At 37.8% G+C, this 72,089-nt stretch overlaps 2 protein-coding genes across 3 annotated transcripts; both read left to right on the top strand.

The window, feature by feature from the left end:
* Positions 1-3,833: 3,833 nt before the first annotated feature.
* On the top strand, positions 3,834-14,912 carry IBSP (integrin binding sialoprotein). Its single transcript, XM_028117794.2, has 6 exons — positions 3,834-3,887; positions 3,977-4,027; positions 4,123-4,200; positions 8,292-8,354; positions 13,657-13,827; positions 14,379-14,912. Exons 1-6 carry the CDS (start codon positions 3,834-3,836, stop codon positions 14,910-14,912), a joined length of 951 nt encoding a protein of 316 aa, XP_027973595.1.
* A 13,855-nt stretch (positions 14,913-28,767) lies between these two features.
* MEPE (matrix extracellular phosphoglycoprotein) lies at positions 28,768-41,679 on the top strand. Of its 2 annotated transcripts, XM_028117749.1 has the most exons (4): positions 28,768-28,821; positions 33,130-33,183; positions 34,125-34,217; positions 40,207-41,679. In XM_028117749.1, exons 1-4 carry the CDS (start codon positions 28,768-28,770, stop codon positions 41,677-41,679), a joined length of 1,674 nt encoding a protein of 557 aa, XP_027973550.1. The 2 variants fall into 2 exon arrangements, with proteins under 2 accessions (XP_027973550.1, XP_027973551.1); XM_028117750.1 differs by lacking the exons at positions 28,768-28,821; positions 34,125-34,217 and having other exon boundaries at positions 33,112-33,183.
* Positions 41,680-72,089: the final 30,410 nt, after the last annotated feature.

Genomic DNA, 72,089 nt, shown 5'->3' with positions numbered 1-72,089 from the left:
TAGGCTTCATCAGATTCAAGTCCAATTATTTGGCAAGAATGCTTCACAGGCAATAGAGGCACACAATGGCAAGCTCTTTTTTGGTCCAAAACCCCCCTTATTTTTATTTTTTTAAAAGATTTTATTTATTTATTTGAGAGAGAGTGAGTACACACGAGTGAGTATGAGCAGGGGGAGGAGCAGAGGGAGACGCAGACTCCTCGCTGAGCAGGGCGGCTGACCCAGCAGGGGGAGGGGCAGAGGGACAGGTAGAAGCAGGCTCCCCACTGAGCAGGGAGCCCAATGGGGGGCTCAATCACAGGACCCTGGGATCATGACCTGAGCTGAAGGCAGACACTTAACCGACTGAGCCACCCAGGCAAAACAAAACCCCCTTATTTTTAAAATATGGATTAAACTGAAGCCTCAGCATTGCCAAGCAGTTCACACAGTGATAAAATCAAGAACAAAACCCCAGCCTTTTAATTCTATTTTCTACTCCTTTCACTATATCATATATTGTTAACATCTTGCTGATTGATTATACCAATTACTCTGCTATGCATTATATGAGATATGGTCCCACCACTCACCACTTATTACACAGCCATAAATCCAGAAGTCACTCTAGGTTTCTTCACTTCTTACTTTCACTAAGTCCATTAATTTTATCTATTTAACATCTCTCTCATTTGTTCTATCCTTTCTACCCCCCACAGCTACTGCTTTAGTTCAGACCTTTCTCATTGCTTTCCTGAATCACTAAAATAGCTTCTTGGAGTCCCCCTTCTCCATAACTATCTTGCCTTTGTCAACCCGGATCTACCTTGTCAATAAAAGATTTTTCCAAGTTACAATTCTAAATATATTATTTTTCTGCCTTAACCCTTTGATATTCTCTCATTTCCATGGTGGAGTCCATATTCATTAATACAACCTACAGTCCCCATCATCTGGCCTTTGTCTATCCAACCACCCTCATCTTCATTACTTCCACTCACTATATTCCAGTTTATTGAATCATTGAAGCTTTCTGAATTGGCCGGCAAGGATATATAGTGATTAAAAGTAGACTCTAGAATTAGACTTGACTTTGATCCCTATATTCCCCCATTTACTATCCATGCAACCCAGAACATACTTACCATCTCTGTGCCCCACTTACCTCACCTGTAGAATGGGAATAATCTCACTGAATTATTTTGTGTGTGTGTGAAGGATGACTGAAATAGCACAAGTAAAAAACCAGCATGAGAGCACTCAGCAAATATTGGAAGTGTCAGTGTCATTATGTTGTTCATTCATTTCTATATCCTTTAAATCTATTCCCAAGACTGTTTCCCTCTTCTTTCTTGATAACCTTTCCCTTATTAATAACCTAGAAAATTCCGATTCTGATCTCTAAACCTTGTAGATATTTGCATTGCTGTGCCCTACAGCTGTAACTCCGTCTCTCTACACAACTGTGAAAATCTTAGACAGGGACCAGATCTTTCTTATATTTGGCTCTTCAGGTCCTGGAACATGGGCTCTCCACTGTCCTGGTTCAGTGGAAAGCTCAATAATTCAAGTGTGGTAATCTGAACAAAACTGATGGTGTTCATTTTAATTATATCAATATTCATTTATTTATATTTTAGGAAAAATATAAAATAATTGATATTAAAATATTAACTGTTCATCAGCTCCTTTCCTTTATTACTTCTTTTTTTACTAAATTAAATAATGTAGGATTGTATCTGATGACAGTAAAGTTTCCTTTTCTTTAAACAGTGAAAACCTGTATAATTATAAAATTTTTAAATGGTTAAATCTTTTGCTACTTATTTTAATTCAAATCCAGTATACTATTATATATATTCAGAACTCAAACTATTCATCTTCATCTAAACCTTCAATTAAATTCCACAATGCAAACCTCTTGGCACTAGAACCACATTTCATGTTTATTCAACTGAGACTGTGTCTTGAAAAAGTGTTGAAGTTTGGGGGTTTTCTGGTGAGAATCCACATTCTGACATCACCTTGCCCATGACAGCGATTGGCTGTTAGAAGGCAAAGAAGAGTTTATAGCCAGTCACAGCAAACAAATGAGTGAGTTAGAGAGCAGAGGAAATATTCAATCTGTGTCGCTCACTCCTGTGAGACTGTCTCCTCACTCCAGAACTGGAAAAGGGTAAGATTTATTATGATGACTTCATTTTCTTAAAATTGAACACTCCACATTTTACATCTCTGGACCTGCTTTGAATTTTTTATTTTAATGTTGATATTATTGAATTGTATAGAATGGCTATGTAATTTAACACTTGTTTATCATTAAACTAGTACCTCAGAGTTAAGATTCTTTCCAAAAGGTTAAGCTTATTTACCTACGCATGTAAATAAGTTAATATTGTGCACATAAACTAGAAAATTTTGTGTCCTACTTGCTCCCTCTCCACCTCACAAATAACTGTTTGTTTCCTCATTCTGATGTATTCAAGATAACCTGACTGAAAAAATAGTAATTTTTCACTTGTAAGCCCGCCCCAAGGAGTGCAGATTTCACCATAAATTATGCCTAATCTATACTTGAATTATATATAATGTCTTTTTACCATGTTCGGCTTCAAAGTGTTGATATCCTGTATCTCTAAAATCAGTATGGAAAAATATATAGGACTAAAGAAATAAATAATGTTAGTTTATCATACTTTTCCCAATGAAAACTTGTAATTAGATTTTCAAAACTATCCTTTAAGAATGTTTGAATTGTCATCTGGGTTAGTAGTAGTCAATATAGAGTCTTTGTTTTTTATGAATCAGAAAGTAAATAAAATGAGATTTATGTAGGCAGCCAATTGCTGCCTACATGAATCACTTGGTTCTTTTTATATTATCCCTGCTACGTTTTCATCTAGTTGTTTTTATGGTTTGCTATGAGAAATTTATGTAATCAAAACCCTTTCTTCAGTTCCCTGTACTTAAGTTTTTAGCTCTTTAAGACATTATAAATATTCCAACTCTTTTCATAAAGCTGCAGAGCAATAAACTTCTTGTTTGCTGGGAAGCTTGACCATGGGTAACAAAGTTCAAAGTATTACTTTAAGCACCCCAATAGCAATAAAAACTTAGACAGACGGGCTCCCTTCAGGGGCAAAGCCTCTTTATCGTTGTGTGGCCATTAAGAACCTTTACTGAAGTAGACAGAACTGTGAGGAAGTGTGTAGGCATCAAAATCAAAAGACCCAGTCTGCCACAAATAGAGTGTGACTTAGGACCCAAGACACCTTCTCCAGGCCTTAAATTTTACTCTTGTGTAATGTTTAGTGGTAGATACTCAATAAGGATGCAATAAATTGTGGCTAATGACAAAATGTAAAATCAAACTTCAGAATACAGTATATGACATGGGTTTCATACATACATTTTAAATATTACTTTTCCAAGTGTGTTTACAGGGAAATTGCCATCATCATTACATACTGCTTCTAAAATGTTGCCAAAGCTGTCACTCTCAGTTAAACGTACATGTCAGTGCAAATGGGTGGGTATTAGCTGGCTTTTAGCCAAGTTTATGCAACCTCTATTAAAATAGGATTTTATCAGGTGCCTGGGTGGCTCAGTTTGTTAAGTGTCTGCCTTCGGCTCAGGTCATGATCCCAGGGTCCTGGGATAGAGCCCCGTGTCAGGCTCCCTGCTTGGCGGGGAGCCTGCTTCTCCCTCTCCCACTTCCCCTGCTTGTGTTCCCTCTCTAGCTGTGTCTCTCTCTGTCAGATAGATAAAATCTTAAAAAAGAAAAAAAAGTTACACTTCTGGTTTTAATATTTATTAACTTTACCACTTCATTAATTCCAGAAGCAATCACCAAAATGAAGACTGCTTTAATTTTGCTCAGCATTTTGGGAATGACCTGTGCTTTCTCAGTAAGTTCAATATTAAAAACCTATAGTTATTTCCTTGTCTTTTCATGTAAAAGAGAGAGTATGTAATAATTAAATATTCTTACAAACAGATGAAAAATACGCATCGAAGAGCCAAATTAGAGGATTCTGAAGAAAATGGGGTAATTATGCTTAGCGTAATTTCTTGGCCTGACTATATTTCCTTTAGATTTACTGCACATTAAACATGAATATATCATTTATTTTGCTTATGCAGGTCTTTAAGTACCGGCCACGATATTCTCTTTACAAGCATGCCTACTTTTATCCTCCTCTAAAACGATTTCCAGTTCAGGTAAGTATAAAAATTTATTTTCTTTCCCACCCATTATAATTTAAAGGGAATCAAATTTAACTACAAAACACCTAAATTCAATTCTCACTGAAAGTCAACCAGAAAGACTTACTACAAAAAGTTTATTTTTACTACAATACAATAAAATTTATTCCTAAGTTCTCTTTTAAAGCAGAGATATACACATCATTTGGGCCCAGTCTAGAATGATATAATAAAAGCAAACACCCTGAGAGTTCAGGTGTTTTGGCTAATGCATTGACGAAATGGACAATTTTATCTGTTGTTGACAATTAAGTCAGTGATAAGGTCACTAACTGTCATTTTATAGTTGAGTCAAAACTGTCATATAGCTGTTAACATCCGATAATTTACAGTCCTTTAATTGGTAAGGGAAAAACTGACTTCATAAACAGCAGAGACCATTTTTTAAAAAACATTCCTGATAATCAGTGGTGACTGCTGAAGATTTTCTGAACCTCTGACCTATGTTGGTCACTATAACAGAAGCGTGGCTCAAGAATGATAGAGGAGAGAGAGAAATTCACGAAGTGAATTGTGAGAGTATTTGTGAGAAAAACAAGAGATCCTTGAAATTTGTAAACAAAAAGGAAATTAACAAACACTAAAAATAAGAACTTCTGTTTTTACTAGGTTACCAGTGAAGAAAGCCTTTGAAAACTTGAGGGTGTGGTGTTGATTTAAAATATTCAACAAACCAGAATTGTGCTATTTTTATTACTATACAGTTTGGGTTCAGGGCACCATTTGACCCAGGACTCCTGAGACACTAAAAGCAGTCAGGATGCTGAAAACGATGCCTCAGCACAGTGGCTTGGCAGAGCATCCTGCCATATGTTGGGCCAACCCATTTCTAACTCATACAATGATAGGAAATGATAATCTTAGAGTATTTATAGCACCATAATAATTATGGGGAATGTGTGTGGCCACAGAAGTATGAGCACAGATGATACAAGAGTTGTGGGTTTTCAGAATTGTCTTCCATTCTTTGGTACACCTCAGACCCCACAAATAAACAGTGCTCATTTGAATGTTTGCTTCATTCTCTTTCTTAAGCTAAATGGAAATGATAATAAGTTTAAATTTCTGGCTAGCTCCTCAATTTTTTAAAAATATCACATAGAGATATTTCCATCTATAAATTTTTATAGACATATAAATGTGATCCAATTAAAATATCCATAGTGAAAAGATATTAGGAGAGGTTCTATTTTTCTTACTGATAAATTCAAAGTTCAGAAATCTTTAAGTAGATTTTTAATATACAATATTTAGAGAAATTATATGCAAATTCATTTCAACTAATGCAGAGTTTGTAAGACAGTTGTATTTTAAAAATATCCAATAAAATATACTCCCCAATCCAACAGTCTGACCTAGTATTGATGATCTATTCTCCTCCTTTACAAAGTTTGATTTCTAGAATTTTTTCCCTTACATGTCTACTTATATATTTTCCATAGCTCTGTATTATTTATTCTCTTAAATCTATCAATTATTTGGTGCCCAGATTGTCACCCCAAAATTCATTAAGCTGTACTGGCTTTGAACTTTATGTTTTATTCAAACAAATCTGTGTTTACATATAATTACTTTTTTCTTTTTTTTTTTTTAAGATTTATCTATTTATTTTAGAGAAAGCGCGCACAAGTCGGGGGAGGGGCAGGGGGAGAGGGAGAAAAAGAATCCTCAAGCAGATTCCCGCTGAACATGGAGCCCAACGTGGGGCTCGATTCCATAACCCTGAGATCATGACCCAGGCGGAAATCAAGAATTAGCCACTTAACCAACAGAGCCACCCAGGCACCCTTACATATAATCATTTCTAAAACACCAACTTCCATGAAATATGTCCTATCGATTATAAAGCTATCAACAGTCTACCTATAGCTTATCTCTGTGCTTGGCTATAGAAATAGAAGCATAAATAAGCTTAATACCCTAAGCATTTTTAATTGAGGAAATTGCTTCTTTAAGGAATCATATGTTATCTGAATTGTATGTGAATTCTTTGAGGGCAGAATCTTTATATTTCCTTTATTGTACTGATCTCAGCTATCATGGTGCTTGACACAGGGAAACTGTCCATGTTTCCAACTTCATCTCTTGCTACCACCCTCATTTTCAAAACAATGCCTGAAACACATATTTTGGGATTGAATAAATGGGAGTGACAGAAGTTGAAAGGAGTAATGGTAAAACATATATACATACGTGTGTGTGTGTGTGTGTATTTGACTTCTGGAAGAATAATATGTCTTAGTTACAAATTGGCATAAATGAAAGAAAGGAAAAAAGAAAATGTCAAGGCTTTAGGGCATTGCATGAAGCTTTAAAACTGTTCTCACGGCAGACACTAATTGAAGAGTGATGTGGTTGGGACAGCAAGAAAGCTAAGGGTGAGGAACCTTGTAAAAAGATTCAAACATTCCCACTGAGACAAAAGACGTTGCAAAAATATGCTGTCCTCTCTTACTAACAAATAGAAATAGTTTACATGTAATACCATGCTTTATTCACCCTCTGGGCTATGGAAAGCACAACCATTAAGGTCATGGCAGTGGAAGAGCAGGTATAATTATTCTCTTTTCCACCCAAGGTTATTCTTGGCTCAAGGGGACAAGCATTCCCTTTTCTTGGGTGGATGGCATGGCCACTGAAGAATGAGTCCCACAGGGACAGCCTTGAGTAAGACTGGAATATGAGTGTTTCCTCATATCTGATCTCTAATCCTGAGATTCTTCTCAAGCTCTATTTTCTAAGACCCACAGTACTTAACTAGGTCATCAGAATCTAAGCTAAGATTTGCAGGGCAGAAAATAACAGCATCTTAAGTCAGGTATCCATTTATCTACTTGGTGCTATTAGGGGTGGTTGCAGAAAGAGAAGGAAAATTCAATTTGTCATTGGGAGAAAGATGAAAAATCTCCTCTACTGTCTCAAAGTCTCTGATAACAAGTGTTTAGACTTATATTTCCTTTTAAAAAGTAGCAAAGCTTGTTAACTTATATTTTTATATACAGACTCCTCGGTATAATATATTCTCATTCAATACTGAACTCTTTAGAGGGATGGTACTCTATAACTCTCCTAAATAAGTGAATTAATTCTGCTCTTATATAATTTTTACCTCATATATATAAAATCTCATTTATATATAGAGAGAGGCTTATTTTATGAAGCTTTAATTAGACTGAAAGATACTAAAAATTATATGTAAATCTAATTTCAAGTTAAATTCTAATTTAAATTCACCAGGAGCTCATTATTTTTTTTTTTAAAGATTTTATTTATTTACTTGAGAGAGAGAATGAGACAGAGAGAGAGAGCATGAGAGGGGGGAGGGTCAGAGGGAGAAGCAGACTCCCCGCCGAGCAGGGAGCCCGACGCGAGACTCGATCCCGGGACTCCAGGATCATGACCTGAGCCGAAGGCAGTTGCTTAACCAACTGAGCCACCCAGGCGCCCCAGGAGCTCATTCTTTAAAAGAATCATCCAGTAACAACTTTTATTTCACAATAAGCCTAATCATTTTATATTTTATAAAGAAAACAAAATAATATGATCTATGTGTTAGTTCATTTGCCTTGAACTGGTTGGAGAAGTCACAGCTGCTCTGGGCTTGATTCCTTCTCTGTAAAATAAACTGAACCAGATAATCCTCTTGTTCTTGCAGAGTTAAGCAATTCTGTGATTCACTGCTCTAGTTTTTTACATACAAAATGTTTCAACATATTTCCTATGTTTTTGGTGTTGAAAATGGAGTATCTCATTTCATATCTTGATCACTACAAAATGCCTTTTTCTAACCTCATTTTATATATTCCCAATCTCCTTATATCTTTTTCTCAGATTTATATGAGAACTGTTCTAAGTAAATAAATCAATCAAGATGGTAATACTAATTAGTATTAGTATATTACCCTAATTAGGGTAAATATTTGTACATATTTTATCTTAATTCAATCAGGAAATTTCCTTTGGTGTTGAACGTATGTGTACATATTTATGTACACAGATATTCATATATTTACAAATTCACACACATATATATATATTTTTTTTAGAGCAGTAGTGACTCATCTGAAGAAGATGGAAATGGTGACAGCTCAGAAGAGGAGGAAGAAGAGGTAAGGAATTTCTGCAGGATTTTTCATAATAAACCAGGCAGCATAAAAACAAATAGGAAACTAGCCTACTGTAGCCTGGACTTAGCAAACAGCCATTGCCAGTTTACCAACTACCCACAGTCTTCTATTTTGGACAAGAGGAATGTTATTGAAATTAGAACCAACTAAAATGACCTGTTTAAAATACTATTGCAGTTTGACGTTAAAGTGACCTGTAAGCAGTACACAAAACCAAAAATGTCTCCATAGTAAGTGGAAGAAGTGTAAATTCTGATAAAAAGAAAAGAGAGTATTATTTATACTTAGATGGACAGAACATGATGATAAAAGACAAGTCCCTAAACGCAGTGCAATACTTGTTTTAAGGACTGAATTTAAACTCAATTTACTAAGTGGGTAGTATATGAAAAGCTAATCTTATATCCTCTACAATGTTATTTTGATTCATTGGTCTTTCTTGACCCACAAAGTAGGGTTGTTGTTTTAAATGAGAATTTCATGTCTTTTTTTGTCTAACAATAAAATTTATGTTCTTATAGAAATGCAAATACTCAAGATGTAAAAATATATATAGCACTATATAGTACTACAGATTCTACACGTAGTACAGCATAGTCCTCTAGAGGACTACAAATTAGTGTAGTTCACGGCTAAAATTCATCTGTATATCTTGGAAATTGTGCTAACATGTTTATAACTGACACTCTTGCTCAATATACTAATTAGGTACCTTTTCCTGGATAGTCAATTATAGCAATCCACTGCTTTGGGGACCTTCTAAATTCAGGTATTCTTAAGTGCTATTTATGAATGGGCAGCAACAGTCAAAAATGGATCATGTAGAAACATCTGCTATCTTGAAAATAAAATGGTATGGGAACTTTAAAAGTGACAAATAATTAGTTTGACTTTTTTTTTAACCATAAAAGTATCATTTCCAGTACTATAATTTACCCTAATAGCTTAAGGAAGACCTTATAAGAATATCAAGCCAGTACCAGGAAAAATGTCACCTACTAAATCCCACAGAATTTCAACCGGAGTTCCACTTAGTAATCTTACACAACTAAGCTGAGGTAATCCATTTAACTACAACTGTTTGCTGTACAGTGATCGCAAAATTGCCTTGCCAGCTGGATTTCCCCATTAGATTACATACCTTTTGGCAATGGTTCTTCGTTTATTATGATGGTGGTTGGGAATGGAGGAAGATGAGGACTCCTTTAAAACTATGATGAAATCATACACACTCAAAATGTTGCCAACAATCTCTGAACATTAATCATCCTCCCAAAACTTATCTGCAAACTTCCCATGACCCAGAGGACTAGAGACCATAGGATTCATCTCTGGTTTGGGGAGAAACACTGCTGTACCATCCTTATACCTCCTCACATTGCCTAGCACAGTTTCTCATACAATATATGGTATCCAACAAATACCTGGTGGTTTGGTTTTGAAAACTTCAGAGAATAAATACTCCAAACATCATTCATTAAAAGTGACCACAGCAAAGTGGATAAATAAACCTGGAGGCTTCTCTCCTGAAGAGATTCTAGAACTTCCTTTTTCCCCATTTCTTCCCTAAAATTTCATTGGCAAGTCAGGTTAAATACATAGAGTCCCCTAGAATTGTATTCAAACGAGAGGGTGCTTAGGAATGCTTTCTATTGGGTGATCATTTTTTTCCACTCCTAAACTATTCAGCCTCACTTTAAAAAAAACTTTTATTTAAATATAATATACACAATTATCATTTAAATTTAAATCATTTAAATTATCATTTAAAATTTTTATTACCTTAAAATTATATAAATAATTATATAAATAAATTATATAAATATATTTTATATAAATATAAAATTTTATTACCTTAATTGTATAACTATATAAATATATAATTATGTAAATACATAAATTAATTATATAAATATATAAATTATATACCTAATTATATAAATATAAATTATATATTACCTTATTAATTATATAAATTAATTATATAAATATATCATATAAAAATGAATTATATAAATATATAAATATGTCAATTATATAAATATATAAATTATATAATTATATAAATATATAAAAATTATATAAGTATATAAATATAATAATTATATAAATATACCTTACTAATTATATAAATATCATTTAAAATTTTTATTACCTTATTAATTAAATTATCTAAATATAAATAAATTAATTATATAAACGTAATTATATAAAAATTATATATAAATATATATAAATTATTTTTATATATAAAAATATGTTATATAAATATATAAATTAAAATAATTTAATTTATATAATAAATTTAAAAAAAGCTTTTTAAATGATAATAATTTAAATTATTAGTATAGAGATCACTGAAACTTCAGAAACTGAACACACAAGTGTAACCAGCACCATATCAAAAAGCAGCACATACATTGTGCTCCATTTCATTCATTAACCAAAGCCACCAAGGGCAACTGCTATTTTAAGTCCTAACAGATATTGGTTTTGCCTATTTTTGTGTATTGTATAAATGGAATCACACATCATACAGTCTTTTGTGTGTGGCCTCTTCCACTCTCAACTTCAACGGTTGATCCATATCGTTCTACAACTATGTATCATTCATTCTCATTGTCAGTATCTTATGATGTGAATGTACCACAATGCATTACTCTTCTGTTGATTGGCATTTGGGTAGTTTCCAAGTTTGGGCTATAACAAAGACTGCTATTGTGAACATTCTAGTATTCCTTCTGGTGAACATATGCATTTATTTCTGGAGGCCATTTTACTTAGAAGTAAAACTTCTAAGTCAAAAGGTATGCATATGTTCAATCTGCGTGGAGGCAACCAAAGCAGATATACTGTGATCTCCCCCTATCAGTGTATCAGTTGCTCCACATTCTCACCAACACTTGTTTCTTTCAGTCACTTTAGCCATTCTAATGGGTTAACAATACTTTTAAAAAAATTATTGCTAATTTTTCTATTCAAAAAGATATCTGATGCTTAATACCGATCGACAGACCGATCTGTTTTCCTTTTTAATTCACTGCAACAGGATATCCTTAAATAAAGTACCTAATAAAGAAAGGGCTTTGTAGGAGAAAATACAGAAGTTCATGAGTTGAGAGTTTGGATTTTTAATCATGATTTGGCCACTAATGAACTACCGTCTATTTGACCTGATGCAAGTTATTTATCTTATTGGACCTCAGGTTTTTCATGTGTAATATGACAGTACAGGACCCAAATTGTATGTTTTATTCTAAGAATCTTTCCTCCTTCTCCCCTGAAAGGTTTAGTCTGTTGGAATAAAGCATAAATGAGACTAAATAAACAGCGTTGTGTTTGTGGGTTATTTGACACAATTAGCTTAGAGACTGTTTTGGGGTGGATTCTAATAGTCCCAAGAGTTTACTGAAACAGTGGAATTTACAAATTTGATGAAATAAACATATTCTTCTTTAGGTCACTTTGTTTTAGTAATAAGGCAGGCTAAATCTGGGTTGTGCTTGTTTTATTTTTTAATTTTTTTTCTTTACATAACTTATTTTTTTCTTCTAACATTTTGTTTTGGAATCTGTGGATTAAGTTTTTATTTAAATTCCAATTAATTAATATACAAGGTAATATTTGTTTCAGGTGTACAATATAGTGATTCAACACTTCCATCCAACACCCAGTGCTCATCACAAGCGCCCTCCTTAATCCCCATCACCTACATAGCCCATCCTCCCACCCACCACCCCTCTTGTAACCATCAGTTCGTTCTCTATAGTTAAGAGTTTGTTTCTCAGTTTGCCTCTTTTTTTCCCTTTGCTTGTTTATTTCTTAAATTCCACATATGAATGAAATCATATGGTATCTGTCTTTCTCTGACTTATTTCACTTAGCGTAATACTCTCTAGCTCCATCCACATCATTGCAAATGGCAAGATTTCATTCTTTTTCATGGCTGAATAATATTCCATTATATATGTATATGTAAATGTATTACATCTTCTTTATCCATGCATGTTTTGAAGTCTTGACTTTTAATATTAGCTATGAATCACATCAGACTAACTCCATTAACACACAACTGCCTAACAACATAGAGTAAAGGCCAAGAATAAAATGTTAAAGATTAGAGTAATATTAATAAAATTATAATAACCATTCATTTGAGGAGTGTTAATTTTTTTAAAACATCTTCATGCAATAACTTTATATACCACTAAAAATTTCTTGGAGTGTTTAGTTTCTTCATTGCACGGTAAAACTGATTTTGTGTCAAATGCCTAAAGTTTTCTGAATACTGCATACAATACAGAACTAGCTTATATGTTGGCAGATGACTTTTGAATTAAATGTTTTTTGTCTAAATACACTTGAAAGCATATGAAAAATATTCATTTCTTTTTGCCAGTAAATAAGACATGCAAACAATTTGTTTGAAGAGAGGCATTTCTATAAAAATTCCTTTTGGAAAAGATATCCTAGGCATAGCGTGAACATTCATATAAATCCTCTTCCTCATCAAAAACATCATAGTGCATTACAAATGGCTCAGCTTTTTAAATTAGAAAATACAGCTTTATCACATATAAGACCTTAAGGGGTGCCTGGGTGGCTCGGTCACTAAGCGTCTGCTTTTGGCCCAGGTCATGATCCCAGGGTCCTGGGATTGAGCCCCACATCGGGCTCCCCGCGCGGTGGGAACTCTGCTTCTTCCTTTCCCACTCCCCCTGCTTGTGTTCCCTCTCTCACTGTGTCTCTCTCTGTCAAATAAATAAATAAAATCTTAAAAAAAAATAAAAACAACTTAAGCAAGTTATTTAGCTTTTCTGAGCTCACCTTCCTTTTCTAAAGAGAATAATAATCCTACCTTACAAGGCTACCATAAGAAATTTTTAAAAATAGGTATAAGTTCTCAGCTGATTTGTCAGCAAATGTAAGAATCCACTTACTACCATGTTGTAATTGTACATAAGACTTTAAGACCCTAAGACATCTAGGATAAAATACCACATAGATATGCTGAAATTATTACAAAAGCATGTTTTATTGATTAAATAGAATATGGAAATGTCTAAAAACAGAATATGGTGAGATAAATTGAATGAGGTAACCCTGAGTTGAGTTTTAAGAAGTGAGAAGTGCAAATGGCATAAGAGGAAGCAAAACTGTTAGCATTAGGTGATGAGCTGGCTGAGGAATACAATGTTTTTCTCAATTGTGGCTCATGACTCCAACAGATTTTGAGTTCTCTTCCAGCTAAAATAACTTTCCTTGCTCTGGATATTTTCACCAGGAGAATTCAAATGAAGAAGAAAACAATGAGGAGAATGCAAATTCTGATGAAAACGAAGATGAAGAATCTGAGGCTGAGAACACCACCCTTTCCACCACACCTGGCTATGGAGAGGAGACCACACCTGCAACAGGGTATATAGGTCTAGCTGCAATGCAACTTCTCAAGAAGGTAATCATTCCTCAAAAATGTTAAATCTGATTTCATTTCTTCACTGAAATCTAAGGTTATCTTGACACCAAACAGAGTGTTTTATATTACCTTCATTAACTCATTGAAAAAGCAAGAGCAGATTCAATTTCCCTGTTTACAAATAAGGAAAGATCTCTTCCCAGGCCATGCTATTACACTGACTTCCTACATTACAGCAGAAGACTAAGGACAAGCATCTTGGCAATGGATAAAAGGTCCTGAAAGATGCCACTGTATTTCAGGGAAGAGGACTCTAAGACAGACTAAATGAATAGCAAAGCTAGAGGAAGCATCTCCCACAGAGAAGGCTTATTTATCAAGTACATTTTTCTCCATCAAAACCCAATGACAAAGGTACTAATCCTGAATTTTTAAAACACCCACCAATTCTTTTGTAAATTAAGCTGGCTTCAATTCAAAAATACATCTAGAACAAGGCCTTAGGTACAGCCTGTGTTGAATGAAGGAACGGTCTTAGGTTTTTACATTTTCACACCTAGATCTGGATTCTTTCAAACTTTTCCTTACAGGCTGGGGATAGAGGACACGAGGCTACAAAAGAGGAGGAGAGTGATGAAGAAGAGGAAGATGAAGAAAATGAAGCAGAAGTGGATGAAAACGGGCAAGGCATAAATGGCACCAGCAGCAACAGCACAGAGGCAGAAAATGGCAATGGCAGCAGTGATGGAGACAATGGAGAAGAAGGTGAAGAAGAAAGTGTCACTGAAGCCCACGCAGAAGGAACCACAGTGGCTGGAAAGCAGGACAGTGGTGGCTCGAAGACAACAACCTCTCTAGATGGTGGGTTTGAACCCACGACTCCACCACCAGAGCTCTACGGGACTACCACCCGACCATCTGGGGAAGCCACCCCCACCGGGTATGAGGGAGAGTACGAACAAACAGGCACTAATGAATATGACAGTGGGTATGAAGTCTATGAAAATGAAAATGGGGCACCTCGCGGGGATAATTACCGAGCCTATGAGGATGAGTACAGCTACTACAAAGGGCACAGCTACGACGGCTACGATGGTCAAGATTACTCCGACCGCCGCCAGTGAAGGGCCGGCCTGCGGGGAACGCCTCTGCGCTGGCATTCCACGCGGCCACACTTCCGAAGTTCAACTCAGGAAGGTGAAATGTGACAGTGTGCATATCACAATGTGGAACGGTGCTACTGTTCCAAAATAATTCTCTGTAATTGCTTCTGCAAGGAATGGGTTTCTTGTTGCTTTTCCCTGGTAGGTTATTGAAAGGTTATTGTAAATCAGGGCCACTTACACCAATCCATGAGATTGAGTTCAATTACATGTTTTGAGGTTGTAGTTTTAGAAATAGTATTCTTAACATGTTTGTACTGCTAAAACTCTTCATGCAAGAAGTGCTTCTAAGAGTTAACTTTAATGACACTATATACAAAATATGTGTAGTTCTTTAATCACACTACCTATCCAACACTGTATATTATGTTTAATTATCCTCTTCATGTATTTTTATGTGACCTTTATGCATATTTTATCTATGGGTTTTATCACAAATAAAAATGCAATCTTTCAAATATGTTATAATTTTTAAAAAGAGAAAGATTCAGAATTGAAAAAGATGAATCCAGTGGGGGACAACAAAGCTGAAGGATAAAAGCTTATTTCCACTATGGTTTAAAACTCAGAAGAACTCGTAAGTATTCTGTCATGGATAAATCAACATAACTAAGATTTTGACACACTTGTGGCACAGTCAACCATATACATCAGGAGAATAAATGGCTTTTATTAGAGTTGCCAGATTTAACAAAAATATAGGATGCCTAGTTAAATTTAAATTTCAGATAAACAACGAAAAACTTCTAGTGTAAGTATGCTCCATGCACTATTTGGCCTCTGTGATTTATTAGGGACATACTTATACTAAATAAATCATTCATTATTTCTCTAAAATCCAAATTTAATGGAATATCCTATTTTGTATCTGGCAACCCTACTCCTTTTTGATTTGGTTTTAGGTGGGGTAGGGTGTAGGATGGAGTAGAAAACTCTTACACATACACACACATTCACATATCCACACACATGCACAGCATTAAAGAGTGGTTGCAGACATCATGACATCAGGATGCTTCACTCCTAAATACTTCAATATTTAGTATAAAAATAAGAAATTCTCCTAAATAGCCACAATACCATTCTCATTCTCATTCTAAAGAAATTAAACACTGCTATGATAGTATTTTGTAATATGCAGATCATATTCACATTCTCCCAATTATTCTAATGATATCATTGATTACTAACTCATTTAATCCTCACAAAATTCTATTGGGTAGGTATTTTTGTCATCCCCCATTTTATTGATGAAGGAACTGAGTCAGGCACAAAGAGATATACAGCTTGCACAAGGTCACAAGTGGCAAAGCTGAGGGTAAAACAAAGGCAGACTGGTTTTAGAATCTGTGTTCTTTACCATTATGCTATATTCATTAGTGTATATTTATCAGTAATGGATGTTGAGCCATAAGTGAGCAGGAAATCTTTAACGATGAGAACACTGCTGAAAAATAAGCTTTGTCCTATATCACAATTTTCTTAGAACCAGCCAGGTTTTATGACTTGGGCCCTAAAGAATATTTTCAAAGCAAGGGTCTTCTCATATTTTGGCATATGTTTTTACATACCGTGCAAAGTGCATGAACTCTCGAGTTAAATGGGCTGGAATAATGGTATTATTGAGAGTAAATTAATATCCTCCTCTAGTCCCCATCACCTCATCTCCTACATGTGGAGCGTACACAGTAGTTGCTGTTCAGAGCCCAACATGTTTATGAGGTGCTAAGAATCATCATCTCTTTCCTCTCCACTCCCCTTCCTTTCTCAATCTTAACACCTGGGTGCATCGATTGTTATATAATTACCTGGTCCTTTGGGAACTCACGGAACATTTTTTTCTTGCCCTACTGCCGCTTTGTAAACAAAAGCTTTTGACGAGATTGAGGCCTTGGGAACAGTCGTCAGATCAGCAGCAGCATCAGAAATGCAAATTCTGGAGCACCACCCAAGACCTACTCAATGAGAAACTGGGAGTGGACGGGTGATTCTTGTGCACCTTAAAGTTTGAGAACCACTATTTTCATTAATATAGTAGCTAATGTTTATTACACATTTACTGTGTGCCAGGTCCAGTCTAAGCATTTTACATATATTACCTCATTCTCAACAATTACTTGAAAGTCTACTACATTTTACAGGTAAGGAAATGAGTTACAGAGACATTTAGTAACTTGCCTGAGATGATGCAGCTGTTAAGTGGGGGAAAGGAATCTGCTCCAAAGTCCACACCCCATATATCTCTCACAGCTTCTTTCTTATAGAGAAAAGTCACCCTGTTAAGATAAGTGAATTTAATTGGGAATCAGAAGAGGAAACTTTGGATGAGAGCACATATAGCAACCCTAACTATGTTTTTACTTCTTTGCCCTTTGGTATTAATAAGAAGATATAATTTTATAGGTTTCATGTCATGCTCAGGTGATCAAAGAAGGATCTCTTTGAGAACAGAGACTGTTAGTAAACAAGGAAAATATCCTTTCATGCTGCTGTTGAAATAGGACAAAACTTTGTCAAGCATTCCCCAAAAGGCAGTGTGATTCGTGACAGGGCCATGAGGATTGCAACTGCAGCTGCTAGGTTTGCATGTCATAACTCCACTGATTCAGCCAGTAGGGAGACAGCGAGCTCAAATGGAGTCAAACAGTTTATTACTTTCACAGAGAGCAAAAGCAGGATCAGCATGGTGTCAGTTCCTGGTCCCACAAGATGCCACTGAGCCGAAGGGGCCAGAGGACAGCAGAAGTAAGTAGGTCATTCCACTGTGAAGGAGCTAGCTCTCACATACGGCTAAGTAGAGAGACAAAGAAATCTGCAGTGGAGACTTAAAGGGGGAGAGGTGGAAAGTCCTATGCTCAACTGAAACCAGGGAGATGGATGAGAAATAGCCTTGCGACCAACTCCCAGAAGATGGAGAGGTAGGAGAGGAACTGCCTCTAGAATTTCTGTACCAGGCTGCTTATCACTCCTTTCTCCAGGAGGTGGTATAGGGTACTTGGCCAAGCCTCAGGTCAGACTGCAGTCAACCTTCACCCATGTGGCCCATACAGAGACATGGCAGGTTGTGAGGAAGTGGTGGTAGAGTTCTTCGCCTACACACCTCTTCCAGATCCCAAAGTCTGGGAGGCTTATGAGTTTCTTGGATCATGTAAAGAAGGCTGGTCACACAGGGGAGTTTGGATAAACTAAGAAAGGTCATAGGGCATGAGAAGGATTACTTCTACAAGATGATCCCCAGCAGACATGTGGGGCCTCACCAGGCAATGGTACACTAAAAGTCTTCTCAGCACAGGCCACACTGTGGGGGTGGATGGTCTGTGGCTATCAGAGTGGCCACAGGGCAGCTGCATCTTAGAGATGACTCTGTCCCTCCCCCTGTGGTCACTCTTGGTCCCATCCCCTCATTTCAAGCCCTTCTTACCTCCTTCAACATGATGCCACAATCAATATCCTCTCTGGCTGGCAGTCAGGTAACCCATATTTAATCAGTGGGGAACACTAAATATCACCCCGCCCCCCTTTTCAATTTACTATCGTGACATATTCTATACCCTGTTTCTTTCATGACGAACCCCATTGGTTTTCTACTATCCTTTCTTCTCTTAGCAAAATTTTCACTTCACAAAACTAAAGCTTTGCTTTCAAAATGATTGTTTCTAGGAGCTTCAAGAGCCTATTTCTGAAATGAAAAGCCAAACTTTAACTTTCTTTCCATTTGGATTCCTTTTATTAAAAAAACAAAAAACAAACCCAGTCTATCTCTAGGCAAAGTGAATCCCTCTGAACGACCAAGAGAAGAAATAATCAAATTGGGAGAAAAGCAGAAAAATGTAAAAACACTTTTTTGAAAAGGATAATCTAATGTCAGGCAATATAAGTCTCACTTTAAAAAAAGAATCAATACTAGTTAAAGGGAAACCAGGAAGCAATCACTCAGACTCATGTTTATCCTAGTGCAAATAGTTGTAAATACTTTCTGCCCTTGTATCTTTAAACTATTCAGTGGGTTAAGAACTCATTAATTGGATTTGTTGGTTTCCCATGCAAATTACTCTGGTCTTTCTCAGGTTTCCCCCCTTGAATTTATGACCCCTAGAGTCCCAAAAAGATAAGACCTGCAACGGTGTGTACAGAACTTGTCTTTTCTCTTTTTAAAATACAAATTTAACCTCCACTATTTTAGTCAGGGGTCACCAAACTTTTCTGTAAAGCAGAAGTCAGTAAACTTTTTAAAGGACCAGTTAGTAAGCATTTTTGGCTATGCAGTCCATATGGTTTCTGTCACAACTACTCGAATCTGTCATTGTAGCAATAGCAGACATAGATGTATGTGAACAAACAGACATGGCTGTGTTCCAATAAAACTTTATTTGTGGTGATGGAACAGATTTGGTCCACAGCCCATAGATTGCTGGCTCCTATTTTAGATGATTATATAAAGTGATAACCACGAAGAACTGTTTAATTTTAAAATTTAGCTGCTGTTAATAACTTAGGCTATAAACAAACTATTAATGAATTCACTTTTTTTTTTAACTTGAAGTTTGGCCCTTTATTTCAAACTCTACTTTAAAAATTCAGTAAAATTTCTGGCGCTTGATACAGCAATCTGAATTGTCTCCTTTGCGCAGCTACTTAATAAAATGCTTCTGACATGTCCTGGATCTAAATACATCAAGAAGTATTACCTTGATAAATAATATGTAAAGATGATTTTTTTCACTACACTATCTTTTGAAATTTTGTGACAGATTATCTGCTATGTCTCACCCCTTAGCCAGGTAGGAAAAGCTGGATATTGATTCTAGTTGTACAATAGTATAGTAATGTAAAATCAACTGCACAACATAAACCATTACTTATGCTGTATGGAATGGGTTGTCATCAAATCCAGTACAGTGATGGTTAATTCTGAGTAAACAGGGGTGTCCATTATTTCTAATACTTAGTGAGATTAGTATTTGAATATGTGGACTTGGTAGATTGTCCTCCTCAATGGAGAGCCATCATCCAACCCATTGAGGACCAGAATAGAACAAAAGGTAGAAGAAGAAGGAATTTGCAGCTTTTGCTTCCTACCTGGCTGCTTGAACCAGGACATCTGTTTGCTCCTGCCCTTAGAGTGGGTTTTATGCCATCTGTTCCCCCGGTTTTCAGGCCTTCTGACTCAGACTGGATTTACATCACTGGCTTTCCTAGGTCTCCAGGTTGCAGATGGCAAGCTATGGGACTTAGCCTCCATAATCATGTGAGCCTATATGGAAATATATGTATGTGTGTGTGTGTGTGTACATATGGGCTCACATACATATGGATATATATATACATATCTCTTACTGGTCCTGTTTCTCTGGAGAATCCTCACTAATACAGGTATACCAAACATTCTGAATTGAATGCATTTTGAATGCTCAACACCTGCACTGTTATCAGAAATTGACTCAGGCACACTGTATTCTCCAAAAACGGTTCCAATGATATCCCCCATTCTACAAGCTCTTCAGCAATGTGACATTGTCACTTCTCTACATCAAGGCATGGAAACTACTTCTGCACAACTTTGGATCTGATGGCTTTGACCAATACAATGACAATGACTCCATAACAATTCCAGGCTTAGCTCACAAAACTGGCCTAACAACTTCTGCTGTCTGGTCAAGACCCTGGAACTCACGAAATATAAGACAGAGGAGACCGCCTGAGAAAGAACAGAATATAACAGAAAGTAATTTGCATGGGAATTTTTATTCTTAATCCAACAAATCCAGTTAATAAGCTTTTAGCCCACTGCGTATTCTAAAGTACTGAGCCACCATGTAAGAAGTCTAGCTTGTTCTACCAGAGAGAGAGGTCATATGGAGAAGCACCAAGGCACCATCAGACTTCAGTCAAGTCTTTGGATAACTTTGGATAAGACTTTGCACTTTGTTCTCTCTGAATGTTCTAAACAAGAGAACCCAAGTGAGGACCTCATAGCTAAGCCAAATCACACTACAGAACCTTGAGAGAAAATAATATATTGGTATTTTTTAAAGATGTTATTTATTTATTTGACAGAGAGAGATAGACAGCACAAGAAGGGGGAGTGGCACAAGAGGGAGAGGGAAAAGCAGGCTCCCCCCAGAGCAGGGAGCCCGATGCGGGACTCGATCACAGGACCCTGGGATCATGACCTGAGCCAAAGGTAGATGCTTAACTGACTGAGCCACCCAGGCGCCCCTATATTGGTGTTTTAAAACATTAAGTTTTGAGGTGGTTTGTTTCATAGCAATAGATAACTGGAACAGGAGCTGACAAGCATAGAGAAAATCTGGGTTCATGAGAATTAAGAAAGTCATGAGAGAAGAGCTAAAATAAAATACTAACACTAAAAAATAGAAACTGAGGGCGCCTGGTGGCTCAGTTGGTTAAGCGTCTGCCTTCGGCTCAGGTCATGATCCCAGGGTCCTGTGATTGAGTCCCGCATCGGCCTCCCTGCTCTGCGGGGGGCCTGCTTCCCCTCTCCCTCTGCCTGCCTGCCTGCCCCCTGCTTGTGCGCTCTCTCTCTCTCTGTCAAGTAAATAAAATCTTAAAAAAAAAAAAAAACACTAGAAACTGAGAAGACTACATACGCTACAATTTGGTAAGAAAATATTAGTATGAGCCCAATGCAATGAATAACTAGCTGGTAAATGTTGTCATATTCTGTCTCCTAAGGAGAAGATTCTCAGTCCTGAAAAACAAAACAGCAACCTCTGAAAAACACTATTTTGAGAATGAGAGATATTCCCCCCCTTGAGGTAACAGAACAAAGTTTTACAGCCACTTCCAGCGATGTCACCATGTCCTAAAGGAAAGGACTGGTATCATTATAATTATGTTTTAACTACATCCTCTGAGTTACATTTTAAGGTGTAATAAGACATCTTTCTAATATAAAAATAAAAGTAAATTATGTTGACATGTCTTCTCTTTGCTAGTAATAGCTGAATGAGTAAACAAATAGCCTAGAGAAATGAACACAGCTATCTTCATGCTGCTCTACGACCCTCCATGGTTCCATATCTGGATGAAATTTTTATGTACTTCTGTTGAAAATCTCAAATTCTGAGAGAAAAAGATAACAAATAAAAATAAAAATAGTTTTAGGGTAGAAGAGAAAGTTGGTTCCAAGTGATGTTTTAGAGAGAGTGACCTTTTTAAAAAAATTTAGGATGAATATTGATACACACATGAATGAACATATTTAAAACAGAAACATTTTCTTCCGCTAAACACAGGGTAAGACTCCCAGCACACCAATTCTGGACTCCATTCTGAAGATCAAGGGGGAGTAAATACTTCTATGAAAAGCTTAAAGCCTTGACAAATCTTTAAAGGTCTATCTATATGGTAAAAAGGAAATTACTCAACAAAGGCCCCTATTTTCTAATCACAACACTGTAATGACTCCCCACTGAGTCTGAAGGGGAAATGTACATGTGTTGTGTTCGTAAATTAGAAAAAAAAGAATTACTATATATATTATATACTATATATAATTTCTCTCCCCGCCCCCGTATAATATGTTTACCTCTAACTGCCTAAGATGATACAGAGAAATGTGCTGCAGAACAGTGTTAAAAATAAGTTGGGGACCAAGATCCCAGAAGATAAAATCATTGCCTATAATATTTTTTTAAAAATATCTCTCAAAGCAATTGGGCCTAGAGCACAAGTCCAGGGAAGATGGGTGTAACATTCCAGAAACAGATGGGAACACAAAACCAAACAACTAAAATCTTACCCCTGGATGAGGGTCCAATAGCTGGAACTGATAGTATAGGTTCCTAGTTAACTAACATTTTATATGGTTGCTCTCACTCAAGTGAAGGGTAAGGAATGAAAAAGCCACCACAAAATGCAACATGTTCCATGGACTACCTTCATCTTAAAATCTCTTTGAGGACCAACCCTGGGTCAGTGTGACCCAGGAAAGCCAGGCTAGGTACATAATCTGTGGAGGTGTCCATTCTTAAACTGTCAGACAAAAACCAGAAGAAAATCCAAGTGTCCATTTCTTGCCTTAGTCTCTACTGCTTCCTGGTTTTGTTTTGTTTTCCAGTTAAACAGGGATGGCGTGAGGATAATCTTTTTTTTTTTTTTTTTTAGAGAACACTGTTCTTTATCTTTGGTTATTCATTCCTAACAAATATTATGGCAAAACTGTTTATGACACAAAACATTTAGAAAACACTGAGTTTTCGTAGTTCAAGCTTAACTGAAGGGGCAAGTCAAGAGGGTAGAATTAACACCTCTACCTCAGAGAACTTTAGCAAATGATGGCTCTTGGTTATCCCCACCCCCCACCCCCGCCGCAGTTTCTTCTCTGCAACCTTAAAACCAGAATAGGCTTTTTTTTTTTTCTTTTGTCAATTGTAGGTTCTAAATTTAAGGCCCAAGTTGATTTTTTTTTTTTTTTTTTGAAGCTTTGAATTCATTTTAACTTTGGGAGCATATATATTTAGCTACTGCCAGTTTACTCCTTGCTATAGGACTAGGAGCTAAGCAATTTTTTTCTCTTAAAATTCAATGAATTTTCTCTTATTAAACATAGATACATCTGGATAGAAGTAAACACTTTCCCATCAGTGAAGTAAACACTTTCCCATAAAGGAGAGATACCTTACAGGTTCTAGGCAGTTTCACCCTGAAGATCTCCGCGACAAGCGGATCCACCACAAGCATTTCCCTCGCATCACTAACTGACCGTAAAGCAACTTTGCCGTAAAAGATACAATCACGAAAAATAGAAGGGGCGTTCGTTAAAGGGGGCATAATGAAACCTGAAAAATGAATAACAAAATTAGAAAAACACTGCTGCGAAATACAAAGTATTGAGTACATTCAAAATGTATAGTGCAGATTTGGGGTAAAACTGCACAAATAACTGATTTTATTTTGTAGATTATATCTAAGCCCTTGTCTTCGTAGTCATGCATAGTATTCTATTTTTTTCTTTGCTTGATGATTCATCTCCTCATTGGCATTACACTTTTTCTTTTTTCACTAAAGTTTCTTCTTTCATTAAGAGAAGTTTAAGGGGGAGCTGGGTGGCTCAGTCAGTAAGCATCCTAGTCCTTTTTTGAGTTTGAGTTTGGAGTGGTGTATTATGAAGTACTGCTGTAACAAAACTGATAGATACATGTTTGTAATACTAAACATAGAACACTCAATCAGCACCCAATCAACTATAAAAAATTGATTTAAGTAAATCATAAGTGTAATCACAATACTGATAATTGTGTTCCCTTAAAGATTTTATTTTTTTAACTTTTTATTTTTCTAAATGAGAAAATGGCATTCACAAAAAATTTTTTTCAGAAAATACTCAGATTTTTTTTTACATCAGAAACTAGTGATTTAAAAACCAGCACTTCAATGCAACATATCATATGAAGCATCTGAGTCTTGATTTTGGCGCAGGTCATGTTCTCAGGGTGTGAGATGGAGCACTCCCCACCACCACCAGCTCCATGCTCAGGAAGGAGTCTGGCTGAGATTCTCTCTCTCTCCCTCTCCCTCCACCCTCCCCTCTGTGTTCGCCCATGTGCATGCGCTCCTGCTCTCTCTCTCTCTTTCAAATAAATAAATAAATCTTAAAATAAAAAAAGACACAGAGAAGTATCAGTTTCCAAATACTAGGACGCATATTTGTAACCGAGCTTTGTGTCCCCTTGTGAAAGCCTTCTACACTGTTGTTTGTTCTTGGCATATTGTCACATGTTCAGTGGTGGTCTGTTAAGTTCTATGGGAAATGTAGGTTCAAAACTCTGCACTATTGTATAGACCATTATGAGGGTAAGGTTTATATAATATAAAAATGGGAGTACTGTGTCAATGGAGAAATCAAACTGTTAAGCCAAATTGTCAACCAGTTATTTTTTTTATCTTTTATGACAAAATTGTCTTACAGCCAATTCCTTATGGGGTGAAAATGTTTTTAAGGAAAATGCTCACAGCAAAGTAATCATTCAATGAAAGTTTAACTTATTACTATGCTCCTCATTTTCAGATGAAGAAATGGGGGCTCAAAGAGATTCCATTTAGTTGCTTAGGCAACTGACCACAACAAACAAGTAGTAGAGTCAGTATTTGAACTCAGGTCTGTTTGACTCCAAAGCTACTAGATTTAAATGTTCCTTCCCACCGTCAATGACAACACTCAAACATTCTAAAATCCAGGGTTGAACGGTGAATCAACAGTACTTCCAGCCCAACAGCTCAAACTCTAGTCCTGGCAAGTGTTTTAAAAACCAGCTCCAGATACTCAAAAAGGATCTGCAGAATTTGGACAAAGCAAAAATAGAGATTCAGCCTAAACAAAAAAGACGCCATTCTCTCAGCTAAAGCTGCCCAAGGGCTGTTTTGTTTGTTTTATTTTGGTTTTTGTCTGTTTTGGAAGTTAGGAGAATTGGGAATTTACATTTAAATCTCATTGTATGTCATTTATAGTTTGTTAAAATTGTGTTTAACCAAAGATAATTCTTACCATTTAACCATTGGGTTAAATAGTTCTTACATTATTGTACATTGATGCTTCACATATAGTTCTAATGTAAATTATCCCTCCAGGCAGTGTAATATTTTAACCTGAACTATTGCAATCATTATTTTGGCACACAGACTGGGCAAAAGAGGAGACAGCAGGCGATTGCCCCAGGAAAGCTTATTCTAATATGGATGTTCTCTTGTTTCACTGAGGTAGTCAATGTCCTAAATTGACCGTTCTGTAACATTCATTTCCAAACCCAAACTCTCAATGTTTCTCCCAAAACCACTTCTTCTGCAGTTTCCCCCATATCCATAAAAGGCAACTTCATTCTTCCGGTTGCTCAGAGCAAAAAACTTTGGAGTCACCCTTGATTCTTGATTTTCTCTCACACTCCACATCCGGTATGCCAGCAAATCCTATTGGCTTTACTTTTAAAATATATCCGGAACCTGACCAGTTCCCCCAATCCCTTCTGCCATCACTCTGATTCCTAATCATCATTTGCCTGGATTACCTCGAGAGCTTCCTAGCCCATGTCTGCCTTTTCCTATCTCAGTTCCTCTGCAGTTACTGCTCTGCCTAAAACCTCCAAGGGTTCCTTCTCACTCAGGGTAAAGTCAAGAGCCTTGCAATGATCTATAGGCCCTATGTCATCTGCCATCTACTACCTTTTTGACCTCATTTCCTGCTATTTACTTCATTCGGTCTTTCCAGTCAAAATGCCTTTTTCTGTTTCTGGAACACGTCAGCAGGTTCTTGTCCCTGGGGCTCTCCTCTCCCTCTTCCTTCTACCTAGAATGCTCTTCCCCTAGATGCCATGTATTTACAGGGCTCAAAAGTCACTTTCTCGGTGAGGTTTTCCCAGGACTCCCTATCTAGTATTACATTTCAGTATCCCCACGTCCCCACCCCCAGTTCTTGTCATACCCTCTCCTTGTAATACTTTTCTTCTTAGGCTTAGTCTGTGTCACTATCTACACAATATATTTCACTTATTTATTTTGTTTATTATCAGTCTCCCCACCAGATTATACACTCCATGAGTACTGGGATTTTTTTTTTCTGTCTGTTTTGCTTACCGCTATTTCCCCAGTGTCTCTCACATAATAGGTACCCAATACATTTTTGTTAAATGTTGCTGAATTTAATACAGAGAAAACTGAAATTATAAACTTTCTACACAAAAGGATAGCTAAAATGTTTTCCACTTACAAACTTGTTAGTTATTCAGAGAGTCCTAATTAATAGTTCTGAAATCAATTTTAATTATCTGGCAACATCATACACCAAACCGAGATATTTATATTTTCTGTTTATCCTACTTTCTGGAACATTTGATAGCAGCTTTTCACCACAAAAACATTTTTAGATTAAAATTACTTTGCCCCCTATGGTTATCTGTGGGCACTGGTAACAAATTGTTTGCTAGTGCTAAGTGAGTCTATGCTGATTGGCCATTGGGAACTCTAACAAACTTTAAATTTCAGCAAAATTTGCCCGGAGACTGCTAATCCTGTGGAAGAAGCCAGGTATTCTGAAGGTAAAAGATATCAGGTAATTTGGCTCTCTTGATATTCTTGATAGCAAATAGCTTTATAATGTAGTTTACATTTTCAAGATATATGCCATCCAGTTAGGGAGATCGCTTTTGAAAATAAATGTATATTGAAAGTATTCTCTACTCAGCACAACTGTGTAGTATTTAGTGCTTTACTTTATAAAATATAAAATATGTTACCAAGTTCTGGAAATTATCAACTAAAATTGAAAGCTTGGTAGCAACTTCCTCTTTGATTTAGGTGTTAGCATTATCAAGATCCACCATAATCCAAAGGCTCTAATTTTACTCTACATCTTCACTTACAAACCAGAATAAGGATAATGTGATCATATTCATAGTTTTAAACCTTATCTGTGCAGATATTTCTACGGATCAGCATTAAGGCATTTGATGACTTGTATTGTCCTGCTCTCTAAAATACTTGGATGGCTAAATTATAGTATTAAGATCCTGAAAATTATATTGTTTAGAGGACAATAGTCTAGAGTTTTAGAATATATTTAACAGTTACATTATTTCTTCAAATAAAAATTTTTACCTTGAAATGTTTAAAGATTGCAACAGTATTTAGACTATTATTCCCATCAAAAGTGTTTTCCCCAAATAATCTCAAAGAGTGGTATAAATATTTTATTCTCATATTGGTTGCTATGTGTCTGTGTGGTAGTCAGAAAAATACTTAATATTCATCAAAACCAACAGCTTAGTAATTCACAGTTATATTGACATTTTTTTCAATAATGGCTACTTGACTTAAATGAGCTCACTAGATCCTCTTAGTATATTCACCGAAGTATAAACATGTGCCTTTATCCATAACTAAATGTTAATGTTTAAACTTAATTTTGTTGAGCTCAATATAAAATATTATTTGCCTTTAAATCAACTACATGTAGATTTTTTGTAATAAGATGAAAGAATAAAAACTTACTCAAAATAGTATAGAGTCTTCTTTAAGACTACTGGCTCTGTAGTTACATTGTTTAGATACGAATCCCAGTTCTGCCTCTCTCAATACCTGGGAATTCTAGGGCAAGTTATTTGACTTTCTGTCTAATTCCTATTCTAAAACAGGAGTGGTAATACCCTCTATCTCATAGGGTGTTGTGAGGCTCAATAATTGAATATATGTAAAATTTTTAGAACAGTGGTTGGCTCATTTTAGTATTCAATAAATTTTAGATATTAATATAAGGATTACATAAATTGTTTCACTCTTCAGCCCACAGATGGCTACTAGCTCAGATAAATTGCGGATGAATTTAAGGACATATATTAGGGGGCCATCCTGGTAGCAGACAAGATTTTATTCCTCACAGTAAAGCCTGCTTTGCTGGCACCCATGTAAAGAGTCTGTTATGAGTTGTTACACTAACATCATATTATTATGAATTATACAAATAATCAAATGAAATGATCTCTAAAAACAAAAGGGAAAAGTTTCAGCTGACAATAGAGCAAGTAAATGTATCTATAAAAGTCATTTCTATCAACTGATTTCATTGTTTTAATAATATTGGACAATTTTCACTTTTACATTAGAATAATTAGACATATGAAGGCTCTTGGGGTAAAGTCTCTACACTTGGATATAAATGTTTTCTTTTTAAACAAGAAAATGGACTAGTGGAAGAAAGATGTTTATATATACTTTTGTGTTTTATTTATTCTTAGGACTACAGTTTGTAATTGGCAATGCTTTAGGGTAAAATATTATTATCTTTTTGCAGAGAGTCTCAAGGATGCAAATTGTCTGTTTGGGACTACTTCTTTTCAGCGTGACCTGGGCAGCACCAGTAAGCATTTACAAATTCAGTTATGCATCATATTATCTTTTGTCTCTTTATTTTTCTAAGCAATTTTTTTTAATTAGTAACCCTTACCTACCTCAGCTGCAATAAAGTACCAAACAAAAAGAAAGCATCCATCACTTGACACAAATGTCTATCACCAAGGAGTACCTCAAGAAACGTGTGCTGAATTATAAGATGTCAACATGTGGCCTTTTAGGAAATGCTAAAAAGAGTATTTTTGAGAAAACTAATAGCCAGCCACAGTGTTTCAAATCAGCTAATGTTAATGAGTTAATGCTCTGAGACCCAAATTATAACACATCTAAAGAACTTCTCAATATTTTACTAAAAACTGAAAAAAATTTGACTTGACTGTTTTAAGGCTGACCAAATAGATTTTGTAAATACAGTGGCAATGGAAAGAAACCAGACCTTTTCTGTAATTCTTGTAAATACCCACCCCCACACACACACTGAAATCCTGCTAATGATTTTCTCTTCATCAGCAAGGCTAAAGATGGGAAGAAGGACCCCTAAGCTTAACATAAATTGAGGTGCAATTTCTTCTTGTGTCTTTTCTTCCCTCTGATTCACCCAGATGAGTACTCAAGATGTGACTAAATTATCTTGTGAAAATGCTGAGTGTTACCAATATTTTCTGCAGTGCAGACACAGTGCTAATTAGATAATGTCTGAAAAGCATCCTAGCTTTTCAGAACAACAATTTCAGTTGGAGAGCATGAAACAAGTAGTCATTCCGTTGCCAAAAGTACTTAAATATAGGTCCTGAGCCAGTGAGTGACCAGCTGGGTAACCCAGTGATGAGCATGAACCACGCCATCCAGTGAGGACAGAAGAAGTTGGAGAAAGCATGGCCCCTCTTAGCGCATATCCTTCGACAGTCCTGTGGTGGGCCATACTGGTTAAAATAGACATCTGCCAGGCCCAAATCACACAACTCAGCTCAATCACAACCACAGAGGCATGTGCTTAGGCATGACAGGAGTTGATTGGTTCTGCTGACCCAGCTCAATCCCCCACCAGCTGAGAATGAAGCTATTTTGAGCAACACATTCCAAGGAACAGCTGGAGTGGCATCTTCTGACCATTTTCCAGTAAATGTTATGTCAATATCAATCCGGTGACCACAGGTCAAGAGAAGGTGCCGGCATTCCTCCTTAGAAGGAGACAATGCCTTCTCCATCATAGGGCCACACTCAAGCGTGGGCCACACTGCAAAGTGGGTGTTGGGGGAGAAGGGAGGGATGCATATTTCAAATGAAAAAGGCTCAGCAAGGGCATAGAGACAAAATTTGGAATTATGAGTGGCTAAATGTGATGTTTTCTCCCAGATAGATTCCATTTGAGCAATTACCTAAATTATTTATTAATTGATTATGGTATCAGAAATTAGAATATATTGAGTCACTTATATCCGTTTTGGAATTATAATCGAAATTCAAACTGTAGGAGAAAAAAAGTTTTCCTCAACCTTCTTTGGGTTCATGGCTCTGTCAGAAAATTAAACTGATTAGACAGATTAACAGGAGAAAAGCATGCCAATGTTACTAAATGTCTACGTGTGCATGGGAGCTGTCATAAGAGAATGAAGACCCAAAAAGGTGACCAAAGCAGGAAGCTTTTATACCTTTCAGACAAAGAAACAATAAATTTGTGAAAAATTGATAAGACAAAGGGATTTGGGCTGAAGGTAATCCAACTAGGTCTAGATAGTCCTTAAATTCCTTAATGAGGAAGATTAGGGTTAGTTTAACAAAATTTGTGGATTCCTCCCATGTCTTCTCCGAACTGATGAGAACTGGTCCCCAGTAACAGGAGACTTTGTTTCCTGCCTGTAGGCAGAAAAGGGGGAACTTTTTCTGCATTTATGACTAAATTGCCTTCAGTTCAAGATAATTTTTATGTCAAAGAAACGTATTTTGGAGGTGACATTCTGGTTTCCTTCAAAAACAAAATTTGAAAGTGGAAGAAAACAAAAGATGGATATGGGGCCATGCAACTCAATTAATATTCATCAACATGCAGTTAGACTACAAAGACTTTATTATAAGTTACTTTGTTGTAAGTTCATGACTTATTATTGCAAACTTTTTTAAGGTGCTCTATACTGCCAAGTATGCTTTTAATTCATGGGTGTGTGTGTTCTATGAGAAGATGCTGAATACCCCAAACCACCGTTTTTTTCTCTTGCTTAGTATCTACCCATCTCATTTTTATGTTTTCTCTTTCCTACAGCCCCATACGCAGAATTATTTTCACTGTTTTGATAGTTTTGAGAAATGAGGCAGTGATCTAAATTTACATGCATAAGAGAATAAAAAAACAGTGTTAAAAAAAAGTCAATAATGGATGGAATTATAAAATATGCCTTGAAGGTACTTAATGTAAACTTCAGAAACATTTCCTCTTATTATTAAATATGGTTTTTTGGCAGAGAGCAGACCAATTAAAAATTTATTATTTTAAACTTGGGACTTTGAGACAAAGGATTTGGTTAAAATATCTCCTTTACTTCTACAACTACTACCGGCTGTTTACGTGTAGGTAATTTTATTTCTTCTACTGCCTATCTCACAGGGGAATCAGATGAGATTAGGTATACAAAGGCAGTTTACAAACTGTAAAGTGCTATGTAAATATAAGGTGTTATTAACAAACTATTTTGCTTCTAGGATGTAATGGAATGTTAGGCCTTGGAGCCAAGCCAATAGGGCACTTTTACTAAAGTTTTGAGTTTATTTCTGAGACAAATTTATCAGTCAGGGTCCAGTCAGGAAAATAAAATAAAAATAAAACTCTCACGACAGGGAGTTCAGTAGAAGGATTTTATTTGGAGAATAGTTATAAAGTATAGGACAAACAGAAAGCAAATCATGGGTAGTGAGGCAACCCCAAAATTAAAATTACTACCACCCCTTGGGCTGAAGAAACGAGGAAGGAGGTGGTGTTCTCAGTGCCCTGAGTGGGAGGAGGGGCCCCAGCAGAGGCAGGACCACAAAAGAGATGTGTCCAATCCCAGAGATGCAGCCCCAAACAGAGAAAGCAGGAAAAGACATACCTTGGCCCCTCTCTCCTTCTACCTTCCAATCTCAGGCTAGGCCTCCCGGAGGCCAAACCCAGACTGAAGCCAGATGGCAAAGTTGCTCGGGAAATGTAGTTTGTAGAGGTCATTCCTGAGAGAACAGAAGTACAATATCTGAAAGTGTAATTGCCTGTATTTTATTGTAGAAAAATACAGAACGTTAAGGTTTATTCCGGAAGAATACTGTCTGGGTGGATAAGACCTTTTTATTTCATCTTTCCCTTGAGGGGTTCTGTCTCTTCTACGACTGATATACCACCATGATGCCTGTTTCCACTTTAGCACATGCATTTAAACACAAACCAGTCCCACCCATTGGTTCCTTTTCCCAAATCTGAGATAACCTAGGAGTTTCAAAAATTAATAAGAAAATTAAAATACTGGGAATAAAAGAATTGTTATGTCTGCTCTTCCACAGCAAGCTTGCTCCAAAATTCTCAGGTTTTCTTCTGCATGCTCTCCTGTGACACCAAAATTTTAGTCCAAAAGCCTGGAACACACTGCCTGGATCTATTCCTTCCTAGTTTCTGGCCTTTCTCTACCTCAATAGCTACCTCTCACTCCAGGTACTCTCAAGATCTTTGGACATGTCTATGTCAGATCACAAGAAAATATTTGTCCTGATCCGTAGGCCACTCCATTTTCCTTTCCCAGACAGAAATCTCTGCTCGGGTGACTGGCAACAACAAAGTCCCATCCTTGGATGTGGTCCTACCCCCTATGTACAGGGCTATGGTTTTACTTTTGCTGGACCACCAGCAGCAGCATCTCTTTGCTCGCATAGCAATCACTAAACTTATGCAATCCGTACACACATATACTCCACATCACTGGACTCTGATTTTGGTTCACTGATACTACACAACTCCCAGTGTGCCAGTGAAAACTTATTTTTCAGTTGATAACAGCAACATCCACGCTTCCACGTCTGGAGTGACACCCCTCCCCAACCTGACCAATTCTCCTGTGCTTGAGTATGGTTCTAATGGGGATGGCATTGTCTCCCTCTGGTGGAAGAATGCTGGCACCCTTTTTTGTAAGACTAAAACAAATATTAATGTAATGTAGCCATCTTCTTTGGTTGGAATGATTTTTCACATTGCATAATACAACCCAGTAAGAGAAAAAATATATGAGACATTTATTGTTGGCAGAAATGGACGAAAGAATGAATGTTTGGTGAAGTTTTATTTCTTGTTTCCTTCCAGGCATTTCAGCCACAGACTGAGAAAACTAAGGAAGACTGTGTGGAAGAACAGAGGGTAAACAGAATTATTCCTCTCAAATAAATCTATTTCAACTCAGCAAAGAAAAAAAAAACTCATGAGAGGAAATTTTTAACTGTTAAAATATTCCTGTGCGCTTAGAATGGAATTGCAAAATTACACAACATAATTTTGGCACTTAATTCAGACACTTTTGATAGAAAAAAGAAACATTCTGAATGGGGATTTGTATCTCTTCACTGTGATTTCATTCTTCAGAGGGAGAAGTGAGTAAAAATCCTGGTGTATTATTAGCGAACTATTTTCCCACACAGGTACAGAACAAAACAACAAATAAGGGAGCAAACAAAGGGAAGGGAGTTAACCAATCTTAATGTGGAATTCTGTTTACATGGAGTTAGTTTTCCATATGCGTGCAGAAAGCTAAACAAGTATCCTCAGCTTTTCATGTCACCAAATTGCAGCCTACCATGGTATCTCCTGGCAGTCTCAGAAAATTCTGTTCTAGAACCTAACAATCTTCTGTTCTTTATCTCAGCTGAAAATTACAAAGGCAAGAAGGGCAAATGTTAGAGTCTGAATGTTCACGCTGTGAGTCTTTCCAACTTGACATCAGACATGAATATTGTAAAATCTGCATTTCTGCTAATCCTTACAGCCCCTCCCACCTGAAAATATTTCCACGTGCTCCATTTCCACTGAAATTGGTAATAAAATTAATACACCCTGGGAGAGACGGCCATTGATAGCCATCCTTAGAGAAAACAGATTCACAGACATGTAGAAAAGAAAGGAGCAAGGTTTATCTTTAGGAGCTGGCTGACAGGCGCTCTCCTGTGGTTATAAGAAGCACCACCATTTGACAGAGGCAGAATTTGACTTCCCTTAAGTTAAAGAATATCTTGTACAATCAAAAAGAGAGCCAGACAACATAATAAGATATAAACACATCTTAATACAATGTTATGTTTTTGTAGATAACGTACAAAGGCCACCATGAGAAACATGGGTATTATATTTTTAAGTATGTTTACACCTCATCTGGGAGGAAAAATCAAACTGACCTAAAGGTAAGCTGAATTTCTGAGTGAAGATCCTTATCAAGAGCCAAACTCTGGACTAACCCTAAGGGAAACTGTAGAGGAGGAGACAACTTTACTTTTGATGACTCTGGGTTTCTGTCGGTGGTGGGTACCTTTGTCCTTTTCCCAGCGCCCCTGGCTCCTTAAACATCTCTGCTATAGAACTCTGACACAGATGGGCCACCCCACAGCCTGGCCCCAGTCCTGCCCTGCCTCAGGACCTGCCCCAGCAGGTGTGATACTGGTGGACCCCTGATGCCCGGGTCTTTTTCTTATTGCTTCTGAGTAATATTTGATCTTTTATAAGGAGGGTTTCTGAACATATTCTATCATAATGGTAAGGATTAGAAGACTAATAGGAGAAATCATTTTAGCCTAAAGAGTGACATGTTTTAGTGTCCCTTAAATTCATTCCACTGATGACTCCATCTGGGTCAGAATGCTTGGAAGAGAAAGAATAAGGGCCTTGTCCCTGAAATAGGACAATAATTCTTTTCATTCAGCCCCTTTTTGCAGATTCATTGGCCAAAGAGCTGGAAACAGCTTAAAATGCCATCAGCAAAAGAACTATTTACTTTTTTTTTTCCAAATCTGGCTTCATTTCCCATGAAAGTGGTAGTTCTCTTCAGAATGTTATTTTGTTCTGCTCATTATTCTTTAGATGGCATCTCTAAGACTAACTGCCTGTTAAACTAATTTGTTACATTGAGAAAGTTAAAACTTATTTGTTGTAATAAATATATGTTGAGCTCTTCCTATTGTGCAAGATACTATGTGAGATAAAATGATTGAGAAAACTTAATTCTTTCTTTCCAGGAACTTAGAGTTAGGAAAAAAAAATGACTTATAAAAGTCATTATAAAACTCAAGGCAGAAATGTGCAAAGTGCTGTGGGAGTAGTACCCCCCAAAATAGGATTTTAGGGGCTTAGAGTAGAAAAAAATTAGTTTCTAGTCTGCTGTTTAGGGAAAGCTACATAATGGAAATAATTGAGCTGGGCCTTGAAGGATGAATACAATTTGAGCAAACAAGTGGATGAGAGAGGCCATTCCCCGTGAAAAGAATAATATGAATTAGGGCATGGAGATAGAAAGGCAGAGCATAGGAAATCAGCCCAGCCAACTGATACAAGGACCACCATGCAATCAGTGATGCAACCAGAAATCATTTAAAATAACAGATACAAAAATGACTGACCATCACATTCCACAGTTTAAAAGGTGTTTCATGTTTTCATCTATGAAAGAACTCTATTCAGTCTTTAATGAAATGCACACAATTCATTAGTATACAAGCTACTGTTTTTAAAGCAGTCGAAGCACCAGAAAGAAAGCAAAATCTCCCACTGCAGAGTAGGGAAAGAAACAAAATTAAAAGGGATTATCCCGATCTACTGATTTGCTAACACAGCTGCTTAACTCAAAAGGCTATATTCACGATGAGCAAATGAATTTGATTTCAAAGGAAAATATAAATGTCCATGTAAAACTTTCCAAGACTCAATGACTTAAAATAAGTCAAATGTTTAAAATGCTTTTTATTCAGAAATAATTCACTGTAAAGTTTGTTTCTGTTATAGTTTTCCCCACAGGAAAATCTTACCTCTTTTCAGAATATTCCTGCCAATATAAAAGATCAGGGAATATCATAACTCCCACAAATAAATAATTTCAAGTTATATCTTAAAGATGCTACAGATGTAACTTTTACATGCTATTAGCCAGTTTCCTAAGAGTAGAAGGCATTTCCATAAGTTATTCTTAATCTTGAGGTTCCAGTATGAGCTGATTCACAATTTCCCCATTGCTTCCAATAGTAAGATACATGTATGAAAGCAAGCAGTCCTCCAAGTAAAATGGTATACTTATTTGCAGACAAAAGAAAGAGAGAAAAAGGAAGTCCAAGCAAAATACATTTCGGATAGCATAGTCAGAGGGGCCACAAGCTCACAGAACCCTCCCAGAGGGTGACACTCAGGTAGTACATGGATAGAAGGGTCCAGAACTAGTCCGTCCCTATCTGCCACCACAACGGTTAGGGAGGGACAAAGCCTGGGAAAATAGCTGTGCATCCAATAATCAAACGACTATCACTCCTATCACGCACAACAGGTAGGAAAGCAAACAGCCATTTGATAAAGTTCTGTATGAAAGGATAGTTACCATCATTTATATAGACATTGTTCTAGATACACAGACACTGTTCTAGATACTTTACACACTTTATAACATTTCATAAAACCATTTAATTCTCCCAACAATCCTGAAAGGTAGCTATCATTTTTCTTATTTTATGACTAAGAAAGTTGAGCCACAGAGAAGTAAAATAAGGTTTCTAAGAGCACACAGCTCATCAACGGCAGAGTTGGGCAACTGACTCTAAATACCCGTGCTCTTTCCGTAGTACACCTACTTTCAACGAGCACTTGGCTGAGGGATCAAGAAAGACCATTTGGCACCTCCAGCCTGCTGTTCGGCTAAATGGGATTCCCCATTATCCTGGCTTCCCTGAATGTGGGCTTTCCATCTCCTTTACCTTCCCTACACACTTGCCCTGTGAGTGCAAGCTTCCAGCTGTCTACACTTTTTTCCTCCATCTGAGAGTGCTCCTGTATTTGCACATATTTAATTAATACATCCAAGAAAATGTCCACATGCTCAATAGAAGCCAACAGACTGAAGCAGTGGCCAAAAAAGACAGGAGAAAATTAAGCTGTATTAGTAAAAACAGGGCTGTGGCCAGGGCAAGAAAGCTACCAGATGCTGTGTGCTCAGGACTGCCCAGGCCACATCAGAGTCTGGGGCCATCTGGGACCCCACAGGCTAAAGGAGACCTGTAGTCAGACGACAGCCCCGAACATAGTGACCTAATAAAAGAGAACTGCAAGTGTCAACTTGGAGAAGAGAAAGCATCCAGTGAGTTTAGGGGAAATCTTAACTTTTCCAAATATTAGGTTGCAAATGAAAGAGGAAATAACCTTAATAATTGTTGCATCAGTTACTAGGTGCAGGTTTAAAAAAAAAACTTAAAAAAATAGAACATAATGAAAATTAGATTATAAATGAAAAGATCTCACATAAAACATAACAAGCAATCAGCCCGTAAAGTGTTCAAGGAGGGAACAGCTGACCATAGTTCATGAAACTGGGAAGGACTCGTCCTGGGTGACCCCAGGAGGCTGTGATACCTAACCCTGCCTGTAAGTAGGTATTGTTTTTCAAGCTCAGGTGCTACATCCTCACAGCATCAATCTGCCCAATATTAAAGTCGTTCTTTTTCCCTTGTCTTCATTTTTGCAGATCAATATTCCAGTCCATTTTAGTTATTAATCATCTCCTATTTGTACACCAATAGAAGGTTTTTTTTTCCTTTGTAATGTTTTTCTCTCGCATAATCCAAACCCAAGTGATTACATCTCAGTCTTGGACACTGCAACATCCTCCTGACTGTTCTTTCTTACCACTATTCTTCCCAAACTGTCGATTTTTATTTTGTTGATCCCTTGCTCATAAACCTTCACTAGCTCTTCATCCTTTGCAAAATAAAACCAAATTCTTTGCCCTCGAGTTTCAGGTCTACAGCTCTCCAGCCCTGTGTATGTCTGTGAGAACCCCAGTTAGATGTGAGGTCCCTGCCCCACCGCCCCACACCCCCTTCTCTGCCCCCGCAGGACTACTGCCTCTATCATTCCATGAGTCATCAGGCATTGCTCAGTGCATGTGGCACACAGCCCAATTTCCTACATGTCCCCGTCCCTCAATTGATAGCTCTTATTTTCATTTCATATTACTCACCAGTTCATATTACTGACCAGGCCTATGTCATGGTGTTGTCAATTTTATCTCACCCTACAATTTGGAAGTGGAGAGAAAGTATGTTATTTATTTTGTCTATAATTGCTCTGTTGCTCAAGCGCTCCTACCCGTGGGTTAATGGGAGGGAAGAGAGAGTGTGCAGAAATTAATTTAAATTCAGTCTGTTTAAACTTAAGTTTATCAAATCATTGTAACAGTTCTTTAAGTAAGTCCTTTAGTCTCTTTTGGGTAAAAACACTCAGATCCTCTCCCTCCTCTCTCTCTAAGATGGCATACAGGCATATGAGGCAATGGGGTATGGCTTATACCATCCACTACATACGATATACCATATGTACAAACATGGCTTCCACCACAGTGGAGGGGAAGATGTGGGATCCTCAGACATGCATGGGCAATGTTGCTTGACCACTTGCAGGCTATCCACCCTGCTTGTATCCTAAGCTGAAACCTCTGGCTACCATAGCTTAGGATCAGCCCAGTACAGTCTTGGTTGGGGTCCAGTGGTGCTTCAGTCTCTCTTGGCTCTCATAGACAATTTAGACCCCTCTGTGTTTGAATATGACTCACATTTGTCCATAGTGTATATGTTCCATCTACGTGGCTCCTTTAAGAGCCACCTCACAACCCTCCACAGTGATACCCTCTGGAAAGTTCCTGACCAGACTCTCAGACACTTTCATATCTAGCCTGTGGCACAGAAATACTGTGAGTGGCATGGGCAAAGTTGCTGTCAGCCCCTTTTTCTTTTTGACCACATTGTTCTGCCAAGTTTATTGCAACTTGGCTGCACCTCAGGTTGGTAAAGTACAGCCTATTGAAGCAGCCTCTTTACAGACTACCCCCCCCCCGCCAAAAGGACAAACTGAGATACATGTATAAACACTTTACCTTCCTTCTTCACTTTCTCTTTTGCATCCCATTATCACTCGAGGACTTTCTTTATCTAGATCTCCATTACTTAAACTTTATGACCTCGAACTGTAGTTCTCAAATATAGTCTACAGACCAGCAGCTATCAACATCAGCTGGGAAATGTTATTAAATGCAAACGCTAGAGCCCCATCCCAGATCTACTGGATCAGAAACTCTGGCCATTGGTTCGAACAATTTTTATTTTATCAAGCCTTCTGATAAATGGTTTTGATAAATGCTAAATTTGGGAACTATTGATCTAAACTATCAAATTTGGTTTATTACATGACAAACAGGGAAGAAAAGAAAATTAGTGAATCCTTTTTCTGACAATAGCTGGGTTTGCAACACTTGCTGCAAATCCTTTGTTTGAATGTCAGAAGCTGAGTATTACCTAGATTAATCTATTTGTCCATTTTCTGAAAACAGGGGACAAAAAGAAGAAATGAAAAGAAAAAATTTTCCTCTAGGCAGATGAATACCTCTGAAGACCAGGGCAAGAACACACACACACACATACACACACAGAAAGGGAGGGAGAGAATAATTATTTTTTAAAATATGAACTCCATTTCACTTGCCATGACTTATGCGAGAAGAGGACAGCATTTTTTTTTTTGCTAAAAATATTACTATTATCAATTTGCATTTAAACATCTTATTGTTTGGTGTGGTATTCACAAAAATTTTAATAGTGAACTTTCCACTTTTAGTCCAAATATTTGTCTTTGTCTCAACAACAAATAATGTTGTTGTTGAGATTTTAACCATGATTTCAATTTCGTTTATTTTAGCAATTATGTTTCTATGTTTAGGAAGGACCACTCTTGAATCATATGCTCCTTAAATTCAGGTCCTCCTTCAAAATTGAGACCTAATCTACATTTCCAAATTGATTTCTCATTCACTTCGTTAGGATTTCTCTGTTCAAAACACAAAGTTTTATTCATATTATCTTTCAAATGTTTCCTGTTTCCAGGCATTTGAATATGCCACTTTTTCTTAAAATATCCTCACTACTTTCCTATCACATATCTGGACCTTACCCATCCTTCAAAGCTTCTTCATTCTTTATCCATGACACTTGCTTTGACCATTCCAAAATTATCTCTACCAACAAACCTCTATTGAGTTAATAGTCTTTCTCTTAAGCATCTGGTGGGTAATTGTTTTTAAATTGCTTGGGAATTATTGATTTTTTAAAATTTAACATAAAATAATACTTTATGTTGAAAATTACACTTTAGCAGGAAGAAAAAAACAAAGACAATATTGCTCTTCAAAATCCTGGTAAGAGAAGAAATCAAGAGCCAGCACCTAGAGAAAACATTGCCCAGGAAAGAGAGAAAAACCCATCCATTCTTGGAGCCAATGAAAATAACCAAAGTAGCAAGACCCAAACTCTTTTTGAAAACAGACAGACAACAAATGAAGATGATTGTATTAATAACAAAGGAAATGCCCACAGTGACCTAAAGATGTCCATTTATCCTGAATCCACTGGGAATAACGGGGCTGAGGATGGAGACAATGCTATCAACAAACTACGTGACCAAGAAGAATATGGTACAGCTCTCATCAGAAATAATATGCAACATGTAATGGAGCCAAGGACTCTGACTGAACTCTTGGCAGAAGAAAACAAAGCGATGAAACCCAGGAACGTTCTAAGCAAAATTCCAGCAAGGGTGAACTATGTTAAAGTCCCCTCAAAAGATAGGAAGAGTTATCAAAGAGATCCCCAAGCCCAGAAGAGTCCAGTTAAAAGCAAAAGCACCTACCATACCCAACACAACATTGGCTATCCAAAACAGCTCCCCAAAGTCAAAAAAATCCCCAGTGATTTTGAAGGCAGTGGTTACCCAGATCTTCAAGAAAGGGGCGACAATGATATCTCTCCTTTCAGTGGAGATGGTCAACCTTTTAAGGACATTTCTGGTAAGGGAGAACCTATTGGTCCTGACCTAAAAGGTGCAGATGTTCAAACAGAGTTTTCCGGCCCAAGTGAAACTGATACTATTGGTCCTGATGTGAGAGGGCCAGGTTATAATGAGATCCCAGAAAAAGAAGAAGGTGGCAGAAGTACCGATGGAACCAGGGATGAAAATAGAAAAGGGGCAAGCACTGCTGATGTGAGTCTAGTGGAGGGCAGCAACGATATCATAGGTAGCACCAACTTTAAGGATCTCCCTGGAAAAGAAGGAAACAGAGTAGATGTCAACAGCCAAAATGCTCACCAAGGGAAAGTAGAATTTCATTACCCTCATCCACCCTCAAAAGAGAAAAAGAAAGAAGGCAGTAGTGATGTTGCTGAAAGTGCTAATTATAATGAAATTCCAAAAAATGGCAAAGGTAGTAGCCGAAAAGATACGGAGTCTTCTAACCAGAATCAAGTAATCTCAACTGAAAAACAAAGATTTCCCAGTGAGGGCAAAAGTCGGGGCCGGCTCTCTCCTTCTCATGATCTTGATAATGAAATTAAAAATGAAATAGGTTCCCATAATGGCCTCAATAATGAGGAGACTATAATAACACAGAGCAGAAAAAATCATTATGTACCCCACAGACACAATTCTACATGGAATAAGGGTGTGCCACAAAGGAAAGGCTCCTGGGGTTACAGAAAACCCCACTCCAGGAGAAGGTTTAGCCCCCCTAGGAAGTATGACAGCAGTGAATCATCTGACAGTGGCAGTTCCAGTGAGAGCAATGGTGATTAGCCCACTAGAAATTCCCAGCGGGATAAAGCTTCAGATATCTAGTCATCTGTAACCTAACAGAAAAGGAGAGCACCTGAGAGCAGACCAGATGAGAAAGGGCAGATCAGAGAATGGAGTAAGCCAAGAAATCCGGCCTCCTGGGGAGATTTGTTGCTCTCGTAATGGTCACAGTATGAGGTTCTATTCAAAGTCATGACGCTTTTTTTCAAGAAGAAAAATTAATTAAGGTTATGTGGAATAGGTAACATTTGAATAGATGTCATTTAAAACTAGTTTGTGAGCGTCACAAAAGCCTGCGTTTGTTGTTTGCTTTATAGATATGAAAAGCAACAATATCGCTCATATGATAATCTGTAATTAAATAATCTCTTAGAAAGTCGGTTGTCCGTGGTGCTTTATTTCAGAGGCAACAAGATGAGTTCTGCCTCTGGCCCAGGCGGTGTGAGGAAGTTAATCTGTTGAATAGAGCTTAACCGCATTCCCTCATCCCGCTGTGCTTCAGCCGACGTTTCCTCCTTCTTCTGACCTCCCTGTTTTCTAATGGAGATATCCTGCTTCCTATCTTTCTACGCTCCCTTCCTGTGTTGCACATTTATAACTTCCTATAAGGCAAGTTTTAATTCCTGAAATCAAATTTCCATGTTATTACTTTTATTAGTTCTGCCTCCTTCTAGACAAAGAAGGGAATGGGGTGAAGGGAGGAACGGCGATCATTTGAGAAGGAGAAGCACAAATGCAAAGACAAAACCAAACTTACTTTGGCAGAGAGTATTCGTTGGCTGATCCCAAATCACTTCCAGTTCCTTTCTTTTCCCCAATCTTTCATACAGATGCTTTTCCAGCTAATGGCCTTAGGACACTGTTCTGGAAATTAGACCCAAGCTGCCTGGTAAGGGAGGGGAGTGAAATTCTGGAAGGCTTTTGCTCTTCTTGATAAGAAAAGCTTTTAGAGCTAGTACCATGCTTCCTCCTTTCTTACCCTAGTCTCCTTTGCTCGACATTAACATGATGCTCCAGGGTGCAGCAGTCATTTTGTAACCATGAAGAAAAGGTGAGCGGTAACAGAAAATATACATATTGGTCTCTGCCCCTGGTTCCTGGCATAGAACTCTGAAAACGCTTATAATTTCCTAAGTGATAAGAGCACTAGGAACATCTTTTGTTCTAATATTTGGTCTTTGACCCTAGTTCCTGACACAGAGCTCCTAACTGCCTTGGAATTTCCTGGGTCTTTTGTTCTAATGAGGTGACTCTTGCTGGGCTCCTAGATGGGGGCTGATCATGAGATAGGCCAGATTAAAAGCTTGAAATTTTCAGCCCTATCTCCCCATTCTCCAGAGAGGAAGGAGGGGCTGGAATGGGAGTTAATAGTTAATTATGCCTCTGTGATGAAGCCTCCACAAACACCTCAAACGTCTGGTGTTCAGAGAGCTCTCAGGTTGGCAAACACGTGGAGGTGACAGGAGATAGCCTACCTGGATAGGGCATGGAATCTCCGAGCCTCTTCCCACATACCTCACCCTTCACATCTCCTCCATCTGGATGTTCATCGGTATCCTTTATCATATCCTTTTACAATAAGCTGGCAAACAGGAAATACACTTTTCTTGAATGCTGTGAGCTCCTACAGCAGATTAATCGAATCCAAGGCGGGGTTTGTGGGAAACTCTGATTTATAGCCAATAGGTCAGAATCACAGGTGACAACCTGGACATACAATTGGCATCTGAATTGGGGAGGGGGGGCAGTCTTATGGAACTGAAGCCTTAACCTGTGGGGTCTGATGCTATCTCTGGGTAGATAGTGTCAAAATTAAGATAAATTGTAGGACACGCAGCTGGTGTCACAAAAGTGCTTAGTGTGAGGGGAAAACCCACATATCTTGTGTCAGAGGTATTGTGAATGTGGTAGAAGTGTGAGAGTAAAAGAGACACACAGTAGAAATATAGGTTTTCTAACACAAAAAGACAAAATAATTACAGAGATACCACTAAACCAGCTCCATCAGTCTCCTGCCCCCAGAATGCTTGTTCTGTGAATAAAACAATTCTCTATGTGTTAACTGTTCTTTTTTTTTTATAGCTGTGTTGAATTACTAATTCACATACCTCTCTATTTCTTGCATTCTTCTAAATGAGAAGGGCCAAGAGAAGAAGAAAGAGGTAGAAGGTAGAGCAGGTTGCCTATTACTTCTCTTGTCTCTCTAAGATATAAGTTTCTAGACAGCAGAAATAATGACTGGTATGTTCTGGACGGCACCTAGATTATTGGGTTGAATAATGTATATAACAAATTAAAAACATCAATATCAATACAACATCATGGTGCCTTCAAAAAATCTAAACTGTACATTAGGTTGACAGAAGGTACTTTTTTTTTGCTAAATAAAAGTTGCAATATAAACTATGGAAACAATCAGATTCTCCACATACACCCAAATAATAATGGCTAACATGTGCCGTGCTCTGTTACAACCTTTAAACTGCACACCATCCAATTATATGGGTACCATTACTATCCCATTTTACAGCTGAGGAAACTGGGCCACAGAACTGTTAGTAAGTGTCCCAACTAGTAAGCTAAGATTTGATCCAGGCAGCCAGGCTCTTTGCTCTCAAACACTCACTGTGCTGCATACAGATATACATAATACAGAATAGATAGATGTACATAATACAGAGTATGCATTACACATACGGATGGGAGCATCTATACAGACACACAGGCATGGCGAGTGTGTGTGTCCATATACACGTGTGTGCATGCACGCACACACCACATATGGATGGGAGCATCTATACAGACACACAGGCATAGCGAGTGTGTGTGTCCATATACACGTGTGTGCATGCACACGCACACACACACAGCAAGAGAGAACCTGAAAGCAGAACCTGAAAACGAGGAACATCTTCTTTCCCTCAGTCTCCATCTTTTAGGTATAACAGTAATAAGTGTTAATGAAAAGAGTTAACATATCACCTAATAAATTAGTCACCATTAGAATTCCAGAATAAACTCTTTCTAGTACTTCGCTTTTTTAAAGATAAAGACAATTTTGGTGCACACGTACACACACACACACACACACACACACAACTTGAGGCAATTAACGAAATGAAGAAAACTATATCAGAATTTAAATTGCAGAAAAATGAATTGAAACCAACCTGCTATTTACATCCCAGATTATATAAGACTTTTACATGTAAATGGTCTGATCGTGTGAAAAACACTTGGCGTTGTAAAGAAAAAAAACTGAACTGATAGAGAAAACAAACGTTTTCTTTGGGTTTGCAGGCAGGACTTCCAAAGGCCGTCAGTCTTAGTCTGCTATCTAGTGGAGAAATCGTACATTTCAATTCTCTGGCCAGATGTTCTTTTTTCTCACCAAGCTTGAGTATTCGTGCACATTCGCTTAAAACACTGACAATGTTCAGACTTTCATCCATTTAAGGGAAACTGGAAATGTTTCAACATCTTCGATGCCTTGCCAAGGGATTCAGACATACAGGGCTGAGTCCAAAACTGAAGGACCAGATATCCGGAAGCACAACCCGCAGTCAGGCCGTGGGTCTGTGCTGTGTCCAAACACAGATTTCAGCCAGCAAGCTGCACGGCTTCACTTTTTTTTTTTAAACAAACATAGATTTCCAAAACAGGGCAGAAAATTCCAGCTTCACAAAGCTTCCTTTTAGGCAATGATTGAAATGCACATATTCTGCCACCTTGTGCCCAAAAAGAAAAAATTCCTCCAGGCTCTGGCATTTATTTCAATGCTGGCTACTCCCTCCAACCTCACCCTCCTAGATTTCTCTGCTTATAAATACCTACCTTGATTTTGCAGCTAGAGTTCATCTGCTTTTAGCAATCTAGCTAGTCGGGACAATATATCTGATTCTGTTTGGCATAACGTTCAGCTCTGTCGTAAAACGTTTACCAAATGACTACGTTTTACAAAATTCCATGGGGATCAGAGGAGAGAAGAGATGCTCCTGGCCCTTATCGAGACTATTATTTAGTCAAGGAGAAAGGTGTACAAAAGATACAAGGCGAGGGGGCGCCTGGGTGGCTCAGTTGGTTAAGCGACTGCCTTCGGCTCAGGTCATGATCCTGGAGTCCCGGGATCGAGTCCCACATCGGGCTCCCTGCTCAGCGGGGAGTCTGCTTCTCCCTCTGACGCTCTTCCCTCTCGTGCTCTCTATCTCTCATTCTCTCTCTCTCAAATAAATAAAATCTTTAAAAAAAAAAAAGATACAAGGCGACTGTGGTAAAATCAATAATAGAAATATAAATAAAGAGATTACAGGAGTTCTGAGGAAAGAGTTGAACTCTAGCTGAAGGTAAGTGCAAACACATAGTAAAGTTCATTTTCCTTAAGGTATTATACATGCAGAGGGGCTTCAGGCAGTCAGTTCCAACAGGCAAATGAGGGTCTGATAGTCAATGACCTTAAATGTACTGTATGTATTTTAGAGCTTAAGAAAGATCACTCCAACCATACGGTGGGGAAGTGGTGGTGGGTGAGAGGCGTAGGGGGAATTGGAAGGCAGAAGACTAGCTGTAAGAATACCTAAGGACCATTGCTATAGTCTAGAAGAAACATAACATTGTCTCTTCACTCAGTATATTAGGACCTGCTTTGAACTAAGTAGGTACTCAAGATGGCAACAGTTGCAAAGACACTATGATGCTTTCAGAGAAGCCCACATTTCAAAAACAACTTCCAATAAGGTCAACTCTGCCAGTCAGGATATTGAGACCTGGAATCACAGGTGTTAAAATATAATATTAGGGGCACCTGGGTGGCTCAGTCAATTAAGTGTCCAACTCTTGATTTCGGCTCAGATCATGATCTCAGGGTTGTGAGACTTGAGCCCTGCATCAGGCTCCACACTCAGCTCGGAATCTGATGGAGATTCTCTCCCTCTTCCTCTGTCCCTCCTCCTGCACGCTCTCTCTCTCTCTCAAATAATAAATAAATAAATCTTTTTAAAAAACATATAATATTAGACAGCCCAAAGGAAAAGGAGAAGAAATAGATGGGTCTGGATAAAAGTCATGGAAAGGGGACTGGGAACAGAAGGGTAAGTGGGGAATAAAGGCTTACAAAAAACTTACTGGAGAATTCTGGAAAAGAAGGAAAACAAAACTCCAATGTAATCTCAAGGCCAGAAACCCAGATGAGAAAAAACTAAAAATTATGAGTGGATTAACAGAATAACTGCAAGAAAATCTACAAGAACCTATGTGGTTTTAACTTTACAAAAGAAGGACAGGAAGAGCGGCAAGTGGACCGTTTTATTGAATGGATAATACTTTATAAATTCATGAGCATAGTGTAGAATAGCATATGTGCTCCTTATTTAGAAATATGGTTATTGCTATATTTAATATTAAATAGATTTTTACTATTGTTAGATTAATAGATTAACAACAGAATTTAAACAGCTTTAATTTTACAATTTTTATTTAAAACAGTAAGAGAAGCCTCTGAAAGATCTCAGAGAGACAAAAGATTAAAAATGTAAAGAAAACTGCTAAGGAAAATAAGAATAAAACACTGGGTAAAATATAAGAGAAAAATGAAAACAATTTTATGAATATAAGTTAGAACATTTCTGTGAAGTAGTCCTTTCTGGGAACATACAAATCCTGAAAAATCTTAAAACCCGAATATGTCATTAACCAGGAAAGAAATTGGAAAATGTTTTCAAAGAATTACTTCTCAAAATATCCCCATTGCCAAATGGCTTTGCTAGTATAGTCTCTCATACTTTCAATGAATAGATAACTGGCATGATACATGCACTGTGCACTGTTTTGGAAGTAATGAAAAAGATGGAAAGCTGCCCCCTTCATTATATAAAGCTAAGATGAGCTTGATATCAACCCCGTAAAAAATGATCAAAATAAGAAAACTATAAGACAGACATCACTTATGAACACAAATTGGAAAAATCCAAGCAAATTGAATTGCAAAAGTACTTAAAAATTTGCTTTACCTTTTTAAATGAGTATGGTTGACACACGTTACATCAGTTTCAGATGTACAACTTAGTGATTTGACAAGTTTATACATTATGCCATGCTCACCACCAGTGTACCTACCATCTGTCCTGTTACACTGCTATTACGATATCATTGACTATTTTCCTTACGCTGTGCCTTTATTCCCATGACTTGTTCATTCCATAACTGGAAGCCTGTATCTTCTACTCCCCTCCACCCATTTTGCGCTCCCTCCACCCCCCTCTTCTCTGGCAACCAACAGTTTGTTCTCTTATTTATAAGTTTGATTCTGATTGTTGTTTGTTTATTCATTTGGGTTTTTTTTTTTCTTTGTACATTCCACTTATGGGTGAGTGGAATCATTTGGTATTTGTTTTTTTCAGTCTAACTTATTTGACTTAATATAATACCCTGTAGGTCTATTCATGTTGTCTCAAATGGTATGATCTCACCCTTTTTTGATGGTTGTGTAATATGCAACTCCGTGTGTGTGTTTGTGTATGGATATAGATGCACCACATCTTCCTTACCCATTCATCTATTGACGAACATTTAGGTTGCTTCCACGTCTTGGCTATTATAATAGTGCTGCAATAAACATAGGGTGCCTATACCTTTTCCAATTAGTGTTTTCATTTTCTTTGGGTAAATGCCCAGTGGTGGAATTATTGAATCATATAGTATTTCTATTTTTCATTTTTTGAGGAACCTCGATACTATTTTCCATAGTGGCTGTACCAATTTATATTGCTACAAACAGTGTGTGAGGGTTCCTTTTTCTCTACATACTTGCCAACACTTGTTATTTCTTGCCATTTTGATTGTAGCCATTCTAACTGGTGTAAGATGATACCTCATTGTGGTTTTGATTTGTACTTCCCTGATGATTAGCATATTCTCGTGTGTCTGTCATCTTATGTCTTCTCTGGGAAAGTGTCTATTCAGGTCCTCTGCCCATTTTTTAATTGGATTGTTTGTTTTTTGGTATTGAGTTGTATAAGTTCTTTATATATTTTGGATATATCATTGAATATACCTTATTGGGTATACCATTTGCAAATATGTTGTCCCATTCAGTAGGTTGTCTTTTTGTTTTGTTGATGGTTTTTTTTGCTATGCAAAAGCTTTTTATTTTGATGTAGCAAAAGTACTTTTTTTAAAAATTAGTTTCAGAGGTAGAATTTAGTGATTCATCAGTTGCATATAACACCCAGTGCTCATTACATCAAGGGCCCTTAAGGAGTCATTCAGCATAACCAAAAAAAATTTATCCTGGAAGTACAAAAGTACTTCTTTAAATAATATTATAGAGCGCTTGGGTGGCTCAGTCAGTTAAGTGTCTGCCTTCGGCTCAGGTGGTGATGCCACTGTCCTGGGATCGAGTCCTGCATCTGTCTCCCTGCTCAGTGGGGAGTCTACTTCTCCCTCTCCCCCGTCCCCTCTCCCCTGAACATGCTCTCTTTCTCTCACTCTCTCTCAAATAAAAATAAATGAAATCTTTAAAAAATAAAAAAATAATAGTATAAATATTTAATATTATAATATTAAAATATTAATGTTTAATATTCTAAAATATAATTCTATTATGTATCACATCAATAGCTCCACTCCCATCAAAAAATAATGATGTTATTATTCATTCAACAAATATTTGAGTAGAGTTGAGTTCAGTTCAGATCTGTTGACTACCTACAATGTGCCAGATACTGTCATTGGTGCTGAGAATGCCCTCACAGAACTTACATTCCAATGAAAGAAAGACAAGCAGTATACAGAAAGAAAAAAAAAAAAGTATGTTAGATGGTGATAAATGTTATAGAAAAAATAAAACAGGGAAGGGTGATAGGAATTGCTATTTTAAACTGAATGGTCTGAGAAGGCTGCATTGAGGTGACATTCAAGCAGAATCGAGGAAGAGGGGGGAGCTCACTATGTAGATATGAAGGAAAGAAGCTTCCAGGCAAAATTAAGAGCAAGTATAAAGGCCCTGAGGCAGTATCCTGCCTGGTGTACTGAGGAAAGCAAACATGGTTTGAGTGGATGTGCAAATGGGCAGTGGTAAGAGAGCAAGTCAAAGCAATGGGAACATAAAAGACAGAGCCTTGTAGATTAAAGAATGAGAGAGAAATCAAGTTAGAGATTGTGGACAAAAAGTGGATGGCCAGACTTACCTTAAAAGGATAACTCTGGCTACTGTGGTGGAGAACAGAATGTAGTCTGGTAAAGGTAGAAGCAGGGTAAAGTCTGAAGGCTGTCCTAATAATCTAGATGAGGGAGGTGGTGAGAAGTGGTCAGATTCTGTGTGTGTGATCCAGTAGACACAATTCATTGATGACTGGATTTGAGGTTTTAAAAGAAAGAAAAAGGGCACAAGCGACTTTAAATTTTTGGACTGAGAAACTGGAAAAATGCAAAATGCCATTCTCAAATACTCAACGCCAATTTCTGATTTTCGGATTATTAGTAAACAAGGAATACCAGGAAGTGGTATACTCCTAAATATGATAAAGAATGTGTATTTTAAAAACAAACAATTTTATGAATAACAGTGAAATACCAGTGGCATTCAGATTTAATTTTAAAAACCAAAAAAGAGTTTATAATGGAGAAAAATCCAGAAAACACTAAATATCCTTCATAAGTAAATTGAACAAATTGTGTTACAGTTATATAATGAAATTTTTTAATGGCTTAAAATATTTAAATCTGTGGTAAAAGGATACATTAAGTTAACAGAACAGGATACCAAACAGAATATAAAGTCTGATACCAGTTCTCTTTTCTTTTCTTTTTACATTAATGCTTATAGTAGCTTTATTCACAGTTGCCAAAGCCTGGAAGCAACGAAGATGTCCCTCAATAGGTGAATAAATACAGAAACTATGGCACATCAATACAATCAAATATTATACTTAATGATAAAAAGAAATGAGTTAATACCAGTTTTCTTAAAATGTATATAAATGTATGCCTGCAAAAAGGACTGGAGGGAAAATACGTTGATGCATCTGTAATTTTTCCTTTACATTTTTCTATATTCTTTGTAAACTTACGTATTGAATTTTTCTTTTCTTTTTTTTTAAGGATTTTGTTAATTTATTTGAGAGAGAGAGAGACACAGTGAGAGAGGGAACACAGCAGGGGGAGTAGGAGAGGGAGAAGCAGGCTCTCTGCTGAGCAGGGAGCCTGATATGGGGCTCAATCCCAGGACTCTGGGATCATGACCTGAGCCGAAGGCAGACACCTAATGACTGAGCCACCAGGCACCCCTCTTTTCTTTTTTTTAAGGTTTTATTTGAGAGCTAGACAGAGTGCATGCGTGCACATGTGCAAGCAGGGAGAGGGGCCGAGGGAGAGGGAGAGAATCTCAAGCAGACTCCACACTGAGCACATATCCCGATGCAGGGCTCAATCCCAAGACCCTGAGAGTGTGACCTGAAATCAAGAGTCAGACGCTTAACCAACTGAGCCACCCAGGCACCCTGAATTTTTCTTTTCTTTTATGACTAGAAAAACTATAAACATTATTTTGACAAAGAAACACATGCAAACTGATTTAAGGCTTACTCTCACATGCTTTTAGTAAGTGATAGTCGAACAAGCAAGAGTAAGCTAAAGGTAAAATAATAAAATCTCATCTACTCAAAACTACATCATCCCTGTAAGACCATAAGTTGGAGAGTCAGAGTGGAGACTCATTTCCACTGGCTATAGGGAGGCTCGGGGAGGCCTGAGGGGGGCTTTCGCACCCAGATTTCTCTATCTTCAATGATTCCTCAGTCTCCCACCTAAAACATGTTTGCCCCATTGAGGGGCCTCCCTAGAAGGGGCTCATTCTTTCCAACAATCTGGGTCTCTGTGAAGAGAGAACTCCAGCACTAAACAGGTCATGAAATCCAGCTCTGTAGGAGAACACTATAGACTAATGGGTTATTGCTTACAAATTCTGCTAACTGAAAATTCTATTAAAAGGGAATAGTCTCCTAGAACCCAAACATTTGGGAAACGTAAAGTAGCAAACACATCTCAGATCAGCCCATTGTGACCTTTTGCTCTTTTCGCACTTTAAACTTTTGCTTCTTTGGTTCATTCTTTGTTTCCTTATTACACTTTCTGTCTCTTTTACAGAGACATAGGTTGCAGTCATATCCTGTTAGAATGACTGATTTGTACGTGACCTGATGGCTTGCCATAGCTCTAAAGCCACCAGATTACTTTCCACATTGTGGTGAATGAGGGAAGCCACGTCTACACACTGGGAACAAGTTCTGTTTCACAAGAGCTTGTCTAAGATTCCACGTTTGAAGAGTCTCCTGTAAGTTGACTTTAAATCATATTTTCATGGGCATTCTATCTCTTCAGTTTAGACTGAAAGCACTCCCACAATGCCAGATTAATACAGAGGAAGATCTGGACAGGCCACAGACCTAGAGGAGACCTAGGAAGCTGATTTGAGGGTCACTGGGAAGATGCCCCTGCTGGTGATTTCAAACTTTGGTTGTATTAGAATCACTTCAGGAATATGTTAAAAATGAAAACCCTTAGGTCCCGTCCATGGCCTTATGTCACAAACAATACTCTGTCTACTCACTAATGCAGTGTTTCTAAGACTGACTCCAGACCGTTGACTCAGAATCACCCCTTTGCTAAAAATACAGCAGCTTTTCTTGCATAATACATCTAGGGTGTCAGCATATATAGAACTACCTCATTCTTTTTATTTTTTAATTTTTTTTAAAGATTTTATTTATTCATTTGAGACACAGAGATACAGAGAGAGAGAGAGAGAGAGAGAGAGAGAGAGAGAAAGCATGAGCAGGGAGAGAGGCAGAGGGAGAGGGAGAAGCAGGCTCCTCGTTGAGCCAGGAGCCTGATGTGGGGCTTGATCGCAGGACCCTGGGATCATGACCTGAGCCGAAGGCAGATGCTTAACCATCTGAGCCACCCAGGCGCCCCTACCTCATTCTTTTTAAACGGTGATTTCAATGCTTGTATTTACTGTCATTTTTTTTTTTTTTTAGCCAAACCCTATTGATGAACATGTGTGTAGTTTTTAGTCAATCATTATTAAAACCAGTGTTACAGTAAACACCTTCGATTGTGTATCTCCGGATATTAGCAGGAGGGTAAATTCTAGCTGTGCCAAGCCTATTTCAGTATCAGAGATACAAAGATATAGCACCAACTTGCATATGCCTAAAACCCAGTTTTTAGAGCAAGTAGGTCAATATTGCACTTTACATAAATTTGCCTCTGCAACACTTCATCCCATACACAGTATGTTCCCAGGGCAGTTAATTCCAAACACTGGTGGTAGACTAGGTCCAGAGTAATCATCTGAAGATCTTTAAAATAAAGCAGAACCTCTGGAGCCCTGTCTCCAAAGATTCTGATTCCAGTCTCAGGTGGGTGTCAGGAATCCATAGTTGGGGAAAACTTCCAGGCCATACTAATGCACAGCCAGGTTTGAGAACCAAGAGCCTCCTAAGTTGAAAACCAGAAAACAATCACTAGATGGCAACCTTACTCACTTTTTTTTTTTAAGCACTGATGCAAAATTAAGCAGAACACTTGAGTCTTTTTTCTTCTTATTCATGTTTACATTTGCAGACATCTCCCTATAGGAAGTTATTTTTTAAAATATACAAGCAGGTGCCTCTCTTTTATAATGCGCATATCCCATTATTTTTGAATTCCATAATCAAAACACAAGGCCTCTTTTGTTGGAATAATAATCCCCCTGGAAATTTTTAATCCAGCTTTCATTTGCACACATCTCTCCTATAAAACCCTGAATTTCCTGCTTCCTAAGGTAATAGCTGGAGTTTATCTTAATGAAAAATATCTCTTTTATTTCTTACCAATGTCTGGATCTCACTAACGACAAACACCAGCTGTGCTCTGTTTTGTGAGGTTAAAGCCCCTGATTAACACTTTGCCATTCTCTTCCTAACTCAGCCTATAAAGGTGCATAGATTCTTGGAAGGAATGACCTCAGAGGTCATCTAGTCCCAGTGCTCACCTAAAGCAGGATCACTTTCTTTTATCCCTGATAGCTGGTCATTTTGCCATTGCTTAAATACTTACAGTAACAGGGAACTCACTACCTTGCACTCCTGGTTCTAGGCAGAGTGATTTATTCTTTTACCACGTGGCATTTTTCATGTTCTCTACCCTTCTCCTCATCAAATTAAACACTTTTCAATGACCTTTCATGTGACCCGTCACCATGCTTGTCACCTCCAATTAGTTGGGCACAATGCCCACGTATCATCCACACATCTTAGCATACAATGTGACAATTACCTCCCTTATTCTGGCCACTCCCTCCTATTAATATAGATTCTGTAGCATCTACAAGATGCTATGCCAGTGCTTGGCCCAAAATGCAAGCTGAATTAATACTGGTTTCCTTTGTTTTCTAAATTTCTAATCACATAAACACTACCCTCCTTCCATTTGTTGTTTGCTTGTTGCTTGCTCCATAAGAACCAATACCAGACCAGCACTGCTCCTTATACTATATTATATAATTTACTTTCTGAATCAAAATGCATAGAGTAATATTTATGATATTGTTTAATCAACATCTTTTGAATCTTGATTTTATGATCCTGTATATCAACTATCGCTGCCAGTTTTTTGAGATGCAAATGTCAAGGAGCAAGAATTTCCTGTCCCCTTCAAAGGTCCTTCTAGCTGGACTAAGAATCATATTGACAGCAAAAAGTCGAATTTAATTTTGTATATATGGGGAATCCACACAGACATGGAAATTCCAAAGACAGTCAGGTAACATGAGGTATGGGGGAGGGATCTGGGACTTCAAAGGGAAGGAATGCAATTTGCAGGAAGATGAAAAAGAGTAAATGTTTGGTAAACAAATGTTTGCTGGGCCACTGAGAAACAATGGCACACAGAGGACTTTGATCAACCAGGTGTAGCTAGGTTCCTCCCTGTCTACCATGCCTAGTTCATAACATAATTTGGTTATCTATTGTGATAGCTCTCTTCCTGGAGTAGGTCCTATATATCTCAATTCTTTTTAGGCAGTTGAAGAGGAAGTAAAGAGCTTTTCCTGAATCTGCTGGGTTTTGATTACATTTTAACTCAAAATAATCTTCATGCCAAAGTGGCCCATCTTGGGGCCACCTGCTCTTGGCCCCTACACAAATATATTATTTTTTTTAAAGATTTTATTTATTTATTTGAGAAAGAGAGAATGAGAGACGGAGAACACGAAAGGGAAGAGGGTCAGAGAGAGAAGCAGACTCCCTGCTGAGCAGGGAGCCCGACGTGGGACTCGAAACCGGGACTCCAGGATCATGACCTGAGCCGAAGGCAGTTGCTTAACCAATATTATTGTCTTTTAACATTCATTTCAGTTATTTGTAAGAATTTTGAACAAGGCAGAGGCTAGGACAGTGCCCTGCTGATGCTAATGTTGGCTCCCCTGTGCTCTTTGGTATTTTTTAAATCCATATGACCAGTAATACTATTAAAATTAGAATGGAAAAAAAATAGAATGGCAAAATCAGAATAGTGGCAAAGCTATGCAAAAAATGGTGATACTGTAGACTAAAAAGTCATAATATCCTCTTTCACCACTTTTTTTCAACCTCATATGGGAAGTCCTTACTAATGCAATAAAGCAAAAAAGGAGGAAAAGATATATATATATATATATATATATATATATATATATATACACACATATATATATACACACACACACACATACTGGAAAGAAAGAAAGAAAACTTTTTTGCTCACAGATGCCATGATCATTTGTATAGAAACCCAAAAGAATCAACCAAAAATTAAAACAAAAACAAACTGCTGAAACTACCAAGCAATGATAGCAAGGTTGCAGGATACAAGTTAATATACAGGAAATCAACTGCTTTCCTATATAGTAACAATGAACAAATGGAATTTGAAATTAAAAATGCTAATACAATTTACATTAGTACCCCCCCTCAATTAAATACTTGGGTATTAACCTAACAAAATATGTACAGATCTATATGAGGAAAACTACAAAACTCTGATGAACAAAATCAAAGAATAACTAAATAAGATGGAGAAATATTCCATGTTCATAAACAGGAAGACTTAATCTTCTCAAGATGTCAGTTCTTCCCAACTTGATCTACGGAGTCAATGCAATGTCAGTCAAAATCAGTCAGTTATTTTATGGGTATTAACAAACCGATCTTAAAACTTATATGGGGAGGCAAAAGACCCAGAAAAACAAACACAACATTGAAGGAGAAAGAACAAAGTGGAGGACTGACACCACCTGACTTCAAAATTTACTGTAAAGGTACAGTAATCAAGACAGTGTGGTATGGCAACAAAATAAAAAAATAAACAAATAGGTCAGTAGAAGAGAATAGAGAGCCCAGAAATAGACCCGCATAAACATAGTCAAGTGAACTTTGAAAAGGAATAAAGACAAAACAATGGAGCAAAGATAGTCTCTTCAACAAACAATGCTGGAAAACCTGGATACCCATATATAAAAAATTGAATCTAGACACAGGTTTACACCCTTAACAAAAATTAACTCAAAATAAATCAGAGACTTACATGTAAAATGCAAAACTATAAAACTCCTAAAAGATAACAGAAGAGAAAACCCAGATAACCTTGGGTAGGGTGATTACTTTTTCGATACAGCAGCAAAGGCATGATACATGAAAGGAGTAATTGATAAGCTGGACTTCATTCAAATTAAAAACCTGTGCTCTACAAAAACTGTCAAGAGAGTTAAAAGACAAGACACAGACTGGGAAAAATATTTACAAAAAGACACATCTAATAAAGGACTGTTATCCAAAATAAGTAAAGAACTCTTAAAATTCAACATAAGAAAACAAATGACATAATTAAAAAATGGGTCAAAGATCTTAACAGACACTTCACCAAGGCAGATATAGAAGTGACATACAAGCATGTTCCAAACCACAGAGCATCAGGAAATGCAAATTAAAACAATGAGATACCGCTATGCACCTTATTAGAATGGCCTAAATTTGGAACACTAATAATACCAAATGCTGGCCAGGACGTGGAGCAGTAGGAACTCTCATATATTGCTGATAGAAATGCAAAATGGGGGGCACCTGGGTGGCTCAGTCGTTGGCGTCTGCCTTCGGCTCGGGTCATGATCCCGGGGATCGAGGCCCGCATCGGGCTCCCTGCTTGGCAGGGAGCCTGCCTCTCCCTCTCCCACTCCCCCTGCTTGTGTTCCCTCTCTCGCTGTGTCTCTCTCTGTCAAAATAATAAATAAAAATCTTTAAAAAACAAAAACAAAAACCAAAAAAAACAGACTCTTACATACAGGGAACAGACTAGTGGTTACCAGACAGGAAGTAGGTGAGGGGGCAGGTAAAATAGGTAAAGGGGATGAAGAGTATACTTACTGCGTTGAGCACTGAGTCATGTACAGAAATGTTGGATCATTATATTATGCACCTGAAACTATCATTAAATTGTATGTTATTATACTTCAATTAACAATTTTTTAATTAAAAATAGTAGAGTAGTGTGAATTTTATTCATTTATTCAACAAATACCTATTGTGAGCCAAAAAGATACCAAGCATTGAGGGTATGCGAAAAATTCTGCTTTTAGGAGCTTAAGATCTAGGGTAGATACAGGCCACAAATAAAACAAATCAAATAAAAAAATAATAATAAAATAAAATATATAGTATGCTATATAGTGCCAAATACTAAGGAAAAAGACTAGGGGAAGGAAGGTTAGGAATGTGTGGGAAGGGCTAACATTTTACATAGGGGGGCAAGGAAAATTCTCAGTGAAAAAGTAACTTTTGACTAAAAAATGAAGGCAGTCGGGAAGCAAGCCAAGATGATATCAGGTGAAAGAACACTGCTGGCTGAGGGAACAGCAGATACAAAGGCAGGATTGTGCCTGCCTAGCATGTCTGGGGAACATCAAGTATGCCTTACATGGCTAGTGAAAAGAGAGTAGTCAGAGTAAGAGAGGAGGTCAGAGATACAACAAATTTGGGGCGGGAAAGTGCCAATACATACCACTGTATCAGTCATGGGAAGTACTTTGACTTTCACTGAGTGGAATGGAAAGCCATCAGAGTGTTTGAGCAGTGAAGCTCCATCATCCAGACCTCCGTTTTACAAGGACCTCTTGGCTGTCCAGTAGAGATGGGCGAAAAGGTAGAAGCAGGGCGACAACTTAGGAAGCCATCGGGACAACCCAGACCAGAGGTGGTGGTGGCTTGGCGTAGCCGTGGAGTGAAGGATTTGGGTTCAGGGTGTATTCTGAAAGTAGAGTGGACAGAATTTGCTGGTTGATGGGATCTGGAGGACGAAAGACAGAAAAGACGGAAGATGACGCCAAGGTCTTCAGCCAGAGCAACGGAAAAAAGGAGCTGCACTTCTGAGCTGGGCAATTCTGTTGGAAGGGAGGGTTTAGAAGTAGTGCGTATCAGAAGACAGGTTGAGTTTGAAGTGTCTGTGGCAGAAGTGGTTTATGTCCCTCATCTGTCCTCTTGTCCAGTCCACTGCACACCTGCCAACTCCCTCTTCCAGAAATGTACGTCTTTGCCTGAGGACGCTCTTTAGCCACAGGAGTCTGCTTTCCACCGAAGGTGGCTGGATGTGCTAGGGAATTCAGATCCTCCGGGAGCAGCTGTCAACCACTAACTGACAGGATTTGGGGTATAAATACCCCAGTTCCCTCCCCCTTCAGCTGGAATAAGTGAGGCTTGTGTCTTACACTGGTCCCCAGAATTCTTCCAGCACTCCATTTGCCCAGAGGGTAGCTGGTTTGATAACGAATCCTTTATTGGATTTCTTCATTTCTCTGTCTCGTTTACCCATTTCCTTACCTTTATCTCCCCTGCTCCAAAATAAAAACAGAACAACAAATATATAACAACAGGGGAAAAAAAAAATCTGCTAGTGCCTGCATCCTTTCTGGTACAGCTGAAATGAAGACAATACCTATGAGACACCCAAAAGGCAATGTCATTGCAGCAGATGGACACCCAATCTCTAAAACTTATGGAAAAATCAGGCAAGAGATAAATTTGGAAGTCATCAGCATATGGACAGTTTGGAAGTCATAAGAGTGGATGAGATCATTAAGAGTGAGTAAAAATAGAAAGAAAAGCAGAATGGGTTGGGACCTTTGGTCACACTCAAGTTTAAAGGTAGGAAAACTGGGGAGGAACCAGCCCAAAATGCCAAGAAGCAGCAGCCAGGGAGGTCAGAAGAAACTTAGGCAAATGAAGAAAATATTTCCAGGAATTAATAGTACTGATTCCTGGGTCTCACTGCAGATCAAAAGAACCAGGGTCTCTGTCGGTTCACACAGGAAGCTTGCATTTTTGCAGCCTTATCAGATATTCCTTCAGCACAATGAGATTCAAGAAAATACTGAACCTTAGAAACTCCTATCTTCTCAGGGGAGCCTGGGTGGCTCAGTCGGCTAAGCGCCTGCCTTCAGCTCAGGTCATGATCCTGGAGTCCCAGGATCAAGCCCCACATTGAGCCCCCATCGGGCTCCCTGCTCAGTGGGGAGCCTGCTGCTCCCTCTGCCCCTCACCTCTCTCTCTCTCAAGTAAATAAATAAAAATCTTTTTTAAAAAAAGGAAACTCTTATCTTCTCTTTTTTGGGGGGGTGGGGGAAGCAGTTGTGGTGTAGCTAGCATGGCACAGATAAGCTTTATTCTTTCTTGGTAAGTACCCAACATTATAGGTGGGCATTTAAATTGACTTCTCAAAAGCTCATCCTGCTACTTAAGCATATTGTGTCCTTGTAATTAGAGGTTACATGTATGTACAATTTTGAGTTAGCTAAATATGGATCTTTTTCTCTGTAGTTGAGGTTATCCTGAGTTGATTGTGTTAGTTGCTAGGTGTTTCACATTCTTGAACTAGATCATTTACCCAAAACGGGTCTATAGAAAATTTGCTTCTTTTTAAGATGTGAAATCAGATCAGATAGCAAGGTTTCAGCTTACTTTTGTTCTACAGATAATTTTTTTTTGCAATCATGACTAATAATTATACTAATAAGTCTGACTTTTTTTAAACTATCAGTATTTACACATCCAAGTGAAATCTCCTTGAAATAGTCCTCTTAGGAAGCCATATGCTACGTTTCTGAAAATCTTTAGAAATACCCTCAGTATCCATGACAGCTACATTTGACTAGCATATCTTCATTTTTTTAAGTAGTCTTGATTTTAGGATTACTTATACTGATCCTAATGATAGTTAACACCTTTTCATGATTTCCTGTAAACTGAATGTGTGCCTCCAGATTCATATGTTGAAACCTAACCTCAGTAAGATGGTATTTGGAGATGAGGCCTTTGGGGGGTGATTTGGTCATGAGGATGGAGCCCTCATGAATAGGACTTCGTGCCTTTGTAAATGAGAGCCCAGAGAACTGCCTGGCCCCTTCCCCCATGTGAAGTTATAGGAAGAGGGTTGTCTAAAAACCAGGAAGCAGGCTGTCACCAGACACTGAATCTGCTGGTGCCTTGACCTTGGATTTCCCACCCTCCAGAACTGTGATAAATAAATATTTGTTGTTTAGCCATTCACTCTATGGTACTTTTGTTATAGCAGCCTAAACAGACTAGGCCAATGATTCTCATAAACTGACACTACAGAGTAGTCTCAAGAAGGTTTGCAACAAAATGTTATGATATAAGTTTAATAGGTGAACATAACCACTTATAGAAGAAAACTCTCATATGGCAGGCTGTTATTAGCAGAATAAAAAAAAACTACTATAGAGTTCCCCAAAGAGTCAAGAGCAGTCACATAATTTGCAAAGCCCAGTACAAATGAAAATGCAGGGCCTCTTATTCAGAGGGCAGGGGGAAGGTGTTGTTAAAAGTATTAAATTATAAAGCTGCTCAAGCACATGCTCCCTGTTCACCAGACTTCACTTACAGAACACAAGTTCAAAGACAATCATTAATTTAAAGATAGCATCATCAGCAGAGCACTAGTCCAAGTGTGGGTCCCTTCTGAGTATGGCATGTATGTGGCAGCACAGGCCACTCACCCACAGAGCCAACCTGCCCAAGGAGCCAGCCCTGCAGAGGTCCCTGCTGTTCGGATTCTAACCGGTTTCCACTGATGCATAGAAAAGTTACAGACTTTGTCTTTACCTCCCCTTTCAGATATAAAACTTCATGTATTTTTATCTTTGTTTCCTTGTAGTAAAAGAATAAGAAGATTCGGATATCAAGAAGAGGTGTACAAGTTAGGGCAACAAAAACAGGACCTCTACAGTGGGCTGAGAGGCAGGGAACTACCTGGAGATAACACTTTCCAGGCTGGCTTACTAAGGCAGGCCAGGAGGTCAAGGACCATGGAAGTTTATTTTACCTCAAGTTCCAATAAAACAGCAACATTTCCCCTGTGGGTAGGTTTCAGCAAACATCCTAAAGGCCACCTAATACAAAATTTCACGGGAACAGAGTGGGACAAACCTAGCATCACCCCTACCCACTCTTTGTTTGTCCGACCTCATTTTCTAGACTTCCTGTGGCTGCCATGTCTAATTCAATAGACAACCACAAAAGTATGGGTTATTAAACAACTTAAGGTTAATTTATATTCTCATCATGTTCTAGGTTTCTGCTAAAATGCACATGTGTGATTTAAAGCGGTATACCAGCTCTGAGTTTCTTTAATTCCCAGCTACAGTGCAGTTTCCTGAGAACGTTGTCTTATCTTTTCAAGGATAATTTTCTCCCTGGGGAGGGGGGAACACTTAGTTCTTTTGTATCTCCTATATTCTTTATTATGGCACTAAGCATGGGACTAATTACATATTGAATAGAGTTTAGCTATATATCATAACTGGAGAAAAATGTGTAGAAACTATATATAAATGTTCCCTTCTCCCCTCCTCTCCAAATGCAGCCTATTTATTTATATATTTTTAAACAGAAAGCTTGTAAGTTTATCCTCTGGCCAGTAATTTTTTAAAATATTTTATTTATTTATTTGACACAGAGAGAGACAGAGAGAGAGAGAGAGAGTGAACACAAGCAGGGGGAGCGGCAGAGGGAGAGGGAGAAGCAGGCTCCCTGCCTAACAGAGAGCTGGATGCGGGGCTCCGGGCTCGATCCCAGGACCCTGAGATCATGACCTGAGCCAAAGGCAGTCACTTAATTGACTGAACCACCCGGGCGCCCCACAGCCAATTTTAAATGTAAATCTTGGGGCGCCTGGGTGGTTCAGTCAGTTAAGCATCCAACTCTTGATTTCAGCTCAGGTCATGATCTCAGGGTTGTGAGATCCAGCCCCTCATTGGGCTCAGTGATGGGCACTGAGCCTGCTTAAGATCCTCTCTCTGCCTCTCCCTCTGCCCCTCTCCCCAGACACCCCTTGCTCTTTCTTTACTTAAATAAATAAATAAATAAATAAATAAATAAATGTATATAAATATTAACCTTGATGCATGTTCCTAACTACTACAGTACAGGATAATTTACAGTGTTACTCAAATCTGGTATATGCCAATGGTAAGAGTATTAAGAGTGAGGTTACTATATTTCTATATATACACTACATAAATCCATCAGTTTCCAGGTCCATTTATGATACATCACAGATTTACTTAAATCATTTGGAAATATTTTCTGAAATTCTTGAAAGAGTTTCAAAACAAAACAAACTTTAACTGATACTAAGCACATAATAGTAATAGGAGAAAGTGAGGATATCATAAAATCCATTTTTAAAATATCAGGTATTCTATCTACTTCCACAGAAGTCTTCTGTCACTACTTCACTCATACTAATACTAGTACTGACCTCAGGTTGTGCCAGCTCTATCACCTCACAACTTAGGTCTAAGCAATAAAGAACAAGAATTTTTGTGTGAGGGAGATAGCAATTGCTAAAATAAAATTTGTATAATACGATAACATTTTAGAATGACCTTGAGGAAGAAAATCTTAGACCAATGAGTTGAACTTTCCATGAAGTTTCTCAGACAAAAGAGAAGAAGGCAGATTAGTGAAGGAAGAAATTAGAACAGTAAGGACAAAAATTTCCCCAAAGTGAGCATGAGGTAAAAGATTTTCCAGTCACAATGAAAATAGAATTTGCTGACAAGGTCATGATCACATCAGACAGCTCACAACTGGGAACAAGGAATTTACAAAAAGCATTATTTATCTTTAACTACAAATTTGGAATGTTTCCAAGCTACATCTGGGAAATGCCTGCCTACCCTTGACCAGTATATTGCTCAATTTTCCCTCTTATATCTCATTTACCACACTCATGCCACCTTAAGGGTAGTAAGGAGTTCACTGACATGAGGTACCTAACATAGTAAAAGACTCATAGGAACAAAGTAGAATGGTGGTTTGCCAGAGGCCGGGGCTGGGGGCAATGGGCAGTTGCTCTTTGATGGATATAAAGTTTGAGTGATGCAAGGTAAGTTCTAGAGATCTGCCTACAACATCGTGCCTATAGTTATCAACACTATATTGTACACTTAAAATTTGTCTAAAAGGGTAGATCTCATATTAAATGTTCTTACTACAAGTGTTTTAACGGTAGTAAGGAAGCACTCAATTGCATTTAATTCTAGCCATATTTTGCTCCTTTAACTGGTATAATTGATTCAGGTGATTCAGATATTCATCATTGGTAAGGCATTCCTTGTTAAATGAATTGGAACATCTGTGCTCCTAATTTAATGCAAAACCCCCGTGACTTTCTGATCTTTGGCATTATTTTTGAGAAGTCCAACTGGGTATTTGTACTGTAACTGCTTAACACACATCCTCACACTATAGTTCAATGCGGTGAACCTTCCCTGACAAGCAAAAGATTTTATTCACAATACAATGAATGATTTTGAGTCCATCACTGACAGTGGGAAATGGCCTGTACTACTGTTCATTGAGGGAGGATCCTATTGTTTTAAGATAGTAAATGGAACAAGGTGGAATTCTACTCATTTCCCAAGAATAACATTGATTTGCAGCAAGATCTCTGAAGAATCATTTCTTTACCATTAGAAGACATAACTCCTTCCTAAGGCCAAGAAAACACTTAGGATGCCTGGTTCCTTTGTAGATACTAGATCTTTGGACTTCCTGGACTGGTGGCATTCACGCAGATAGGTGTTTAAGGTTGCACAAAACACAATTTAATGCCTTTGAAGCAGCTGGAAGGAACACACTGCCTCCAGACCATGCAGCCTAAAGGGATTCTGGGGTAATTAAATGAACGCCATAACCCAAACAAAGTCCAGGGTTCATGAGGCCCAGTCTCTTCAGGTGCTGCTTTCAAAAAAAACACAATCAATTGTCGTGGCTTGTAAATAATACGAGCTTAAGGAATTGTATTGTTGGAAGGGTGCTAGAGAGCCTATGATAGCCACATCTCTGTAGCATTTTACACAAGATTGAAAAAAAGCAGATTATTCGTCTCAGAGAATTGACTTTCTTGATGACACCACTGAAGTTCAAAAGTCAAAACTAGGTAGGTGTAATTCTAATCCTTACTTGCTTCTTTAGACCAGCATCAAAGGGAATTCAATTCATAATCCAGATTATTTTTAAAATTCCCTTTTCCCATTTCTCTTTCATTCATTTCTTCTCTCTCACAGCTGCCCCCCCACACCCCCAGTTGTTCTTGCCACACTCCTCTGAATGTTTTCCCTGAAGCCCACTGACTTACTAGACCCTTTTATTCTATCTCTTCTCATTTTCTTCTATACGTAGTAAATCTGAACTTTAAATGCACAAACTCTCCTCATTCATACTTTCTCCTGTTTTCTGCCTTCCTAATTACTCTGGTCTACATTAGTGTTTCTCAACCTTCTTTTTAGTATTGCCGCCCCCAAGGAGACTTTCTAGACATACTTTTTCTTAACTCCCTCCCATGAAATTTTGAAGTCACAGATATACCATAAATTTGCTTACATGTTGTATATATGTATATATAATACAATAATATCTGTGCTTTTATATATGTGTGTGTGTGTGTGCATGTATACATATGATCCACACATCCACATATATATGTATATGTAAAATAAATGTCTATAGGGGAGGCTTTGCGCATAAAGCATGATTTTTTATCACCCCTCCAAGAACCAATCCTCCCTCTTGGGAGCAATATCAACATCATCTCAGCTGAGACTGCATGGCTACAACACAGATGGGACAGCAAAGGGGAGCGGGAACTGGTGGGCCAGCAGTGCCAGCCTACTGCAGTTTCTTCTGTGAGAATCCCAATTCGACTCCCTTTCCGCCTATTTTTCAGTCACTTGGGTGTACCAGTCTAGCCCATGCCTGTCCCAAGCAAAACTGTATAATCTGGCCTCCCTTCTTAGCTTCTGTGATACTTCATTCAAAAATCATTCTTGGGGCCCCTGGGTGGCTCAGTCGTTAAGCGTCTGCCTTCGGCTAGGGTCATGATCCCAGGGTCCTGGGATCGAGCCCCACATCGGGCTCCCTGTTCCGCGGGGAGCCTGCTTCTCCCTCTCCCACTGCCCCTGCTTGTGTTCCCTCTCTCGCTGTCTCTCTCTCTCTCTCTGTCAAATAAATAAAAACAAAATCATTCTTACTCCTGCACCCAATAAATGCCTAGGCATTTGGAATCTCACCTCCTAGCTATCCTTGGGGTAATTTTTGCATGTTATAGACTAATCCCTCAAAGTCGATATACTGCTCCTCTGGAAATCATTCCGCATTTCCCTCGAAAAGGAAACTACCTCCCCCACAGGCATTAAGTTTTGCTGGTAGTTCAGACACCATAGAAAGCAGGCAGGGAGATGATTTGGAACAAAAGTATTCTCTAACTATCCCTAAAATCATAAAAGAATAAATCACTGAGGTGACCCCTACTCTGCCTCTTCACACTGCTCAGGATGACTCTCTTACCCATCACCGCTCTCCCCGATAATATTACCTAGTCTTCTAGACCGGAAGCTTGTGAAGGAAGAAGGAGCATCATTAATAGCTTTGTAGCCATTATACTATCTAGCGCAGTACGTTGCATTTTGCTGTCACTCAATGAAGCCAACGTGAATTCCCAATTCCATATATTTCTCATTTTAAGAAGTAGTCCTGCCTGACTTCTGGTCCTCAACCGCCTCATCCCTCAGCTAAAAAAAATAATCCCTATTTCTATCTTCTCCATATGCCTAATTAAGATTTCTATGAGAGACAGCAGTGTGGTGGCTGTACTTTTCAAACTTATTTTTGCCTCCAACACATAGTAAGCATTACATTTCACATCATGACCCAATCCACTTCCAAACACACACACACACACACACACACACACACACACACACAAGTTTCACAAAACAATGTTATGTGGGATGTACCCTGCTAATTTCTATTTTATTTCTTAACACCATAGTTGTGACCCACTAAATCCATTCTCAAGACCTAGAGTTGGCTGTGACCTGAAGTTTGAAGAACAGAGGTTAGAGGTTGAGGGCATCTCAGGGTTTTGAGTCAGAATCTGAAATGGGTCTGAACTTGGGCACTTTGATATTGAACAAATGATTTAGCCTCTCTAGGCTTTGGTGTTCTCTCCTTTAAGATAGAAGTAACAATAGTACTTACCTAGAAAAACTGTTGTGGGAGATTAAATAATGCATCCAAGGCCTTTTGTTCAGCATAAGACATACAGTAAATGTTAATAATTTTTAGCTCTTGTTATTCACTCTTTGAATTCTTTTGAGAAACTTGGACAAAGGAGTTATGTAAATGTAAAATATAATACTTATATTTCACTCACTATGTGCTTAACTATGTTCAATAATTTTTTTAAAGATTTATTTATTTATTTTAGAGAAAGCACACATGAATGGGGGGAGGGGCAGAGGAAGAGGGAGAGAATCCTCAAGCAGACGTCCTGCTGAGCAAGGACAGCAACATGGGGCTTGATCCCAGGATCCTGAGATCGTGACTTGAGCCAAAACCAAGAGTCAGATGCTCAACTGATTGAGCCACCCAGGTGCCCCTGTCCTATAATTTTATGTCTTTAATTTCATTCAATAATTTTATGTGCCCATAAATCTTGTCTTCTCAGCTATTACAACTATGTTGGAACTCCTCATAAAGTTTTTCTTCTACTACATGTAGCCTTAGCCCAGAGCTGAGATTCAAGTACTATTAAAGTTCTCATCCAGTTGCTTTTTTTGCAAATGATTTTTATAACATGTAAAGGAAAATGATAATGTAAAATAGATTAGGGAGTAGGGAAAGGGTAAATTACTTGCAACTTTGCGTTAATACCTCCAACAATGGCTGAAATTTATCTTAAAAGAGGATAGCTTTCATTACTGTAATATGGAACTTTTCCCAAACAGTAACTTAAAATAAATATGAGAACCCCAAGTCATAGAATCATGGTATTTTTGAGAAGTGCCACTTAGAGTGAAAATGTCTTATGAAAACAAGTACTCTCCACTTGCTTTGCCCTCATAAATCAGGAAGCGGTATTCCAAACTGATGTAGGAAAACAGTGAAAACCAGTTTCTGAAGATTACAAAACCCTATATTGCTATGCTCAAAGGTATAACAAGATTACACCCTAAGGGAAGAATATGATACTGTATTATACCAAAAATGCATTTTTATGAAGGCATTTTATACAAATAATAATAATAATAAAACAGTAAAATAAAGCTGATCTAAATAATGCCAGAAAGAGTAAAATCAATAATTACTCATTGAACACCTCAACTAAAAACTGTGGAGAATTAAAGAGTCAAGTGCTCAAGAAATTAACAAGTCCTTGGGCAACTAAGATGAATACATGTAAACTTCATTAGCAAATTGAGTTAAAGAATGAGAGACATCACAGAGGAATGCATGGCTGATTGAACAAGAGAGGGAAAGACCACTGTGGGTCAAGATGCTAGGGGAGAGTGAAGTTTAAGACTTGACACCAACTGCTCTCCCCAATTGTCCTTGTGGAAAAGGACTAGCACCATCTGTCTAAACCCCTGCTGGAAGGAGTTAGTTAAAGGATTACTGGGTATGTTAGGTTTGCTATGAACTCAACCCTTGACTAGACCTAGGACATAATAGAGCAATGAAATGTTTGAAAATTCTCATGACTTCTGTTGTTTACAAATTGGAGAGGAATTACATATTTTGTCATCCGTGGATGCCACCCTGGCATCCATTTAGGATCCACACAACTCCCTCCCTTTTTAAATATAGTAGTTGTGTATTTAGAATTTGAGGTTAGACACATGTTAAAATATGACACAGTCTTTCCTGCTGGATAGCTCAGAACACCCAGTTATAATTATGTAAACACTGAAAAAATGTTACAGAGGAAGTGAGAGGTTTACATATTAAAATGAACACTAGCATTACCAATGGTACGCAAATACAATTTAAATCTATTCTAAGTAAAAGTTCAAGATTTGTTCCAATCGTTTCTGCCAAACTTTGGTCTCACTTTGGGCTGGAATTTGTGAAGAGTAGAAATGTCTTAAAGTAAGATTTGTGTTTTATGTTATCCAAGAAGGTGATTTCTATTAATAATTGTCCCCTGGTGACATCTGGAGCCTTGACAAGAGTAATGAGGACAACGGGACTAGTGACTAAGCATTAGTATATTGATTTTTCAATGTATCCTCTTTTGTTCAGGTTTTCAGGGGACTTCCTGAAGTTGACAACCACAGCAGCCCACAAAAGAGGAAATGATTTGGAAAAATAACAAACCCAATGCTGGGGAGGATAATTTGCAGTTAAATATAGTATGTATATATCTAAAATTACCCTGAAACATACTTAAAAATATTAATAGCTAGACAAACTATCAACCAATCAACTAACAATTTGTTGGCCTTGGAGTAAATAAAGAGCCTTTCAATTTTCTTTTTAATTTAGTTATTTACTTTGGAGACTCAGAGTACAACCACAGATGAAGAAAAAACATCAACCCTTTGAAGGTTTAAGCAAACACTTTCTGTATGTGCCTAATGTGAGTCCACATGAGAGAATCAACCAGGCGCTCTGGGCAACAGGTCTTGTATTCACACAGCAGATGCCCTAGGAAGATAGCAGAAATATTTTCCTCCAATTGAACACACAGCTATCACAACTGTGCTCTTTAATTTAAAACCTAGGAAGATGAGTTGACTGTAAACTCAATATGAACCAAAGGTTGGACATGTGTTAAAAGGCTAGGAATTATCTTACTCCATTAAATATATCCTCTAGTCAGATAATACTTGTATCTTGATGGGCTGGAAAGCCAATTGCATGAAGAATGAAAGCGATGTGTTTGCTCTCTTTTTAAAAGAGAAGATCATCGTAGGACCAGTGGCAGTGACTTCAAAAATTTTAAGAGCTAATATGTATTAGGAGTAGACATTGTCTATTTTATGTAGAGGGCAGCCCTTGTAAGTGGAAATTAGAAGAAAGATTTCAGCTCAAAGAAAGAACTTTTAAAATAGAGTAGAAATGATCTCATAATAGTGAATTCCAACACAACTCTATAGGTTTAAGCTAAGAATGCATGCCTCTCAGGAAATACCAGAGTGCTGATGGAAAATTACATCAGAAGTGCTAAGGATCTGAAATTCTAAGCATGAAAAAAATTTTATATTCCAAGTCTCGTTGAATCCTATGAACACAATCTAAAACCCTTAGCTAAAGTGAAGTTGCTAGAACTCACAGAATTGGACAAAATTTAATACAGGATTATGGGAGAGTAGAAGTCTTATAGGAAATTTAAAAAACTTTTTCTGCCAGTTCCTGGATTTGAAATGTTTCTAATCAAAAAGTAAGTGCTGAATATGAGCATGATTATATTTACTAGTTGGCTTATTTCAAAAAGTACATTATTCTGTCATTCTTTTGAAATCTAAAAGCACCCAGCTCCTTGAATCAATAAAATATTTTATTTAGACACAATAGTGAAGGAACCTGTAGGCTGCACTTTGGTTTAAAAAACAAAACACACTGCTTTTGCCAGTTTCAAAATATGGAAAATTGTAAGCAGCACTGTTGGTTGCGCTAATCATAAGACTTAGTGCTTCTATTTTTCCCCTTCTCTGCACACTGTTTAGACTTGTTGCTTTCCTTTGCTAAATATAGCTGGCTTCCTGCTCTTTTCACAGCTGACTGGAGAATTTCATTAGGAAGGTGGAAAGCTAACACTGTCACTCTGATGAATAAAGCGGTCAGCTGATATCTCTCCTTGCTCCAGTGGAAAAATTTACAACGACTCGAGGTGCTGAGAGACAGGATGGAGTTTCATTAAAATGGCCAATTAGTGCAATAAGCAAAAGGCAAAAGGTGACAGCCTCCCTCCCACTGTTTTCCCTTATCAGGCAGGTGTTAAAAGCCCTAGGTGAGAGTTTGAAAGGGCATGGTCTTCTCTAGCTCAAACCTGGCCTCAAGGCTGATTTCATGCCTGGAGCCTTATAAAATATGATTAGCTATCACTCTTCCCTGACTCTATGAATGAAGTTCAGTGAGCCTCGCCTCTACAGATCAACTCTGCAAATTTTCAGGGACTTCTTGTTGCCTGTAGAATAAAGCCCACAGCCCCAACCCAGACTTCAAGGTCCAGATATATCTTTCTGACCATACCTGCATTTCTCCCTTACGTTAACCCTTTACTCCAACCAAAGTATTCTGCACATCTTTGCCCCAACACACCTTTACATCTTTGTCATCTTTGGTCTGGAATGCTAATCTCATCTGTCGCTCTTTCCCAATGTACCAAACTCTGGCTCAAATCTCTCCATCTCATCTCTGATTATCCTCCAGCTAGAATTCAGTGGTCCCTCTATCACTTACATGTCATGCCCTAACCCAGTATCCTGAGCTCCTTCCGACTGACATGGATCATTGATCAAACGAGCTGAAGTTCATAATTGCTGTCCACTATCATTGGTTAGTTATGTTCAGGGTGAAAAGTGAAAGTATCCCTCATGATTTAACAATTGCCAACCATAAGATCCGGCATGTAAATTAAATGTCCTCACAGAAATATTGAATTTGCATCAAATTATTTTTTCCCCATCTGATCTAAAGCTATGGATTACTTTATTAGATTTGATTTCTATTTAAAAAATAATGCTTTCTCATTTTTTTAAATTGTAGAATCATGTACAGTTCGTTATACCAGAATCCCATTCCCTGCCTAGCCACAAAAGCTGAGTTCACAGGTTATAAAGTCTCTATTTCAATACACAGAGATTTACTTAATACTTTGTAAAAATTGCATAGTAGTTCATCATATGAATATAAAATTATTTGATCAATCTTCTGCTAAAGGAAATATAGAGTTTTTTCCCCCAGCTTTTTTATTGTAAGTAGTACTTTAACGGCAATTTGTTCATATATCCTTGGAAATTATCTCTGGGATAAATTGCTAGAAGTGGAATTACTGGCTCATAGGGTTTTCTGCATTTTTAATTTAGAGAGATCTTGCCAAATTATACTTTAAAAACAAAGCTAACAAACTCTGCAACCAATAACTTATAAGTTGTTTTGGTACTTACTAGTTGAAATGATTAATTCATAAACTTTTCTTATGACTTAAAAATATTAATGCACCACATTTTTAAAAAAGATTTTTTTTATTTATTTGACAGAGAGATAGAGAGCACACGTAGGCAGTGAGGCAGGCAGAGAGAGAGGGAGAAGCCGTCTCTCCGCTGAGCAGGGAGCCAGATGTGGGGCTCGATCCCAGGACCCTGGGATCATGACCTGAGCCGAAGGCAGCCGCTTAACCAACTGAGCCACCAAGGTGCCCAATGCACCACATTTTTTTAATGCACCACTTTATTAAGAAGAAAGATATTACTTTGGTTCTTACAGTCTAGGAATACATGACATTCATTCTACACCCATGTAGAAGAGTCAAGGAACTTGTTGGTAAAAGTCTATGAACATTAATTTGAGTTGTATTTGAAGGTTTGTGAAAAAACTGAGAACTTCTTAGTAACTAAGGAAATATGAATAGGGCTTGGTTCTTGTTAGGAGAAGGAAGAATAGGATGTAAGTCTTTCTATTGTCAAAGGGAGATCAAAAGTCAATGAAATAAATATAATTACCATCCTACAACCCTAATGAATAGATCTAGACAATGTTTTTTTTTAAAGATGTATTTATTTGACAGACAGAGAGAGAGAGAGACAGCGAGAGAGGGAACACAAGCAGGGGGAGTGGGAGAGGGAGAAGCAGGCTTCCCGCCGAGGAGGGAGCCCGATGCGGGGCTCGATCCCAGGCCCCTGGGATCATGACCCGAGCCAAAGGCAGACGCTTAACAACTGAGCCACCCAGGCGCCCCTAGATCTAGACAATGTTTATCAATCCCTGTTAACCTCAAAAAAGACACTATAGCATTTATCTCTTGATTAAAAT

The sequence above is a fragment of the Eumetopias jubatus genome, unplaced genomic scaffold (genome assembly GCF_037043125.1).
Source record: "Eumetopias jubatus isolate StellerSeaLion01/CBP00866 unplaced genomic scaffold, mEumJub1_p1.0 scaffold_2, whole genome shotgun sequence".
NCBI lineage: Eukaryota > Metazoa > Chordata > Mammalia > Carnivora > Otariidae > Eumetopias > Eumetopias jubatus.
This window is presented reverse-complemented; position numbering and strand designations above follow the sequence as displayed.

Bases quoted from the DNA above. Each gene is read 5' to 3' on its own strand.
- IBSP (XM_028117794.2), top strand. From the start codon at position 3,834: ATGAAGACTGCTTTAATTTTGCTCAGCATTTTGGGAATGACCTGTGCT. The intron at 4,028-4,122 runs GTAATTATGCTT...TTGCTTATGCAG, and splicing joins AGGATTCTGAAGAAAATGGG to GTCTTTAAGTACCGGCCACG. The intron at 13,828-14,378 runs GTAATCATTCCT...TTTTCCTTACAG, and splicing joins CAATGCAACTTCTCAAGAAG to GCTGGGGATAGAGGACACGA.
- MEPE (XM_028117749.1), top strand. From the start codon at position 28,768: ATGCAAATTGTCTGTTTGGGACTACTTCTTTTCAGCGTGACCTGGGCA. The intron at 28,822-33,129 runs GTAAGCATTTAC...GTTTCCTTCCAG, and splicing joins GCGTGACCTGGGCAGCACCA to GCATTTCAGCCACAGACTGA. The intron at 33,184-34,124 runs GTAAACAGAATT...ATGTTTTTGTAG, and splicing joins ACTGTGTGGAAGAACAGAGG to ATAACGTACAAAGGCCACCA.